At 46.7% G+C, this 72089-nt stretch overlaps 15 pseudogenes; 5 read left to right on the top strand and 10 right to left on the bottom strand.

Annotated features, from left to right (window-relative positions):
* Nucleotides 1-525: 525 nt before the first annotated feature.
* LOC143936920 (5S ribosomal RNA) lies at nt 526-644 on the bottom strand (annotated as a pseudogene).
* A 98-nt stretch (nt 645-742) lies between these two features.
* On the bottom strand, nt 743-862 carry LOC143936973 (5S ribosomal RNA; annotated as a pseudogene).
* A 95-nt stretch (nt 863-957) lies between these two features.
* On the bottom strand, nt 958-1076 carry LOC143936951 (5S ribosomal RNA; annotated as a pseudogene).
* An 11218-nt stretch (nt 1077-12294) lies between these two features.
* LOC143936875 (5S ribosomal RNA) lies at nt 12295-12413 on the top strand (annotated as a pseudogene).
* A 2998-nt stretch (nt 12414-15411) lies between these two features.
* Nucleotides 15412-15530, top strand: LOC143936758 (5S ribosomal RNA; annotated as a pseudogene).
* Nucleotides 15531-15631: 101 nt separating this feature from the next.
* Nucleotides 15632-15749, top strand: LOC143937664 (5S ribosomal RNA; annotated as a pseudogene).
* A 319-nt stretch (nt 15750-16068) lies between these two features.
* On the top strand, nt 16069-16187 carry LOC143936746 (5S ribosomal RNA; annotated as a pseudogene).
* Nucleotides 16188-16508: 321 nt separating this feature from the next.
* LOC143937377 (5S ribosomal RNA) lies at nt 16509-16627 on the top strand (annotated as a pseudogene).
* A 16263-nt stretch (nt 16628-32890) lies between these two features.
* On the bottom strand, nt 32891-33009 carry LOC143936718 (5S ribosomal RNA; annotated as a pseudogene).
* A 100-nt stretch (nt 33010-33109) lies between these two features.
* LOC143936365 (5S ribosomal RNA) lies at nt 33110-33228 on the bottom strand (annotated as a pseudogene).
* A 318-nt stretch (nt 33229-33546) lies between these two features.
* LOC143936466 (5S ribosomal RNA) lies at nt 33547-33665 on the bottom strand (annotated as a pseudogene).
* A 4477-nt stretch (nt 33666-38142) lies between these two features.
* On the bottom strand, nt 38143-38261 carry LOC143937327 (5S ribosomal RNA; annotated as a pseudogene).
* A 2756-nt stretch (nt 38262-41017) lies between these two features.
* On the bottom strand, nt 41018-41136 carry LOC143937272 (5S ribosomal RNA; annotated as a pseudogene).
* Nucleotides 41137-45911: 4775 nt separating this feature from the next.
* Nucleotides 45912-46030, bottom strand: LOC143937057 (5S ribosomal RNA; annotated as a pseudogene).
* Nucleotides 46031-66090: 20060 nt separating this feature from the next.
* On the bottom strand, nt 66091-66209 carry LOC143936434 (5S ribosomal RNA; annotated as a pseudogene).
* Between the last annotated feature and the right edge of the window lie 5880 nt (nt 66210-72089).

Raw genomic sequence — 72089 nt, forward strand, 5'->3', positions numbered from 1 at the left:
GACTTGATCCTCACATCACAAGGTAAACAAGAATTTTTTAAACAAACCTGAGACATCTGGAATACCTTTATATTCTCACTGGAAGGATGTCGCCTGCTATTGCCTTAGTGCTCTGAGCTTTCCTTGACTGGCCCTATGGACAGTGGCTGCCATCGTGTCTCGTCCCCTCTTCTCCTTTCCTGATCTTTCAACCCTTCTCTTTTCTGCCTTCCTCCCCTATCTCTCACCCCTTCCACCCCCTCTCTCTTTTGCAAAAAGTGGAAAATTGGGAATGACGGCCCCACACCCCCCTCAGGATGGATTATGCCGGAGGGACCTGGGGTTTGTGTGACCCTGGATCTTGGTACAGTACTTTATCCGTGCCTCGAATCATTGTGATTGATGGAAGGCAGACTCACAGTTGCGAATATACCTGTATCAAGTATTGTTCAGCTGCTTTTTGCTCTGTATTTCTCTGTTGCATTATGTACTCGGGGGACCGTCTTCCCCTATTTGGAGAAAAAATTATATTTGAAAAAAAAAAGAAGCCTACGACACCTGGTATTCCCAGGCGGTCTCCCATCCAGGCATTAACCAGGCCCGACCCTGCTTAGCCTCCAAGATCAGACGAGATGGAACAGATTCAGGGTGATGTGGCCGTAGCCAATATCTTCAGGCACTCTCAACTCTCTTGACAAACACCAAGATGGTCACCTTGGAAACAAGTGGAAAAAAATAGGTCAACGGCAACAACATAAAAAGAAGCCTACGGCATCTGGAAATCCCAGGCGGTCTCCCATCCAGGTACTAAACTGGTCCCAACCCCGCTTGGCCTCTGAGATCAGATGAGATTGGGCTCTTTCAGGGTGGTGTGGCCGTAGGAGATTTCTTCAGGCACTCTCAACCTTGACTAACGCCAAAATGGTCACCTTGGGAAACAAACAAAAAAATCAAGTCAACGCCAACAACATGAGAAGAAGTCTACAGCACCTAGTATTCCCAGGTGGTCTCCCATCCAGGTATTAACAAGGCCCGACACTGTTTAGTCTCTGAGATCAGACGAGATCTGGTGCTTTCAGGGTTATGTGGCCATAGGCGAGCTCTTCAGGCACTCTCAACCCTCTTGACAAACACCAAGATGGTCACCTTGGTAAACAAACAAAAAAAAAAAACAAGTCAACGCCAACAACATAAAAAGAAGCCTTCAGCACCTAGTATTCCCAGGTGGTCTCCAATCCAGGTACTAGCAAGGCCCGACCCTGTTTAGCCTCTGAGATCAGAGGAGATTGGGCGCTTTCAGGCTTATGTGCCCATAGGCAATCTCTTTGGGCACTCTCAACTAGTGATGGACGAACTTCCGACGGGACGTTTCGCGAACGCGAAATGCGAACGGACCCAAACGTTCGCGAAACCGACCGTTCGCCGCGGGCCCCATTGACTTCAATGGGAGGCGAACTTTGCAAACCTTCATGTCGAATTTGCGGCCACGTGGTAATTATTAGGGGGTAAAACGTAGTCCCACCATCTGGACAATGACATAATACATGTATGAGGTGAATTTGGGATCGATAACTACAAGCATTTTTATTTTATTTGGGAAATTGTTCTAACAATTCAGGACTATGGAGCTAATGAAGGCAATGGAGGAGAGGGAAGGTCAGGGACCAGGGTAGGCAAAGAAGAGGGTGCAGGAGATGATCACCAGCAGCGTGACATACCGGAATGACACATGCACCGTGATAGAGGCATCTGACAGCAGCACCGTAATACAGAGCACTGACAGCAGCACCGTGACATACAGCGCTGACAGCAGCACCGTGACATACAGCGCTGACAGCAGCACCGTGACATACAGCGCTGACAGCAGCACCGTGACATACAGCGCTGACAGCAGCACCGTGACATACAGCGCTGACAGCAGCACCGTGACATACAGCGCTGACAGCAGCACCGTGACATACAGCGCTGACAGCAGCACCGTGACATACAGCGCTGACAGCAGCACCGTAAGCAGCCCCAGGAGGAAGTCAGCACAGCACAGGGATGGTGTGATCCCCTCATAATAAGAACCCCCAGGAGGAAGTCAGCACAGCACAGGGATAGTGTGATCCCTTCATAATAAGAACCCCCAGGAGGAAGTCAGCACAGCACAGGGATATCATAAGCAGCCCCAGTAGAAATATGACACCGCTCAACCTCTTCAAAGAGGAGGGTAGGGGCATATAGTACGGTGTGCTTTTTTGGGTCAAGGAAGTGAGCCAAATGAATTAAGAAGGTCTGTGTGCTTGATTAAAAAAATAGTTTATAGACATATACATGGTCTACTGGTCACATGTGTTGAATTCCTCCGAGATCCATGCCTCATTCATTTTTAGAAATGTGAGGTAGTTAACACTGTGGTGAGCTAGGCGAGTACGCTTATCGGTCACAATCCCCCCTGCTGCGCTGAACGTCCTTTCGGACAGGACACTGGATGAGGGGCAAGCCAACAGTTCGATTGCAAATTGGGCAAGCTCTGGCCAGAGGTCAAGCCTGCCCACCCAGTAGTCTAGGGGTTCATCACTCCTCAGAGCGTCCACATCGGCCGTTAACCCAATGTAGTCGGACACCTGACGGTCTAGGCGTTCCCTGATGCTGGATCCGGATGACACCTGTCGATGGGTCGGCTGAAAGAATGACCTCATATCCGAAGTCACCAACACATCTTCAAACCGGCCTCTTCTTGCAGGCGCTGTTGGATTGGTACCCGCAAATCCTTCTCTGGGAGTGGGAATTGCTCCTCTGCCAGCGCACGCAAAAGCAGAATGCAGCATTTCTCGAAGCAAGGCCTGGAAGTGCTGCATTCTGACAGCCCTCTGCGACGGCGGTAACATTTCCGCCATTTTGTGTTTGTACCGGGGGTCTAAGTACGTTGCCACCCAGTACTGGTCCTTGACCCTCATGCTTTTTATACGGGGGTCCCTATTAAAACACTGGAGCATGAAGGCCCCCATTTGCACTAAAGTGGAAGCGGTGTGGTGGCCTGGCTCCTGCTCATCATCCAGGATAATGTCGTCCTCTTCATTCTCCTCTCCCCATCCTCGCACAACAGGGATCCCAGAAAGGTTTAAAGCATGCTCTTCTTGCTCCTGCTCATCCGCCCCGGCACCATCCTCCTCTGACTCCTCATCAGACTCCTGTTGTTGACTTGTCTCAGATAGAGTAGCCCCCCCTGGGAATTCATCCAGCATTGCGACTTCCTCATCTTCCCGCTCCTGCTCCTCCACAGCCTGATCAATGACACGACGCAATGCACGCTCCAGAAAGAAGGCATAAGGTACCATGTCACTGATGGCGCCATGGCTGCGACTGACCAGTTTGGTGATCTCCTCAAATGGCCGCAGAAGTCTGCATGTGTCGCGCATGAGCAGCCACTGGCGCGGTGAAAAAAAACCCAGCTCCCCAGAACCGTTTCTTTCGCAGAGTTCATACAGGTAGACGTTAACTGCACGTTTCTGCTGGAGCAGCCTATCAAGCATATAGAAGGTTGAGTTCCATCGCGTCGGGCAATCGCAAATAAGACGTCTGACCGGCAGATGGTGTCGCCGCTGAATGTCAGCAAGGCGAGCCATGGCCGTGTAAGATCTTCTGAAATGGGCCGAGATTTTCCTTGCCTGCCGCAAGATGTCCTGGACCCCAGGGTATTTGACAAGGAATCGCTGCACGACCAAGTTTAAGACGTGTGCCATGCACGGCACGTGCGTGATTTTGCCCTGTTTCAATGCGCTAAGCAGATTGGCACCGTTGTCACACACCACTTTACCAACTGTCAAATTGAGCGGTGTTAGCCACTCATCTGCCTGTGAACGCAAAGCTGAAAGGAGTGCCGGGCCAGTGTGGCTCTTTGCTTCCAGGCACAACAGACGCAGCACGGCATGGCAACGTCTCACCTGGCATGTGGAATAGGTTCTGGGGAGCTTGGGCGGTGCAGCGGAAGAGACGCTAGCAGCGGAAAAGGAGGAGGCAGCTGAGGAGGAGAGGGAGGAGGATGGAGTAGGAGGAGGAGAAGAAGAGTCAGGCCTGCATGCAATCCGTGGCGGTAAAACCAAATCTACACGGGTGCCACGGGTTACATGCTTGACGGCCGTCAGAAGGTTCACCCAGTGGGCAGTAAAACTGATATACCTTCCCTGCCCGTGTTTGCTAGACCACGTGTCTGTGGTCAGATGTATCTTGGCACCGACACTGTGTGCCAGAGATACATTCACTTGCCGCTGAACATGGCCATATAGCTCTGGGATGCCCTTCTCTGAGAAATACTTCCTTCCTGGGACCTTCCATTGTGGTGTTCCAATGGCCACAAATTTGCGAAAGGCCTCCGAGTCCACCAGTTTATATGGCAGTAGTTGGCGGGCTATGAGTTCTGACAAGCCAGCCGCCAACCGTTGGGCAAGAGGGTTATCCGGCGTCATCATTTTTTTACGCTCAAACATTAGGCCCACGGAAGCCTGCCTTTTTGCAGAAAAATGTGAGCTTGGCGTGATGGAAGGTGGAGTGGAGGACAATTGTGAGGAGAGAGGAGAAGGAGAAGTAGAAGACGAGGCTGGACGGTGAGAGCCTGCAGTGTGGCTTTGTGTGTTCCGTTGCTCCCACTGGGCTCGGTGATGGCTGCTCATGTGCCTTCTTAAGGCGGTCGTCCCTAGGTGAGTATTGGGCTTACCGCGACTAACGCGTTGACTGCAAAGATTGCAGATGGCAACGCTATTGTCAGCAGCGGACACGTTAAAAAAAGCCCACACTGCGGAGCCATGTGCCGGTGTCCTGGGAGCGCCAGATGTGACCGTACATGGTCGATGACTCGCTCCTGATACATTTGCAGTCTGCTTTGTCCCTGCTGTGCAATGTAAGTCATTGCTGCTTCTCCTCCCTATCTGCTGGTCCATATCTCCCTCTGAACTCCCCTCCTCTTCCTCTCTTGTGGGCACCCACGTGACATCACTAGACACGTCATCATCAACGTCACCTTCCCCACCGCTATAAGTAGAGATCTCGGAGTAGGCAGCAACACCGGGGACCAACCTCCTCCTTGGGCTGATCTGGGTACTGTCGTCAGACTGCTGAGTAGCGCTTGTTGCTACCTCCTCTTCCTGATCCAATACCAAGAGTGGCTGCGCATCAGAAATGTCCTCTTGATATGGATCGGAAAATAATTCCAGTGACTCAAGCGGAAGGTATGTGGTGGTGGTGGTGGTGGTCGTGTTGTTGGTGGTAGTGTCTTTGGGGGTGCACATAGCAGAGAGTGAAGAAGAGGGTGCAGATCGAGAGGATGAGGAGGGTGCAGAAGAGTAAGGCTGAGCGAGCCACTCAACCAAGTCTGGTGCATCCTTTAAAGTAATTGAACGCACCTTCTGCAACTTCCCACTTTGGCTCAAGCCTGTTGCTCCTGCCCTACCCCTACCACCCCTGCGGAAGGGCCTGCCTCTTCCTCTGCCTGTCATTTTTTAAATGACCCTGTGACAAAACTCTTAGTCCCTATACCGATGAAGGACTGCTGCAGTATAGGGCAGCAGTCAGCAGTGGTGCACGTCAACCCTATCTATTGTGGACCGATAGCGGTCCTTACAGAACAGCAGACTGTACCGCACTCAAGCCTATGTACCGTAGCACCCTATACCAAGTTACCAGTCCTTATAAGAACTTTTGTGGACCAAGCAGGTTGTGTATTAGTGTTTAGCAGACTGTACGTCAGTCCCTATACCGCTGAAGGACTGCTGCAGTATAGGGCAGCGGTCAGCAGTGGTGCACGTCAACCCTATCTATTGTGGACCGATAGCGGTCCTTACAGAACAGCAGACTGTACCGCACTCAAGCCTATGTACCGTAGCACCCTATACCAAGTTACCAGTCCTTATAAGAACTTTTGTGGAACAAGCAGGTTGTGTGTTAGTGATTAGCAGACTGTACGTCAGTCCCTATACCGCTGAAGGACTGCTGCAGTATAGGTGAGCGGTCAGCAGTGGTGCACGTCAACCCTATCTATTGTGGACCTATAGCGGTCCTTACAGAACAGCAGACTGTACCGCACTCAAGCCTATGTACCGTAGCACCCTATACCAAGTTACCAGTCCTTATAAGAACTTTTGTGGACCAAGCAGGTTGTGTATTAGTGTTTAGCAGACTGTACGTCAGTCCCTATACCGCTGAAGGACTGCTGCAGTATAGGGCAGCGGTCAGCAGTGGTGCACGTCAACCCTATCTATTGTGGACCTATAGCGGTCCTTACAGAACAGCAGACTGTACCGCACTCAAGCCTATGTACCGTAGCACCCTATACCAAGTTACCAGTCCTTATAAGAACTTTTGTGGACCAAGCAGGTTGTGTATTAGTGTTTAGCAGACTGTACGTCAGTCCCTATACCGCTGAAGGACTGCTGCAGTATAGGGCAGCGGTCAGCAGTGGTGCACGTCAACCCTATCTATTGTGGACCGATAGCGGTCCTTACAGAACAGCAGACTGTACCGCACTCAAGCCTATGTACCGTAGCACCCTATACCAAGTTACCAGTCCTTATAAGAACTTTTGTGGAACAAGCAGGTTGTGTGTTAGTGATTAGCAGACTGTACGTCAGTCCCTATACCGCTGAAGGACTGCTGCAGTATAGGTGAGCGGTCAGCAGTGGTGCACGTCAACCCTATCTATTGTGGACCTATAGCGGTCCTTACAGAACAGCAGACTGTACCGCACTCAAGCCTATGTACCGTAGCACCCTATACCAAGTTACCAGTCCTTATAAGAACTTTTGTGGACCAAGCAGGTTGTGTATTAGTGTTTAGCAGACTGTACGTCAGTCCCTATACCGCTGAAGGACTGCTGCAGTATAGGGCAGCGGTCAGCAGTGGTGCACGTCAACCCTATCTATTGTGGACCTATAGCGGTCCTTACAGAACAGCAGACTGTACCGCACTCAAGCCTATGTACCGTAGCACCCTATACCAAGTTACCAGTCCTTATAAGAACTTTTGTGGACCAAGCAGGTTGTGTATTAGTGTTTAGCAGACTGTACGTCAGTCCCTATACCGCTGAAGGACTGCTGCAGTATAGGGCAGCGGTCAGCAGTGGTGCACGTCAACCCTATCTATTGTGGACCGATAGCGGTCCTTACAGAACAGCAGACTGTACCGCACTCAAGCCTATGTACCGTAGCACCCTATACCAAGTTACCAGTCCTTATAAGAACTTTTGTGGACCAAGCAGGTTGTGTATTAGTGTTTAGCAGACTGTACGTCAGTCCCTATACCGCTGAAGGACTGCTGCAGTATAGGGCAGCGGTCAGCAGTGGTGCACGTCAACCCTATCTATTGTGGACCGATAGCGGTCCTTACAGAACAGCAGACTGTACCGCACTCAAGCCTATGTACCGTAGCACCCTATACCAAGTTACCAGTCCTTATAAGAACTTTTGTGGAACAAGCAGGTTGTGTGTTAGTGATTAGCAGACTGTACGTCAGTCCCTATACCGCTGAAGGACTGCTGCAGTATAGGGCAGCGGTCAGCAGTGGTGCACGTCAACCCTATCTATTGTGGACCGATAGCGGTCCTTACAGAACAGCAGACTGTACCGCACTCAAGCCTATGTACCGTAGCACCCTATACCAAGTTACCAGTCCTTATAAGAACTTTTGTGGAACAAGTGAGTTGTGAATGTTTAGCAGACTGCAGCAGAAGGGCAGCAGTCAAGTATAATATCCTTTCTATATTTGGAAGAAAGAATATTATACATGTACAAGCCTATTACTGTACCACTGATACCAGTCCTGAAAAGAACCTTTGTGGAACTAATAATAACAGCAAGTCTTTAAAATTACCCTCACTGCCTGACAACACTGCTTCCTTCCTGTCCCTATACAAATTGGCAAAAAAAGAGAACGATTAGTGGTTACTGGAACAGCTCTTTTGTGGACCTTGATAGTAACAGCTAATGATGATGATGATGATGATGATGATGAAAGACTAATCTGGCTGTCCCTGTAGCATACACCGTCCTTTCCCTTTCTCTAAACTAACAAAAGACACTCAGGCTGCTGCAAGAATCAGCAGCACAGCAAACCTATCAACACCTAACACCTATACCAGTCCTGAAAAGAACTTTTGTGTACCAAATAGCTAGTGGTTTATCTCTCCCTACTCCACACAGGAACCTGTCCCTATCGTAACAGAAGAAAGAATGTAAAATGGCCACCGGATCGGGTGTATTTATAGGTTAGGGGGAATGTCCAAGTGTCCATGTGCTGTCATGTCTCAATTGGCTGTCCTGTATCACATGATAAACGTGTCACCAAAGGTTAAAGTTCTTGTATACATTAAACACGTAAGTCCGCCGCGGCGAACGACGGAAAAAGGCGTTCGAACGTGCGGACCGCGAATGTCGGAAATTCGCCGCGAAACGACCGCCGGGCGAAACGTTCGTCCATCACTAGTGAGATGGACACGAAATGTCAATCCCCATTGTAAACGCGGCTACATACAGCAAAGTGTGAGCTAAGCAGCTAAAGGGTATTTAAGAGTAAATTGACGTAGCTTGAAAATTCCAACGTGTAAATCGTTCCATTAATTTTGTTACTCACGAAGACGGCTTACACTGACTGTTTTCCGTTTCCACTGTTTATCGGCATAATGTATCAGTAACCATGAACATTAATAGTGATAGACAGCTTACATTAAGATATATGCATGATGTGAATGTAAAATAGTTGCATTATGTGTTATTAATGTAATCAAACTGTATTGCTATGCTTTGCTACTGCAACCACTTCTCAATCAAGTCCCACTGCTTTTCTCACATTTTGCTGCTGTTAAAAAATGTGTTGCAAGTGTTATCTGTTACAAATGGTTATCAGTGTGACAGTTAATGTGGAGAAGAAGTAATACACAAAATAGAGTCAGAAAGAGAATCCTATTGCATAGAGGTAGCGAGAGATGATTGCATTACTCTTAATGTGCAGTGTGTAAAAGGTTTTAAAAAATGGTTTTGTGTGACTTTTCCTTTAACGTAAAATTAGCTGTAGACATTATTCATTATTCAGTATTCTGTAAGTTATTATTACAATGATTTAGAGATTGTAATCTCTATAAAATAATAATAATAAGTATAGCCAAACAAATTAGGAAAATATTGAGGCAGTATATATAGGTCTAGATAAAGTGAATACACAAAAGGGATCAAGAGATAGTTGCAAAGTAATATCCTCATTAAGGCAGAATGTCGGAATAGCAATGAGATTCGATGGTTGCAACATAAAACGAAATATAAGCACAGTACATTAATTTTCTGAAGCATATGGCAGAAAGACGGCTTACACTGCTTTTCTCACATTTTGCTGCGGTAAAAAGAAATGTTTTGTCACTGTGTTTTAACTGTGACAGTTAAGGTGGAGAAAAAGAAGTAATACAGAAAATAGAGTCAAACAGTGGAAACATTTATTTGTCATGACAGCTGATACTGGTTGAGCAATAAAACTGTTTTATTAAGATGTAAGACTAGTTTTATTCTCTACATATAGGCTTTTTAGAGAGCTGTATAATATAGGCGACCAATGGGACATTTAAATGGCTTAATGTTGTAGGGAGGAAGTATCGCTGTTCAAAGGTAAGAGATTGAAAGCTTAGCTTGAAAATGGCCGAGAAATAGTTGCGTTAGTCTAAATTTAAAGGAAATGCCGGTACCAATGAGAAAGCTTATATTAGACTAGTTGATCTTTGCATTACACAATCCTATTATTTTAATTATTATTATTATTATTATTAATAAGATCAAAGTGCAGAGAGATACTCAGTTAATGTCAGAGATACTCGGTTAATGTCAGAAAAGCAATAACACTGTTTACATCGTTAGCGAGCGATAGTTACATTACTCTTAGTATGTGCAGCATGTCTGGTAGAAAATGGATGGTTTTGTGAACATTTTGCATTACCGTACAATTAGCGGTAGAACTCATCGAAGTGAATAGATGTAAGCGGATTTTGAGATAGTACTCTCTATTTCTAATAAGAAATAAAGAAAAATAAGTCAGGATGGTGTGTCAGGGCTGTCACATACTCAATGTGACAGTTGATGTGGAGAATTACAAATATGCAAAATAGAGCAAAAGAGTACATGGTTTATTTTGATGTATGTAGTTTTATTGCATGGTTGATGTGGATGATTAAAATCGTGTAGTGATCTATATTTAGCATAAGAATGAAAAGGCATAACATGGCAATGAGACAAACTCCATTAGAGATGTGAGCTAGATGAAATGATGAAATGTCTCTGTATAGCCCAAATTGTCTTGTGTTATCACTTAGCCTACCCTCTAAATTCACTAGCCTCTCTATATACACCAGCACTAGCCGGTCTTCTGCATACAATAGCCTGTCTTCGATATACACTAGCCTATGTTCTGAATACAGTAGCCCGTCTTCTGTCTTCTGTATGCCCTAGCCTTCTGTATACATTAGTCTCTCTGTATAAACTAGCATCTCTGTATACCCCAAACTGTCTTCTGTAAAAACTTGTCTCTCTTTATAGCCTGTCTAGCCTTTCTTCTGTACACACTAGCTTCTCTGTATACACTAACCAGGCTTCTATATACAATAGCTTCACTCTATGCACTAGCCTCTCTGTATAATCTAGCCTCTCTATATACCCTAGATAGTGTTCTGCATACACTAGTCTCTCCGTAGAAGCCAGCCTTTATTCTGTATTCACTAGCCTTTCTTCTGTATGCTGTAGGCTTCTATATATACTAGCTTCTCTGTACACCCCTGCATCTCTGTAATACACTAAACCCTCTGTATACCACAGCCTGTCTTCTGTATACACTAGACTGTAAAAACTAGCTAGAATACACCAGCCTGTCTTCTGTACCCACTAGACTCTCTGTATACACTACCCAGTCTTCTGTATACACTGTCAGCTTGGATGTATACCCAAGCCTGTCTTCTGTATACACTAGTCTCTCTATATGCACTGTCCTATCTGTATACACTCGACTCTCTCTATACACTAACCTCTCTATATACACTAACATCTTTGTATATACTAGCTTCTCTTTAAACTAGCCTCTCTGTGTACCCCAGCCTCATTGTTTACTCTAGCATCTCTGTATACTCAAGCCTATCTGCATACACGAGTCTGTATTCTGTATTCACTAGCCTTTCTTCTGTCTTCTATATATACTAGCTTCTCTGTACACCCTTGCATCTCTGTAAACACTGTCTGAACTAGCCAGTATTATGTATACACTCACCGACTGTATACACTAGACTCTCTGAATACACTAAACACTCTGTATACCACAGCCTGTCTTCTGTATACACTAGACTGTAAAAACTAGCTAGAATACACCAGCCTGTCTTCTTTACCCACTAGACTCTCTGTATGCACTACCCAGTCTTCTGTATACACTGTCAGCTTTGATGTATACCCAAGCCTGTCTTCTGTATACACTAGTTTCTCTATATGCACTGTCCTTTCTGTATACTCTCGACCCTCTCTATACATTAACCTCTCTATATACACTAACATCTTTGTATATACTAGCCTCTCTTTAAATTAGCCTCTCTGTGTACCCCAGCCTCACTGTTTACTCTAGCATCTCTGTATACTCAAGCCTATCTACATACATGAGTCTGTATTCTGTATTCACTAGCCTTTCTTCTGTATGCTGTAGTCTTCTATATATACCAGCTTCTCTGTACACCCTAGCACTGTAACAGTGCTAGGTTCCTGTATTACAGAAACAGAACATCAGCAATAAGGTGTATACTGTGCAGGAGGCACACAACACCCACTCTAACTTCTGCACTGCAGATGCATGTATTGCAGAAATTGAACACCAGTAATAAAGGGTAGCTTCAGGTGTGTACTGTGCAGGAGGCACATAACACCCACTGTAACAGTGCTAGGTTCCCAAGCAGTAAAGACACTGTCCCTGCCTATCGTCCTCTTTCCCTGACCACCGCAACACACTATACAAGGCCGCCGCGCTGGCGGCCTTATATAGTGTGGGGTGTGTTCTAAACCCCCTGAGCTATAATTGGCCACAGGAATCCTGCCTGTGGTGAATTGTGGCTCTCCTCACAGAGGATGTTACATCTGTTCTTATTATATAGAACCTATTATGCTCCCGGGAAGTAGCCAGATGGCAGTTCTGAGATGCCTATTTCAGGCAAGGAAACTGATTGCCCAACCCTGCTTAGCCTCCAATGTTGGCAATGACTTGTTTTTTTTCTCTTGTTTCCCAAGATGACCATGTTGGCATTTGTCAAGATGGTTGAGAGTGCCCGAAGAGATCGCCTATGGCCCCATCGCCTTGAAAGTGCCTGATCTTGTCTGATCTCGGAGGCTAAGCATTGTCGGGCCTGATTAGTAACTGGATGGGAGACCAACTGGGAATACCAGGTGCCATAGGATTCTTTTCATGTTGTTGGCGTTGACATGTTTTTTTTTTCCGCTTGTTTCCCAAGGTGATCATCTTGGCATTTGTCAAGAGGGCTGAGAGAGCCCAAAGAAATCTCCTAGGGCCACATCCCCCTGAAAGCGCCCGATCTCATCTGATCTCAGAGGCTAAGCAGGGTCCGGCCTGGATAGTACCTAATTAAAGGTGCCATAGGAATCTTTTTATATTGTTGGCTTTGACCTGTTTTTCTTTTGCTTGTTTCCCAAGGTGACCATTTTAGCATCAGTCAAGAGTTTTGAGTATGTCCCAAAGCGTTCGCCTGAGGTCACATCACCCGGAAAGGGCCCGATCTCAGAGGCTAAGCAGGGTCTGGGTCAGATGGGAGACCGCCAGGGTCTATGTTGTTGGCGTTGACCTGTTTTTTTTCACTTGTTTCCCAAGATAACCATCTTGGTATTTGTCAAGAGGGTTGAGAGTGTCTAAATAGAACACCTATGGCCACATCACCCTGAAAGCGCACAAGAGGGTTGAGAGTGCACAAAGAAATTTCCTACGGGCACAACACCCTGAAAGCGCCCAATCTCGTTTGGTCTCAGAGGCTAAGCAGGGTTGGGCCTGGTTTGTACCTGGATGGGAGACCGCCTGGGTTTTCCAGAGCCGGTCATGTCCAGAACCCTGGGGTTCTTCTGGGTCCCGAAGGCTAGTAAGGAGACAAGGCATAGTCAAAAGGGAGGACGGGGGAAGAAGAGAGTGCAAAGATGGAGAGAGAGGAGGTGGGGGGATGGCGGCGGGGAAAAAAAGAAAAATAAAGACAAAAAGGGAGGGGGGGAATGCCACCCAGGGCAGACATGGCCTACGTAGGTAAACGTTAGATGTTCAGTTGTTTTCTGGGACAGAGGCACTGCTCACCTCCCGAATGTAGTCTCGAGTACCAGTAAAATACTTCCAGGACCTCCATGTAACACTAAATGCCTCTTCAGTGTTGTGAAGGGTGGCGGTCAATTCTTCCATCCGGAGAATATGATTGACTTTGGAATACCAAAGCACCTTGGATGGGGGCTGAGGCTGCCTCCACAGTGCGGGAATGCAGGCCCAGGCGGCATTCAGGAGTTGCATCGTGAGGGTTTTTTTGTATTTTCGAACAGGCTGTTGGGTCAAGTGTAGAAGGCATGCTGCTGGGAACCCAAAAGTTCCTCAAGGCCGAGCATGCCCAGAAAAGGTGTCCCATGGTCCCCGTATCAGAATTTCACCTCCAACAAACATCCAGGATCGATCTATCCATTTTATTCAGAAGGTATGGGACTCTATACCAGCGTGAGACTATCTTGTATCCTGATTCTTGATATTGGTTTGCGATGGAAGCTTTATGTACTAAGGTCAGGATCTTCCCTATCTGTTGTGGGGTAAATGTGATGCCTAAGTCCCTCTCCCATTTGTGGATAAATGGTGGGGGTCGACTCCTCCTCCTGACTACTCAATAGGTTGTACAGGAGGGAGAGGGTGTGTCGCACAGGTTCCCTTTTGTGACAGATGGATTCATAGGGCATCAGGTCTCTAGGAGTGTAGGGGGCCCTTTGTATGGCCAGAAGAAAGTGACGAAGTTGATAAGCACTAAACAAGTCAAGCAGAGGGTCACAAAGCTCGGCAACAGTTTGCATGGTCGGGAGCCCTCCCGAGGGCCACACCTCTCCCAGACGCTGTTTCCCACCACTGTCAACTGTCGCAGTTTCTTGTTGGTAAATCCCGGTGGAAAGTCTGGATTACCTATAACCGGAGTCATTGGTGATGGCAGGGGAGCAATGTGTGTGCAGCGGAACAACCTCCGCACAACAGCCAACGTAGCTCCCACTACGGGGTGACTTCTGAGGTCTTTTGGTAGGGAGGACAGGAGCCACGGGGAGGTCAATAGGGGAATGGATCCATCCTCAATCTCCATCTCCACCCATTGCTTGTGTGGGCCATTGCAATGCCAATCAACGACTCTCGCTAGCAGAGTCACTCTGTAGTATTGTCTGAGATCTGGGAGACCCAGACCCCCCCCTTGTCCTTTGGTCTGGCAAGCAATTGCAAATGGGCTCTGGGCGGTTTGCGCACCCAAATAAAGTCCCAGAGCAGCACCTGCAGTTGTCTGAAAAAAATTGGGGGTAACCGGATCGGTAATGTCTGGAACATGTATAAGATCAGCGGGAGGGCCGTCATATTGAATGCATTACAGCGCCCGAACCAGGTCAGTGTTAAAGCATGCCAGTTTCCCAAATCAGATTTCAGTCTATCCAGGAGAGGGACAAAATTAAGCGGGTACAATTGCGCTAAATCCGCTGCGATGTCAACACCCAGGTAACGTATAGATTTTTCAGCCCAGTAGAATGGAAAAGCGGAGCGGAGCCTCTTGGCCTCACCATCCGGGACCGATATATTCAATACAGCCGACTTGGCGCAATTGATTTCATAGTTTGATAGGCTGCCGTGTCACTGTAGAGACGCAAGTATATTGGGAAGCAAAATGTGTGGATTGGAGACGGAAAAAATTAGATCGTCAGCGTACGCCGCAATTTTGTGGTATGCCGAGGGTTTGGATATGCCAGTAATATTTGGGTCATTCCGAACGTGACACAAAAGTGGTTCCAGTGTCAGAATAAAAATTAAGGGAGACAGAGGGCACCCCTGCCTCGTCCCATTAGTGATGGGGAAAGAGTCCGAGCACCACTCGTTCACCCGTACCGCTGCCGACGGCATGGAGTAAAGCGACATTACCCAGCTCATCATGTTGAGGCCAAGACCTATATGTTCCAGGGTGGCCTGCATAAAGTGCCAGGCCACCCTGTCAAAGGCCTTCTCCGCGTCCATTGACAACATAAGCAAGGGCCTTCCCTGTACATGCGCCGCATGGATTAAATTGAGGACTCGGGCCGTATTGTCTCTAGCTTCCGACTTATTTTTATTTTTTTTGCTTGTTTCCCAAGGTGACCATCTTGGCATTTGTCAAGAGGGTTGAAAGTGCCTGAAGAGATTGCCTACGGGCACATCACCCTGAAAGCACCCGATCTCGTTTGATGTTGGAGGCTAAGAAGAGTCGGGCCTTGTTAGTACCTGGATGGGAGACCGCCTGGGAATACCAGGTGTCGTAGACTTCTTTTTATGTTGTTGGCGTTGACCTGTTTTTTTTTTCGCTTGTTTCCCAAAGTGACCATCTTGGTGTTTGTCAAGAGGGTTGAGAGTGCCTGAAGAGATTGCCTATGGCCACATCACTCTGAAAGCACCCAATCTCGTCTGATCTTGGAGGCTAAGAAGAGTCGGCCTGGTTAGTACCTGGATGGGAGACCACCTGGGAATACCAGTTATTGTAGGCTTCTTTTTATGTTGTTGGCGTTGATTCCTTTTCTTTTTTTTCGCTTGTTTCCCAAGGTGACCATCTTGGAATTTGTCAAGAGGGTTGAGAGTGCCCAAACAGATCGCTTACAGCAGCATCACCCTGAAAGAGCCCTATCTCTTCTCTTCTCTGAGGCTAAGAAGGATTGGGCCTAGTTAGTACCTGGATGGGAGATGGCGTTGGAATACCAGGTGCCGTATTCTTTTTATGTTGTTGACATTGACTTGTTTTTTTTCGCTTGTATCTCAAGGTAACTATCTTGGCATTTGTCAAGAGGGTTGAGAATGCCCAAAGAGATTGCCTATGGGCACATAACCCTGAAAGCTTCCGATCTCCTCTGATCTCAGAAGCTAAACAGGGTTGGGCCTTGCTAGTACCTGGATTGGAGACCACCTGGGAATACTAGGTGCTGTAGGCTTCCTTTTATGTTGTTGGCCTTGACCTGGTTTTTTTTTTCACTTGTCTCCCAAGGTGACCATCTTGGCGTTTGTCAAGAGGGTTGAAAGTGCCTGAAGAGATTGCCTACGGGCACATCACCCTGAAAGCACCCGATCTCGTTTGATGTTGGAGGCTAAGAAGAGTCTGGCCTTGTTAGTACCTGGATGAGAGACCGCCTGGGAATACCAGGTGTCGTAGACTTCTTTTTATGTTGTTGGCGTTGACCTGTTTTTTTTTCGCTTGTTTCCCAAAGTGACCATCTTGGTGTTTGTCAAGAGGGTTGAAAGTGCCTGAAGAGATTGCCTATGGCCACATCACTCTGAAAGCACCCAATCTCGTCTGATCTTGGAGGCTAAGAAGAATCGGGCCTGGTTAGTACCTGGATGGGAGACCACCTGGGAATACCAGTTATTGTAGGCTTCTTTTTATGTTGTTGGCGTTGATTCGTTTTTTTTTTTTTGCTTGTTTCCCAAGGGGACCATTTTGGCATTTGTCAAGAGGGTTGAGAGTGCCCAAAGAGATCGCTTACAGCAGCATCACCCTGAAAGAGCCCTATCTCTTCTCTTCTCTGAGGCTAAGAAGGGTTGGGCCTAGTTAGTACCTGGATGGGAGATGGCGTTGGAATACCAGGTGCCGTATTCTTCTTTTTATGTTATTGACATTGACCTGTTTTTTTTCGCTTGTATCTCAAGGTGACTATCTTGGCATTTGTCAAGAGGGTTGAGAATGCCCAAAGAGATTGCCTATGGGCACATAACCCTGAAAGCGCCCGATCTCCTGTGATCTCAGAAGATAAACAGGGTTGGGCCTTGCTAGTACCTGGATTGGAGAAAGGCGATCCGTAGCAGGCGTCATGACGTAGGACGCAGAGGCTGAGGGAGGGATTAGTGTGAAGCCGGCCGGAGCGGGAAGACGGTGCGCTCCACGTAACTTAGCCGGAGAGTGAGAGGCTCCGGCGTTATGCTGCGGCTCTTCTGCCCGTCACCGCTCCGGAACCCGCCCGCCTGCCAGTTAGCGCACGGGAAATAAATACAACGGCGGGACCGCTGTCTGCCTCCTCCCCCCCGCTCCCCCTCCTCCCCCCCCTCCGGTCGGATCTCCTTAGCGTCCATCGCTGCACAGAGTCCCAGCCATAGCCTAAACTCCTGCAAGCGAGTGAGAAGGGATGAGGACACACACAGGAAGAAAGAACCAGGACCAGAACCAGGAAGAGCAACGCTGAGCAGATAAGAAACTGGGCTTTCTGTAGTATTGCCATTCTATCTTGCTGTCTAACTTGGGCCAGGTTGTGTTGTATTGGGTCATGCTGGGCTATGTGGTGCTACTAGTTCTCTTACTGGGCGCTTTTAATGCATTAAGTATATACATACAAACTGCACCTTAGAGGCCGTCTTCCCCTTTTTTTTCTTGGTCATTTTAGGTCTGGAAATGTGTACTGAATTTATATGCAAAGGTTCAAATGTAGAGAAGAAGGTCTAATTTTGGTTGAAGGATCGTATTGTTCAGGCAAACTAAATAGGAGGTAAAGCGATATACACTAAAGGCTGTTAAATACTCCAGAAGTTCCTGAAAAGGGGTATACTTGTAATTGGATTCACAGTGGCAAATAAAGGGGTTGAAAAAGGGAAAACAGGAGGGCAAAGGGGAAAGTGGGGTATTTTTTTTTTTTTTATTATTATTTTTTTTTTTTTTATTGTCCTCCTTATCTCCCATATTCTCCCTATACCCCCACCAATGGCGCAGTACACCCTGGGGCCTACTAACTGGCGAGACAAACCCAAATTTATTCTACTGCTTCGATAACATACCAGATGACATAGGAGCCAATTGGTAATACAGCCTACCTCAAACCTAAAGATTAACATATTAAATAGATTATAATTATATCGGCCTGTGATTAATATCACAAAACTCAGTGCATCATAAGTCCCAGTGTGAACGGCCCACCCTCCCTAAACGCCCCTAAGGGAGTTATACAGGCCCAACAAATAAGAGGAGGAGCGGTCTGTACAGAATCAATAAGTGGACTGGGTGAAAAGTAAAGTCATAACCCCCAACTGTTCATAGAAAAGACAATAAGGGGAACCCTAAAAGGACCCAGTATACTACGCTCCTCCGTGTCAGGGGAAGACGCTAAGATAACACACGAGCGAATCAATCTAGCGTGGTGAAGGAAGATAAAATTAGTAAATCCTCTAAACAAAACGCTCGGGGGGGGGGCCTAAAACCCCAAAAAATACAGCAGCAGACTGTACAATTAAACAATATATGACCCAAGGGGGCAGCCCAAGAGGAGAGGGGTCGGAAAGGTTACCTCCGAAACCTGAGAAGAAGAAGGGACTAGATAAAAAACCCGAAAAAAACAGGGACCATTCCCGCGACGATTTTACAACTGAAAGTGAAATGGAATTAAGTAAAAACGAAGAGCATCAGGGGGAGGATCAATCCATAACACAGCGAATACTGAGAGAAATGCTCTCAAAACTCGAAGTCGCTATAAAATCGGAGATTGGTATGTTGAGATCGGACTTGGGACATTTATTAAATAGAGTGGAAGAAGTAGAGGCAAGTATGGAAAGGCAGGCCCAGGAACTAGGTATTGTAAAGAACCAAATTAAAATAGCATACCAAAATCAGAGGAAAATTTTATATCAACTTGAAGATCAAGAAAACAGGAATCACAGACAAAATCTGAGAATACGCTCGGTACCTGAAAATAAACAAGAAGACCTAAAGGAAATTATCAAAAATATATTTAACCCACTCTTGGACAGAGGAGAGGACGGATTCCCAAAGATTGAACGGGTTCACCGTATTGGCAAAATAAGGAGTGAGGGAATCATTAAGCCACGTGATATTATTGTCAGATTCAGATTTTGTGAAGACAAAGAAGAGATATGGTCAAAATTAAGGGGGAGAGTAGTACTGAAATATGCAGGGGCAGATCTACAAGTCTTTCCAGACCTTGCCTCAGAAACACTGACCAGAAAGCGGCTCCTAAAACCTCTGTTAGACCAGATGAGAACACAGAACATAAGATACAGCTGGGGGTTCCCGGCATGTCTTGTAGGATCTAAAGATGGCAGATCAGCCAGGCTGCGATTCCCAGAAGAGCTGGCTGGATTCTGTGAGAGACTGGGGATCCAGGTTCCAGCCCTACCAGGCTGGACAGACGAGGGTTGGGGGGTGTGGTGGGGGGAGGGGGGATCCCGGGGGGGGGAGTTACGTGATGTGGTAAGGTGGTCTTGGCATAGGCACGGAGGGTTTACCCCCCCTACCCTCCTCTCCCTTTTATAATCTTGAGGAGGGAGGGGGGGGAGGCAAAACACTGTACCCCACCTCGGATCTAATAAGACTTAGAGATGGTCAGGATTACCGGGCCAATCAATAAGTCTAAGGCCGGATGTAGGTCAGGGGTAATGTCAGTAAAGAACCCTCCTAGGAGAGGTAAGGAAAACATGGCTAATGTAGTTGGGCCTAGTGCTGTTCAAAAAACAGGGAAAAAAAAAAAAAGAAGCTTGTCCTGATCTATTTTATCAATGGCGCTTAATTTTTTAACATATAACGTGAAAGGGTTAAACACACCCAACAAGCGGTTAAAAATTTTGAAAGAATTAAAGCATTATGAGGCGGAGGTGGTCGCCCTACAGGAAACACACATATCCCATGTCTCAAAGATTAGGCTTTACTCTAAAGATTATCCGTGTTGGTATTATGGTGACACAATAACAAATAGAGGGAGAGGGGTAGCAATTGGATTTGCAAGGAATATATTCGTTTTACCCTAGAGGCCAGAGAGACGGATCCAGAGGGAAGGTATCTCTTCTTAAAGGGAATGCTGGGTAACAAGAGATGCACATTAGTCAATATATATTCACCAAATAAAAACCCAATAAAATACCTAAGGGGCATCTTAGTTAAATTACAGAAGTTCCAAGAAGGCTATGTAGTTTTGATGGGAGATTTTAATTTCTGCCTGGAATCTAGAATTGATAGTACGTCGGGTGCACCGGGGACAAGTAACGTACAACTAAAAAAGTTAAAACATAGTCTGAACACTCTCCAGTTAGTAGATGCTTGGAGGGCCCAGCATGTGGGGATATTGGACTATACATTTTACTCCCCCGTGCACGGGACGTACTCTAGAATTGACTACATATTTGTGGAACATAGACTACTCGAAAATGTAATAGAAACTAATATTGAAATAACCTCATTATCAGACCACGCCCCCGTAAAGTTGAGAATGTCGTTCCCTGGCGTACATAGACAAATGTTCTCGTGGCAATTAAATGAAGAATTAATACAGGACAAAGAGGGGTACGAAGTAGTGCGTAAAGAATTAGAACAAGAGGTGCGCATGCGCGCGGCGCCGCGATCGGACATGCTCTGATCTGGCTCCGCATTCCTCCGGCTATTTTCAGCTATCACTAGCGAGGGGGAACGACCGGAACGCCGCCGGATCTGCAGACAGACTCCCGCGAGCGGAGGATGCAGCGGAGAGCGACGGGGAACAGATCACAGAAGCGCAAACATCCCCAGGAGCCTTGTAAGTCCCGCACCTCACAGGCCTCACAGCAGGCCAAAATGGCGCCCGGGAGGAGAGCCACTCAGAGAGGCAGCCCACAACCCCCTCGGCAGCGTCTGACACAGACTGAGTGGCAGCGAGGAGAAGAGATCACAGACAGCAGCAGGCCTAACATCCAGCGACCCCAGGTAGCACTGGACCCCACAGAAGCAGACTGTGATCCGGCCTATGCCTATTCCCCTCAAGTCATGCAGGAGGGGGAGAGGGGGGGCGCAGCGCGAGGAGGTGGACAAGCCCTGCTGACAACACTGCCCCGCTCTAGCCTTATCACCCAGGCTGAAGTCCACAGGGATCCCTTCTCATCCCAGTCCCAGGAAGAGCTTTTTTCCTCACAGAGGGGACACCCTCAATCGTCTCCCCTGTCAGACTCCCCTGAACGAGCTCTACGGTTCACAGATTCCCCAGCCTCTTCTACAGACAGGCAGATGGCCGAAATGGCTGAGGCTGTGTTGAGTCAAAATGGAGACGGGCCTGCCCAGCACCCCACCCCTACAGTTGCATACTCGGGGGACACTGTAATGTTGGCCAGATTTTCTGCCCTGGTGCAACAAGAACTGTCCAAGGCATGTGATATAATTACAACAGGCATAAAAGACGACTTTCAAAACATTGGAGAAAGGCTAGACACCATTGAGTCTAAAATGGATGGTACGGTGAAGCGTGTGAACCAGAACTCTAGAATGATTACATCTCTCCAAGACCAACTTGACCAAGCGAACGCAAAGATTGAAGATCTGGAGAACAGATCTCGGAGATACAACTTTCGAGTACGAGGCCTCCCAGAGACGGAGACGAACTTAGAAGAATCGATCCACGCCCTGATGACGGAATTGATACCAGATATCTCCCCCCATCAGCTAGAGCTGGACAGGGTTCACAGGGCCCTGACTGCCCCAAGAGCGGATGGACTACCGCGAGATGTGATAGTCAAACCTCACTTTTACCGGATTAAAGAAAGATTAATGTTGGAAGCAAGACAGAGGGGAGACATTTCTATGGCGGGACACTCGATCCAGATTTTCGCGGACCTAGCTCCATCGACGATCCAAAAGAGGAGAACACTAAAACCGCTTCTGACTCAACTTATCGATCACCGCATCAAGTATCAATGGTCTTTTCCTTTCAGATTGACATTCGCCTACAAGGGTAAAACCCACTACTTCACTGATTTCCAGTCTGGTGAGGAATTGCTCCAGAATCTGGGTTTGCTTCCTAAGGAACCTCATGCCCCCAACACCCCTATGGACGAGAGTCGACCGGTGTCCCCCTTGTGGTCACGGCAAGGCAGGTCCAGGGCCAAGAAGTCTCAGTCGGTCACCTGACTTGTCATGGGACCTCCATACCCCAAATCGGCCCTGATGGGCCTCTTCCAAAATTGTACTTGATATGTCTCAGGGACTCGGACGCTGTCCTGTGACTCTTCAGGGTTTTTCTTGTTTTGTTTTACTATTTTTCCTTTTCTTTTTTTGGGTGTTCCCCCCCCCCTAGACGGAGCGAAGTTATGGTTCCTCTATGTGGTGATGATGGCTTTTTCTACTCCCTTTTTATATTATCCCTTCTTTTTTTTTTTTCTGGGGGGGGGGGGGGGATGCTGTTTCACGGTTGCCTGGGGAGCTACTTTACTCCAGTTTATTCGTTTCCTTTTCCAAATAGTTTGAGGATGACGAAACCTTATGTTATGCTCCCTAATTTTACCTTGCTTTTGTTTTTTTTAGCATGCTTTGATTCCGGTGGCGGCCTGGCCTGACCCCTTCAACGGCCGTGTTTTCAGAGCCGGAGGAGGGCGCACGCCACTCGTGGTGGACTTGTTACTACACTATTAGTGGGGACAACTCCACGACAAACAAAGGGGACTTGGTGCCCCAATAGGTGCACTGTCAGACAGTGCACGGGTTACTTTTAGCTGTAACTTTAGTTACCTTTGCCATCCTTGCGGTGGCAATGAATGCGCAGTTCTACTGTTATTGTTATACTTCTAACCTTATGTCTTTCCTCTTTTCTTTACTTTCTCCAACCTCTTATTCTACGGATGTGCTCTGGTTCCGGGACTGGATCCGGCCGAGAAATCCTGACGGCCTCGGCGGGGTCCGCCTCCAGCGGCAACACAGTGAGTACAACCTGCTAAACCATCATGGCCAATAATCCACAACTGACTTATTCCATAGTGACACATAATGTACAAGGCCTTAATTCTCCGACCAAGAGAGCAAAGGCTTTTCACCAATACCATAAAATGGGGGTGGACGTTTTACTATTACAAGAGACACACTTCTCACGGAACTCAGCCCCCAAATATCTGAATGCCAGATACCCCACAGCTTACCTGTCTAGTGGACCCGATAAGAAAAGGGGGGTGGCCATATGCTTTGCGAAACGCGTCCCTTTCACTCCAACAAATGTTATAAAAGATAGGGAAGGTCGATATATTCTGGTGGTCGGGAAGATAGATGACAGCGTTGTCACCTTTCTCTCCTACTATGCCCCTAATACGGGTCAATTATCTTTCTTTCGGGCAATGTTACAGGTGGTAATGCCCCATGTAGCCGGTCATGTAGTGTTCGGGGGCGACAGCAATGCTTCCCTGGATCGGACCTTGGATAGGTCTAACCTGGGGAAGCCTATTCTGAAACACGCCCCAAAACACAGCTGCGAAATAGCTCGTTTATTGCACAGTTATGACCTCATTGACCTCTGGCGCAATGCACACCCCTCTGTTAGAGATTATACGTTTTATTCTCCAGTGCACAAAACATACTCCCGTATAGATCATTTGTTTACTCTGTCCCCTTTGTTCCCATATGTCTTGGAGTCAAAAATTATCCCTGTGGCATGGTCTGACCACTCTCTGGTCCAGGTGGTCCTAACGGGCTTATGGGCCAGACCGTGCTCGACCGCGTGGAGATTGAACGAATCCTTATTGAATGACCCATTCGTTGCTGATGAGATAGAAAAAACTTTACGTCACTATTTCCATGACAACCCCTCTGAGGATACCTCTCCCTCCATAGTGTGGGCGGCCCATAAGGCCACTGTTCGGGGCAAACTAATACAACTATCTGCCAGAATCAAACGGGAAAGGGACCGGATGATTCAGCAGCTAGAGAAGGAGCTGTTAGACATAACTCAGGCACAAAAATCCAACCCGCAAACAGATCTTAGGAGCCAGATTGACGCAGCGCGTTTGGCTCTAAATCTGAGCCTCAGAACAAGAGCGGACAAATACGTCAGATGGAATAGGCACCGGTACTATTCTCTCGGCGACAAGCCTAACACCCTACTGGCGAGGAAACTCAATCCAAGACCTTTTAATCCAGCACCCCCCAAATTGAGATTACAAAATGGCCACGCCTCCCAAAATCCTCAGCTCATCATGAAGGAATTCCACGCATTCTACTCTAAGTTGTACGATTCTCCCAATGATCTTAATGTACAGGAGGCGGAAGCATTCTTGCAGGATCTACCGCTCCCCACATTATCCAGAGATCATGTGGAGATAATGGAGTCAGAGTTTACGGAGAGGGAAATAGCGGCGGCCATTAAATCCCTGCACCCGTCAAAATCGCCGGGCCCGGATGGTCTCTCGGGCCACTATTACCGCAAATATAGCGAGATTCTGACTCCTCATATCTGCTCTTTCTACAATGAGTTACGTAGGGGCTGCCCTTTGCCTCCACACGAGAATAGGGCTTACATACATGTAATTCCCAAGCCAAACAAGGACCACGGTGATTGCACAAATTACCGGCCCATTTCTCTAATCAACGTGGACCTTAAATTAATCACCAAGATAATGGCTACACGTTTGAATGGGTTCCTAGCACACTATATTCACCCGGACCAGTCTGGGTTTGTCCCTACTAGACAAGCCCCAGATCAGACCAGACGTGTCATTGATCTTATCTCAGCATTGAATTCAGGTTGGGATGGAGGGGGACAGAGAGGAGCACTACTGGTCTCTCTCGACCTGCATAAAGCATTTGATTCTTTGTCCTGGAATTATTTATTCTTTATTTTGGGTAAATATGGATTCGGACCGAGTTTCTTGGCCACGCTTAAAATGATTTATGACACCCCCACGGCGAATCTAATGATCAAAAGTTACCAGTCACCGAACATCTACATACGCAGGGGGACCCGCCAAGGGTGCCCCCTGTCCCCCCTATTGTTTATTTTAGCTTTGGAGCCATTGGCAATTAAAATCCGGGAACATCCAGACATACTGGGTATTAAAAGCGGCGGACGGGAACATAAATGCGCTTTGTTCGCAGACGATATCTTACTGCTCCTCTCCTCCCCAGTCACCTCCTTACCTACTTTGCACGGGGTATTGCAACATTTTGCAACATTCTCAGGGTTAAAGGTAAACCACTCCAAATCTCAGGCACTTAACGTATCCCTACAACCACACATAGTCCGAGCATTACAGAGCTCTTTTCCTTTCCAATGGCAAGACAAGGCCTTACCATACTTAGGTATCACACTGACCCCTACTCTTACATCATTGTATAAACATAATTTCCCCCCACTATTTAAAAAAATCTCTGCAGATCTCAAACGATGGTCGAATAACCCTCCGTCATGGTTTGGCAGGTTGTGTTCAATCAAGATGACAGTTTTACCTAAAGTACTCTACCTATTCAGGTCTCTACCGATCTCTATTGATAGGCGAGAACTCCAGAGGTTCCAGAGTAAGCTGCTGGACTATATATGGGAGCACAGAAGGCCCAGGGTGAATAGACAGACGATGTATACACCGAAGGCGAAGGGTGGCCTGGGCATGCCGGATTTGCTTAAATACCACCAGGCGGCACTAATTTCACAATTAATTTGGTTCCATACCTATCGAGACAGACCGCTCTGGATGCTGTTGGAATCCTCTTAATTTCCAGGAAAAGAAATTAGCCACTTAATGTGGTTGAGGGCAAAAGACAGGCCTAAGGTGATGTGCCCGACTTTGTCCCTCTCTCTAAATTTGTGGGATAGGCTAGCTACTACCCACAACTTCAGATCCGGACATGTCCCACTAGCCCCTTTGCTTAATAATCCCATGTTCGCCCCGGGTCTCCGCCCCCAAGATTTTTCATGGTGGACCAACAAAGGTTTACTACGTATAGCAGACTTATGTGACCATAGGGGGGCTCTGTCGCGAACATCCCTACATGAAAGGTATCAGCTCCCGAGGTCGGAATTCTACCGCTATACTCAAATAGCGCACTTTTTGGCGACATTAAGTCGCATCTCTGCACTCACTGCATACACCCCGATGGAGACTATTTGTAGGACACACGACAACCTCACGGGCCACATATCTCTGCTATACAATATTTTATTCCCCCCTTCTAAGAAATTGCCTTATATGGAGAAATGGGAAGGGGATATGCATACCACCTTGAAGATGGAAGAGTGGAACAAAATAATACAAGGTGCATCTAAATCTTTTATTAACACTTCCTTGATTGAAGCAAACTATAAGGTGCTGATGAGGTGGTATATGGTCCCAGCTCGACTGGCCACCTTCGCCCCTGGGGTGTCCCCGAGGTGCTTTAGGGGCTGTAATGCGGATGGTACCATGTATCATATATGGTGGTCGTGCCCGAAGGTGCGGCGGTTTTGGATCCGCACGTACAATTTTATATATTCTTTGAGCCGTGTGAACCTCCGCAAATCGCCCCTGCATGCGCTGCTGGGACGCCCCGTAGAAGGGGCTTCAAAGCCAATGAGCAAGCTTATAGCTTTTATCTTTGTGGCAGCGAGGATCTCCATAGCCAAATCGTGGAGATCACCAATTGTCCTGTTTTACCTACTTAAAACAAAATTGTCCTGGATAATGGTGAATGAACGTTTATCGGCAATACTTGCTGATAGAATGGCTTGGTTTAACAGAGTGTGGGAACCTTGGATTAGAGATCTCGTAACTGGGTAAAGGGGTTTTTCTGGTGTGTGGCTGGGGGGCGGTCCCCGGGAACTGGAGTGCATCCCCCTTCTTCTTCTTTTTCCTCTTCTTCTTCCTCTTTCTCTCTTTCTTTGCTTCTTATTCCTTATTTCTTTACCCTATCTTACTATAGTTACTTTTCTTCTTTTCCTTCTTTATTTGAGTACACCTGAAAACACATGTGCCAGTACCTTTTCTATTATCATTTCTTTAGGATTTATTATAGCACTGAAGTCAAAAGGGAGGGTTGGATAATAAGGGCTCAGATGTTTGCCTCTTGACCCCTAAATGAAGCAAGATCTAGGACGACTACCTGGAGGGGGTGGGCCAGTAACTATTTGAAGTACCCTCGCAATTCCACACATGTATTGCCAGTTTTTCCTCCTTCTTCTCTCTACTTGAATTGTTTCGTATTGTTTTCTTGTGCTTTTATGTATCTACATTGTCAGATACTGAAATTGTAACTCTTCTTGTTGAAAATTTGAATAAAAATATTGGAAAATAAAGAATTAGAACAATACTTTATAATAAATGCTACAGAGGAGACCTCGGGTCAAGCCTTGTGGGATATACAAGGCATATATCCGAGGGATCTTGATAGCGTTGGGGACCAGAAAAAAAAAAGAACGGAATAACGAGAAACATAAATTAAGAGATGAAATTCTTGTAATGGAGCAACAGCATAAAACGGGAGCCTTCGATAAAAAATTCCTACAAAAATTAGTGAATAAAAGAGAGGACTTACGCGAGCTTATGGATCGGAAATCAAAAATAATTTATGGTCAACTGGCTAAAGAAAGTTATCAGGAAGGCAATAAATCCACTAAACATCTAGCAAAAATGCTGCAAAAGAAAAAAGCTATAAACTACATAGAGCGAATTCAAACAGAACAGGGTGTTATGGCATATACTACGAAGGAAATAGCAGAAACATTTAGAACTTATTATAAATGCCTATACGCAGTTAATAAAAATAAAAAGGATATAGGGGGAGGAAAAATAAATAAAAATAGGAGGATTGAGGAATATTTAAATAACGCTGGCTTGCCTAAGATCTCTGAAAATGAAAAGGAAATACTAGAAAGCCCCATTACAGAGGAAGAAATAAATAAAGCACTAAAAGATTCGGCCCCTGGGAAAAGCCCGGGACCCGATGGATTAACAACATATTATTATACAAAGTAAAAAGATATCTTGACCCCGAGACTTTGCAACTATATGAATGGCCTAGGGTTAAATTACGAAATGAGCAAAGACAGGCTCAATAATAGTAAAGCCGCGTACACACGTGGCGGACTGTCTGGCCAACTTAGTCCGTCAGACAATCCGACGGACAGTCTGTCATACTTTCGAATGAACGGACTTGCCCACACACGGCACTTTTTGAGCGGACTAATACGGCGGACTAAGTCCGCCATACTATCCGCCCTACTTTTGAAATGAACGGACTCGCCCACACACGCGGAGGAAAGTCCGCTCATTTCGAGCGCGTCTCCAGGTAGGCGGGGCCCGCGACTGAGACGTCGCTGGCCCCGCCGCCTGGTATGGACTTAAAGGGGAACCCCAACGCCGAAAAAAAACGGCGTGGGGGTCCCCCCCAAGTCCACAACAGACCCTTGTCCGAGCACGCTACCCGGCCGGCCAGGAAAGGGGGGCGAGCGAGCGCCCCCCCCCCTCCTGAGCCGTACCAGGCCGCGTGCCCTCAACATGGGGGGGTGCCTTGGGGAAGGGGGGGCCGCGCGGCCCCCCCACCCCAAAGCACCTTGTCCCCATGTTGATGAGGACAAGGGCCTCTTCCCGACAACCCTGGCCGTTGGTTGTCGGGGTCTGCGGGCGGGGGGCTTATCGGAATCCGGGAGCCCCCTTTAATAAGGGGGCCCCCAGATACCGGCCCCCCACCCTATGTGAATGAGTATGGGGTACAATGTACCCCTACCCATTCACCTGTGAAAAAAAGTACAAAAAAAACACAACACAGGGTTAAAATATTTTATTGCACAGCTCCGGGGGTCTTCTCGCCGGACTCCTCCGCTATCTTCTTGTAGCTCTTTTGCTAGCGGAGGAGTCCGACTTTCTTCCTCGCCGCCGGCCTCTTCTCCCGACTTCGGGGGTCTTGTCCCCCTCTTCGGTTCTTCTGCCAGGCCACCGCGCCTTCTTATAGCTCTTTTACAGGCGGTGGCCCGGTCTTCTGTCGCCGCCGTCGCCGCCTTCCGTTCTTCTTCTTCTTCTTCTTCTTCTCCAGGAGATGTTGCCTCGACGATCTCTCCGGCCGGAATGCCAGAGCCGCGCTGCGCGGCCACTTATATAGTGACAATGGGGCGGTGTCACATGGCTTTATGTCACATGGGTTGGTGTCACATGGTGACCCCGCCCCCTTACCATGTCATAGTCCCCATGTGACATCAACCCATGTGACCAACCTATGTGACATAAAGCCATGTGACACCGCCCCATTGTCACTATATAAGTGGCCGCACAGCGCGGCTCTGGCATTCCGGCTGTTTATTTTTCAAAGCTAAAAGCATTGCTGCTTAAATTTATATGGAGCAATAGAAAACCTAGGATCTCTTTTTTAGTGTTAAAACAGGAGAAAAGTCGAGGTGGTTTGGCCGTTCTGGATTTATTGAGCTATTATAAGGCAATCGTGCTGTCCAGAATTGTTGACTGGGTAGGTGAGAAAGGAAAAGAGAAATGGTGGGTTAATTTAGAATATAAATATAGTGGGACACACTTAGGTAAAATACAATGGAATCCTCCAAAATATAGGGCTTTAGGTGGGAGCACAAATGTGTTGACACAAATAGTATTTAAGTTTTGGGATGAGGTATATAAAAAATTAAATGGACACTACAATTCACCGTTGATTGCACCAAAGGAGAACGATTTATTTCTACCGGGGAAAACGGAAATAGGTGGTAATTGGATAAAAAATGAAAAAACACAAATTAAAGATATCACAAAAGAAGGAAAACTTATAACACAAAGTGAATTGGAGCACAAGGATTTAATGGTAGTGGATGGGTGGCGGTACCTCCAGCTGGCCCACTTTATCGGCAGCTTACCACAACCAATAAGATCGGAAAAGGAGCTGACTCAGTTGGAGCGACTCTGTACAACTAACAACCAGAAAGGAATTGTATCTAGGATGTACGGGTTGCTGATGACGGTGGGAGAGCTGGGGGCCGCGCCATACATCAGAAAATGGGAAATAGAATTAGGAGCACAATGCGAGCAGGACACAATAAGTAAAATAATGAGACTAACACATAGTTCGGCAATAGACAGCAAAACAGCGGAGATGAACTATAAATGCCTTACCAGATGGTATAATACACCAGAAAAGTTGGCGAAATACCAGCCGGGAAGATCAGCGGAATGCTGGCGAGGGTTTCATGCTACTAAGAGTAATATAAATAAATACCAAGAAACAATAATTGCTCACCTCCTTAACGCAGCGAAAAAATTAATTCCCAAAAACTGGCAGGAAACGGAAATTCCACCAATATGGGAGTGGGTAGATACGGTTGAAGCAATATATAAGATGGAAAAACTAAGCGGAGGAGAGGATCAGGAAAGAGAAGCGGTCGAAAAAAAATGGAAATGCTGGAAAGATTTTAAGATAGACAGGAGTTATGCAGAGCACTTAAGACCATAAACATTACCCATAAGGAAATGAGGAATAAGAGGCAGGAGGGAAAAACACTGACATATAAGGAGGGGATAGGGAGGGTGTGGGAGTAGGGGCAGAATAATAAAGTGTTATGAGAAATAAATGTATTGTATTTTATGACAAAAATGTATATCTATCGAAGATAGTGAAAAAAAAAAAAGGGAATATATAAATTATGCCACAATGATGTGAATTATATAAAGAGACAATATTGAACGGAAAGTTGATTTATGTCTCATAGAGACCTGACGCCCTATGAATCCATCTGTCACAAAAAGGAACCTGTGCGACACACCCTCTCCCTCCTGTACAACCTATTAAGTAGTCAGGAGGAGGAGTCGACCCCACCATTTATCCACAAATGGGAGAGGGACTTTGGCATCACATTTACCCCACAACAGATAGGGAAGATCCTGACATTAGGACATAAAGCTTCCATCGCAAACCAATATCAAGAATCAGGATACAAGGTAGTCTCACGCTGGTATAGAGTCCCATACCTTCTGAATAAAATGAATAGATCGATTCCGGATGTTTGTTGGAGGTGCAATTCAGATACGGGGACCATGGGACACATTTTCTGGGCATGCCCGGCCTTGAGGAACTTTTGGGTGGAGGTGACCGGGACGATAAAAACTCTCAGAAATGTAGATATCGCAGACAACCCAGCAGCGTGCCTTCTACACTTGACCAAACAGCCTGTTCGAAAATACAAAAAAACCCTCACGATGCAACTCCTGAACGCCGCCCGGGCCTGCATTCCCACACTGTGGAGGAAGCCTCAGCCCCCATCCAAGGTGCTGTGGTATTCCAAAGTCAATCATATTCTCCGGATGGAAGAATTGACCGCCACCCTTCACAACACTGAAGAGGCATTTAGTGTTACATGGAGGCCCTGGAGGTATTTTACTGGTACTTGAGACTACATTCGGGAGGTGAGCAGCGCCCCTGTCCCAGAAAACGACTGAACATCTAACGTTTACCTACGTAGACCAAGTCTGCCCTGGGTGGCATTCCCCCCCCTCCCTTTTTGTCTTTATTTTTCTTTTTTTCCCCGCCGCCATCCCCCCCCCTCTCTCTCCGGCTTCTGAGAGCAGCCCTATTTCTTGGACCCACGGGCTTGATTCCCATGGGGACCATACTGCTAGAGCAAGTACCTGTTGCATTGGATAGCTGGAGAGCTAGACAGCTAATCCATTTCCTCGGATCACTACCTAACCATTCGTTCTTCTCTAGACAATTCCACCCCTTCGAGGAACTTTGCCTGGATGATGGCCCAATTCGTGGTTCCCTCTCTAGGTCCTACCAAATCCTGACAGACGCACAATCCTCCACGGATCCACCCTTCCTAGCTAAATGGAAAAGGGACTTACAAACTACATTCTCCAAACCACAGAAGGACAGAATACTCTTTTTCGCCCATAAGTCGTCACTCTGCAGTAAATATCAGGAGATCTCATATAAGCTGATCACACGCTGGTATCGTACACCGGTGGTGTTGGCCAAAACATTCCCCGGTCAATCTGACCGCTGCTGTCGCTGTGGGCAACAGGCTGGCACCATTCTCCACATTTTCTGGGAATGCCCTAAATTACAAACATTCTGGCAGCCTGTCCTGAGACTCATCCACAAGTTCACAGACATTTCCTTAGCCAATGATCCCGCAGCAGTTCTTCTCAATCTAACTCCTATGTCGAGAAAGCGTTATCATAAGTCCTTACTTAAACATCTCCTCAATGCAGCTAGGGCCTGCATCCCAAGTCAGTGGAAAGAGCAATCTGCTCCAATGGTGACCCAGTGGTTCGCAAGGGTAAATGATATTGAACGAATGGAAGACCCGACTGCCACAATGAGGGATAAAACGGAGGAGCATGGGAACAGATGGTTCTACTGGACCCAGTTTCGTTTTTCGGAAGAATACCTCCGCGAGACATAGTAAGCTCATGGTGATCGTTGGAGATCGCTGTTCCAAACGTTGGACAGCTGATGAGCTGGTGAGCCGAGGGCGTCTCTTGCTCCCTGGTAGGGGACCCCACCCTATCCACTCTACCCACGACACCCCCTTACCCCTTCTTTTCCTTTTCTGCCATTTCCTTCCCCAATCTTCTCTTTCCCCTTCTCCCTCCTTTCAGTTCTACTATTTCCCTTCTTAACTCAAAAAAGGGAAAAGAAAATGGTATGTTCCGACCCCATTTGACCACTACACAATACTCTTCCCCTATCTATGGATATGTAAACTCTTCGAGGGTAGCAGGGCTAGTATCAATAATATTTTAAGTGGTAGAGGATCCCAACGAGATGGAGCTTTAATCTCATCTTGATATGACCGCAAAGCTGTACACGTGCTATTCTCCTCTGACTTCTTACCATTGGCTCTGATATCCATGCAATATGATCGTTTGTTTGTAACTATTTGTATAACACATTCTGTGAAGTTGCCTTTGCATTGTATGTCGCATACTACTAAATAAAAAAAAAAAAAAAAAAAAAAGAAGCCTATGGCACCTGGTATTCCCAGGCGGTCTCCCATCCTGGTACTTACAAGGCCCGACTCTTCTTAGCCTCCAACATCAAACGAGATCGGGTGCTTTCAGGGTGATGTGCCCGTAGGCAATCTCTTCAGGCACTTTCAACCCTCTTGACAAACGCCAAGATGGTCACCTTGGGAAACAAGTGAAAAAAAAACGGGTCAAGGCCAACAACATAAAAAGAAGCCTACAGCACCTAGTATTCCCAGGTGGTCTCCAATCCAGGTACTAGCAAGGCCCAACCCTGTTTAGCTTCTGAGATCAGAGGAGATCGGGCGCTTTCAGGGTTATGTGCCCATAGGCAATCTCTTTGGGCATTCTCAACCCTCTTGACAAATGCCAAGATAGTTACCTTGAGATACAAGCGAAAAAAAACAGGTCAATGTCAACAACATAAAAAGAAGAATACGGCACCTGGTATTCCAACGCCATCTCCCATCCAGGTACCCACTAGGCCCAACCCTTCTTAGCCTCAGAGAAGAGAAGAGATAGGGCTCTTTCAGGGTGATGCTGCTGTAAGCGATCTCTTTGGGCACTCTCAACCCTCTTGACAAATGCCAAGATGGTCACCTTGGGAAACAAGCAAAAAAAAAACGAATCAACGCCAACAACATAAAAAGAAGCCTACAATAACTGGTATTCCCATGTGGTCTCCCATCCAGGTACTAACCAGGCCCGACTCTTCTTAGCCTCCAAGATCAGACGAGATTGGGTGCTTTCAGAGTGATGTGGCCATAGGCAATCTCTTCAGGCACTCTCAACCCTCTTGACAAACACCAAGATGGTCACTTTAGGAAACAAGCGAAAAAAAAACAGGTCAACGCCAACAACATAAAAAGAAGTCTATGACACCTGGTATTCCCAAACAGTCTCCCATCCAGGTACTAACAAGGCCCGACTCTTCTTAGCCTCCAACATCAAACGAGATCGGGTGCATTCAGGGTGATGTGCCCGCAGGCAATCTCTTCAGGCACTTTCAACCCTCTTAACAAACGCCAAGATGGTCACCTTGGGGAACAAGCAAAAAAAATTAAAATAAGTCGGAAGCTAGAGACAATACGGCCCGAGTCCTCAATTTAATCCATGCGGCGCATGTACAGGGAAGGCCCTTGCTTATGTTGTCAATGGACGCGGAAAAGGCCTTTGACAGGGTGGCCTGGCACTTTATGCAGGCCACCCTGGAACATATAGGTCTTGGCCCCAACATGATGAGCTGGGTAATGTCGCTTTACTCCACGCCGTCGGCAGCGGTACGGGTGAACGAGTGGTGCTCGGACTCTTTCCCTATCACTAATGGGACGAGGCAGGGGTGCCCTCTGTCTCCCCTAATTTTTATTCTGACACTGGAACCACTTATGTGTCACGTTCGGAATGACCCGATTATTACTGGCATATCCAAACCCTCGGCACACCACAAAATTGCGGCGTACGCTGACAATCAAATTTTTTTCATCTCCAATCCACACATTTCGCTTCCCAATATACTCGCGGCTCTCCGGCGATACGGCAGCCTATCAAACTATAAAATCAATTGCACCGTCGGCTGTATTGAATATATCGGTCCCGGATGGTGAGGCCAAGAGGCTACGCTCCACTTTTCCATTCTACTGAGCTGAAAAATCTATACGTTACCTGGGCGCTGACATCGCAGCGGATTTGGCGCAATTGTACCCGCTTAATTTTGTCCCTCTCCTGAATAGACTGAAATTTGATTTGGGAAACTGGCATGCTTTAACACTGACCTGGTTCGGGCGCTGTAATGCATTCAAAATGACGGCCCTCCCGCGGATCTTATACTTGTTCCAGACATTACCGATCCGGTTACCCCCAATTATTTTCAGACAACTGCAGGTGCTGCTCCGGGACTTTATTTGGGCGCGCAAACCGCCCAGAGCCCATTTGCAATTGCTTGCCAGACCAAAGGACAAGGGGGGTCTGGGTCTCCCAGATCTGAGACAATACTACAGAGCGACTCTGCTAGCGTGAGTCGTTGATTGGCATTGTAATGGCCCACACAAGCAGTGGGTGGAGATGGAGATTGAGGATGGATCCATTCCCCTATTGACCTCCCCGTGGCTCCTGTCCTCCCTACCAAAAGACCTCAGAGATCACCCCGTAGTGGGAGCTACGTTGGCTGTTGTGCGGAGGTTGTTCCGCTGCACACACATTGCTCCCCTGCCGTCACCAATGACTCCGGTTATAGGTAATCCAGACTTCCCACCGGGATTTACCAACAAGAAACTGCGACAGTTGACAGTGGTGGGGAAACAGCGTCTGGGAGAGGTGTGGCCCTCGGGAGGGCTCCCGACCACGCAAACTGTCGCCGAGCTTTCTGACCCTCCGCTTGACTTGTTTAGTGCTTATCAACTTCATCACTTTCTTCTGGCCATACAAAGGGCCCCCTACACTCCTAGAGACCTGACGCCCTATGAATCCATCTGTCACAAAAAGGAACCTGTGCGACACACCCTCTGCCTCCTGTACAACCTATTAAGTAGTCAGGAGGAGGAGTCGACCCCACCATTTATCCACAAATGGGAGAGGGACTTTGGCATCACATTTACCACACAACAGATAGGGAAGATCCTGACATTAGTACATAAAGCTTCCATCGCAAACCAATATCAAGAATCAGGATACAAGATAGTCTCACGCTGGTATAGAGTCCCATACCTTCTGAAAAAAATGAAAAGATCGATCCCGGATGTTTGTTGGAGGTGCAATTCAGATACGGGGACCATGGGACACATTTTCTGGGCATGCCCAGCCTTGAGGAACTTTTGGGTGGAGGTGACCGGGACGATAAAAACTCTCAGAAATGTAGATATCACAGACAACCCAGCAGCGTGCCTTCTACACTTGACCAAACAGCCTGTTCGAAAATACAAAAAAACCCTCACGATGCAACTCCTGAACGCCGCCCGGGCCTGCATTCCCACACTGTGGAGGAAGCCTCAGCCCCCATCCAAGGTGCTGTGGTATTCCAAAGTCAATCATATTCTCCGGATGGAAGAATTGACCGCCACCCTTCACAACACTGAAGAGGCATTTAGTGTTACATGGAGGCCCTGGAGGTATTTTACTGGTACTTGAGACTACATTCGGGAGGTGAGCAGCGCCCCTGTCCCAGAAAACCACTGAACATCTAACGTTTACCTACGTAGGCCATTTCTGCCCTGGGTGGCATTCCCCCCCCCCCCTTTTTGTCTTTATTTTTCTTTTTTTCCCCGCCGCCATCCCCCCCCCCTTCTCTCTCTCCGTCTTTGCACTCTCTTCTTCCCCCGTCCTCCCTTTTGACTAATGCCTTGTCTCCTTACTAGCCTTTGGGACCCAGAAGAACCCCAGGGTTCTGGACAGGACCGGCTCATTTTTTACTCTGGTTCACATAGGTCATGATAAGCTGGCTCGCTGTGGTCCCTGTTGTTCTCCATGATTACATTTGTCCGAATGGAGCTGCATTAGTTATACTGTACTACATGTCGGAGGTGGGGTTTCTCTCTTTTCTGCATGAAACTCTAGGACTCCCCTCTGAGAACCCAGAGTTATTTGGCTGCCTATTTTTTGTTACCATGTAATTGTGACCCTGGGTCATGCTGTATGGTTGACTGTTATATTTATGTTGTTCTACTTATACTTAATAAAAGAATAAAACAAAAAAAAAAAAAATAAGTCAATGCCAACAACTTAAAAAAAAAGCCTATGGCATCGAGAAATCCCAGGCAGTCTCCCATCCAGGTACTAACCAGGTCCCAACCCTGCTTAGGCTCTGAGATCAAATGAGATTTGGCTCTTTCAGGGTGATGCAGCCATAGTAGATTTTTTCAGGCATGCTCAACCCTCTTGACAAACGCCAAGATAGTCACCTTGGGAAACAAACAAAAAAAACAAGTCAACGCCAACAACATAAAAAGAAGCCTACCGCACCTAGTATTTCCAGGCGGTCTCCCATCCAGGTATTAACAAGGCGCGACTCTTTCTAGCCTCTGAGATCAGCGGAGATTGGGCGCTTTCAGGGTGATTCGGCTGTAAGCGATTTCTTTAGGCACTCTCAACCCTCTTGAGAAATGCCAAGATAGTCACCCTGGGAAACAAGCGAAAAAAAACAGGTCAACGCCAACAATATAAAAAGAAGAATACGGCACCTGGTATTCCAAGGCCGTCTCCCATTCAAGTACTAACTAGGCCCAATCCTTCTTAGCCTCTGAGATCAGAAGAGATAGGGTGCTTTCAGGGTGATTCGGCTGTAAGCGATTTCTTTAGGCACTCTCAACCCTCTTGACAAATGCCAAGATGATCACTTTGGGAAACAAGCGAAAAAAACAGGTCAACACCAACAACATAAAAATAAGCCTGCGGCATCTGGAAAACCCAGGCGGTTTCCCATCCAGGTACAAACCAGGCCCAACCCTGCTTAGCCTCTGAGACCAAACGAGATTGGGCGCTTTCAGGGTGTTGTGCTCGTAGGCAATTTCTTTGTGCACTCTCAACCCTCTTGACAAACGCCAAGATGGTCACCATGGGAAACAAACAAAAAAAACAAGTCAACGCCAACAACATAAAAAGAAGCCTACCGCACCTAGTATTTCCAGGCGGTCTCCCATCCAGGTATTAATAAGGCGTGACTCTTTTTAGCCTCTGAGATCAGCGGAGATTGGGCGCTTTCAGGGTGATGTGCCCGTAGGCAATCTCTTTGGGCACTCTCATCCCTCTTGAGAAATGCCAAGATAGTCACCCTGGGAAACAAGCGAAAAAAAACAGGTCAACGCCAACAATATAAAAAGAAGAATACGGCACCTGGTATTCCAAGGCCGTCTCCCATTCAAGTACTAACTAGGCCCAACCCTTCTTAGCCTCTGAGATCAGAAGAGATAGGGTGCTTTCAGGGTGATTCGGCTGTAAGCGATTTCTTTAGGCACTCTCAACCCTCTTGACAAATGCCAAGATGATCACTTTGGGAAACAAGCGAAAAAAACAGGTCAACACCAACAACATAAAAATAAGCCTGCGGCATCTGGAAAACCCAGGCGGTCTCCCATCCAGGTACAAACCAGGCCCAACCCTGCTTAGCCTGTGAGACCAAACGAGATTTGGCGCTTTCAGGGTGTTGTGCTCGTAGGCAATTTCTTTGTGCACTCTCAACCCTCTTGACACATGCCAAGATGGTCACCTTGGGAAAAAAGGGAAAAAAAACAGGTCAACGCCGACAACATAATGAGAAGCCTACGGCACCTGGTATTCCCAAGCTGTCTCCCATCCAGGTACTAACCAGGCCCATCGCTGCTTAGCCTCCGAGATCAGATGAGATTGGGCTCTTTCAGGGTGATTTGGCCGTAGGCACTCTCTTTGGGCACTCTGAAGCCTCTTGACAAAGGCCAAGATGGTCACCTTGGGAAACAAGCTAAAAAAAACAGGTCAAAGCCAACAACATAAAAAGAAGCCTACGGCATCCAGTATTCCCAGGCGATCTCCCAATCAAGACACTAACCAGACCAGATCCTTCTATGGCACCTGGTCTTCCCAGGCAGTCTCCCATCCAGGTACTAACCAGGCCTGACGCTGCTTAGCCTCTGAAATCAGACGAGATCGGGTGCTTTCAGGTTGATGTGGCCGTAAGTGTTCTCTTCAAGACACGCCCAACCCTCTTGACAAACGCCAAGATGGTCGCCTTGAGAAACAAGCAAAAAAAACAGGTCAAAGCCAACAACATAAAAAGAAGCCTTTGGGCTTACAGCGGACCTTAAAAGATGGGACCCACTAGCTCTGTCATGGTTCGGACGCTGTAATGTGTTGAAGATGAACGCGATGCCTCGACTTCTGTATCTACTACAAGCCTTACCTATCAAAATACCCCAGACTTTCTTTCATGCGGTTCGCTCAATCTTTATCAAGTTCCTCTGGCGCGGAAAACATATGCGTATTGGTAGGGCAATGCTATTGCGACCAAAATTGTGGGGAGGTATTGGCTTCCCGGACCCTGCTCTATATTACACAGCGACGCACATGACACCGGTGGTTGACTGGTGCCGGTGTTCTGCCATATACTGTCCGGCCATGATATAGTGTCCGCGCCGTCCTGCGCATGTGCAGTACGGAGCAGACGAAGCTTCGGAAAATCTCCGAAGCTGAACGGCGCCTGCGCGGTGAGTGGAGGTGGTAGCCCCACCATCCAAGCGGACATAGGGTTGTGAATATTAGAGGGCCCCTCGCAGGCGAGCTTCGCTCGCCCCGCTTCGGGCTCGGCCTCGCTGCGCTCGGCTCTTTTATATTCTTACTCTATGTCCACTTGGATAGTGGGGATAGAACCTGGATTCAGTGCGCAGGCGCCGTTCATGCTCGGCAATTTTCGGAATCTGTGTTGCTGTGTACTGCGCATGAGCAGTACACAGCGGACACTATCCGATGGGGGACCATATGTGATAAGACACCGGCATGGGGAACTGAAGCTATGGGTCAAGCTAGAGCAGGAGATGGCGCGGGTTCCACTGGCTGGTCTGCCTTGGCCGGGGAGGCCATTGGAGCCCTGTGTGACTACTCACCCGTTAATTGGCCCCTCGCTCGCCGAGATGGATAGTTTTTTTCACCTTTCCCACCTGACTAACTTCCCTTCTCCTCGGACCCCAATTATTGGACATCCTAGATTCCCTCCGGGCCTGTCTGACCAGGCCTTTACCAGGCAAGCCCCGAAAGGGCTTCTGAGAGCAGCCCTATTTCTTGGACCCACGGGCTTGATTCCCATGGGGACCATACTGCTAGAGCAAGTACCTATTGCATTGGATAGCTGGAGAGCTAGACAGCTAATCCATTTCCTCGGATCACTACCTAACCATTCGTTCTTCTCTAGACAATTCCACCCCTTCGAGGAACTTTGCCTGGATGATGGCCCAATTTGTGGTTCCCTCTCTAGGTCCTACCAAATCCTGACAGACGCACAATCCTCCACGGATCCACCCTTCCTAGCTAAATGGAAAAGGGACTTACAAACTACATTCTCCAAACCACAGAAGGACAGAATACTCTTTTTCGCCCATAAGTCGTCACTCTGCAGTAAATATCAGGAGATCTCATATAAGCTGATCACACGCTGGTATCGTACACCGGTGGTGATGGCCAAAATATTCCCCGGTCAATCTGACCGCTGCTGTCGCTGTGGGCAACAGGCTGGCACCATTCTCCACATTTTCTGGGAATGCCCTAAATTACAAACATTCTGGCAGCCTGTCCTGAGACTCATCCACAAGTTCACAGACATTTCCTTAGCCAATGATCCCGCAGCAGTTCTTCTCAATCTAACTCCTATGTCGAGAAAGCGTTATCATAAGTCCTTACTTAAACATCTCCTCAATGCAGCTAGGGCCTGCATCCCAAGTCAGTGGAAACAGAAATCTGCTCCAATGGTGACCCAGTGGTTCGCAAGGGTAAATGATATTGAACAAGTGGAAGACCTGACTGCCACAATGAGGGATAAAATGGAGGAGCATGGGAACAGATGGTTCTACTGGACCCAGTTTCGCTTTTCGGAAGAATACCTCGGCGAGACATAGTAAGCTCATGGTGATCATTGGAGATCGCTGTTCCAAACATTGGACAGCTGATGAGCTGGTGAGCCGAGGGCGTCTCTTGCTCCCTGGGAGGGGACCCCACCCTATCCACTCTACCCATGACACCCCCTTACCCCTTCTTTTCCTTTTCTGCCATTTCCTTCCCCAATCTTCTCTTTCCCCTTCTCCCTCCTTTCAGTTCTACTATTTCCCTTCTTAACTCAAAAAAGGGAAAAGAAAATGGTATTTTCCGACCCCATTTGACTACTACACAATACTCTTCCCCTATCTATGGATATCTAAACTCTTCGAGGGTAGCAGGGCTAGTATCAATAATATTTTAAGTGGTAGAGGATCCCAACGAGATGGAGCTTTAATCTCATCTTGATATGACCGCAAAGCTGTACACGTGCTATTCTCCTCAGACTTCTTACCATTGGCTCTGATATCCATGCAATATGATCGTTTGTTTGTAACAATTTGTATCACACATTTTGTGAAGTTGCCTTTGCATTGTATGTCGCATACTACTAAATAAAAAAAATAAAAAAAGAAGCCTATGGCACCTGGTATTCCCAGGTGGTCTCCCATCCAGGTACTAACCAGGCCCGACACTGTTTAGCATCCGAGATCAGACGAGATTGGGCGCTTTCAGGGTGATGGGGCCGTAGGTGATCTCTTCGGGCACTCTCAACCCTCTTGACAAACGCCAAGATGGTAACCTTGGGAAACAAGTGAAAAAAAAAACAGGTCAAGGCCAACAACATAAAAAGAAGCCTACAGCACCTAGTATTCCCAGGTGGTCTAGCAAGTCTGCATACTCCTGCCTCTCTGTGTAACCCAGCCTCTCTCTCTGTATACCCTAGCCTCCATCTCTGCATACCCAGGACGTACTTCTGTATAATCTAGCCTATCTGTATACACTAGTGTATACAGACAGACTAGTGTATACAGAGGACCGACTAATGTGTACAAAAGACAGGCTAATGTATACAGATAGGCTAGATTATACAGAAGAACGTCCTGGGTATGCAGAGCGCTCAGCTTCAAGGTATGGCCAACGTGAGTAATATGAGGGACACTCCTCACCCCCGCCCCCACCTACCAGATCTGACTTTCATCCCCTTGCCCTCTCTGCCCCGGTCATCTGGTGGCAGTTTTATGCACTCCCTGGCCCCCACCCATTCATAATCCTTACCGACCTTTCCTTCCGCTGCTCACAGGAACACACTGGATGACTTGTCTAATTAACCAACTTGTACAAGACACCGCTATCCTCCTGTCTGACACCGGTCCCCCTTGGAGGCTTTACCCCTCACTGTTTGGGTGGTCCCTGCCTCTCCCTGGATGCTCCACATATACCACAACGACATTGTCAGAGGGGCACCACTTGACAGGACACGGGGCTGTCATGCCGGGGGCATCTCCCATTGGAGGAAGGGATGATGGCCCCAACCCCTTGGCAGCAGGTTCTTTCATGTACAGACCAGGGCGGCTCATCTTCTCTTCTGGAGTCTTGACCTTAGATGGGGGAGTTGCACTTTGGGGGGTCTGAGTGATACCTAGTGCGCTGTACTGGAAGGGCTTGACAATCCTGCATATGTGTCCCCTCCCCCTGGTTGCGCCCCTCGTCCCCCCCTCTGGCTCCCACCTACTCTTTGCCGACATTGCCTTCTGCAGCTTTCGGGGACCCTGGATGACTTATTTATTGAGCCTATTGGTACGAGACACTGCTTCCCTCCAGGGTGACTCTGGACCCCCCTGGAGGATTTACCCCTTACTGGATGCTCTACACAGCCCCCGATGGCGATGCAGGAGAGACACTAATTGGCGGGCCCCAGGACTGCTGCTCGGGTGAAGTCTCCCATTGGATGGAGGGATGGTGGCCCCAGGCCCTTGCCTGCCGGATTTTCCATGCACCGACCAGGGCTGCTCCTCTTTCATCTTGATGTGGTGACCATGGAGGGGAGGAGTTGAAATTTATGGGGTCCGCGTGTTTGCTGGTGGGAGTGCGCTAAAGGACTTGACATTTCCGCATGTTTGTCCCCTCTCCCCTGTTTCCCCCCTCCCTTCCCCCCCTTCCCACCCTTCCCTCCTTTCCCTCCCCCTTTCCCCCCTTCCACTCCCCCTTTCCCCCCTTCCACTCCTCCTTCCCCCCTTCCCTGCCCCTTTTCCCCCCGGGGCGTGGGCGGGGGAGAGGGGGTAAGGAGAGGACAATCTGCCAAAGGGAGAAATGCATTTGTTCGGGGACTGCATGTACTTTAGGGGTATGGGACGGGGGGTGGTGGATCCCATTCTGTGATGCCTTTTCTGTTGTGACGGGCTCCCTCGTGCATGCCTATGTTTAGGGCGAGCCGAGGAGACCCCTCAGTGCTGACAGTTATATGCTCAACCTTTGTTTTGGTTATACTATTGTTTTTTGGTTCTATGATGTTACTGATTGTCTTTTATTTGCATACTGGTATCAGACGTGACATTTACCACTGCCGGGACTGGGGGGACAAGGATTCGGGGGCTCCCTCTCCGACCTGTCTACCCACCAACCCAAGTAGGACAGCGCTTTAAACCCAGTGTACATCTGGTAAGCGCTATAGCATAATTGTGCTGTTTTAGTATACCCTTCCTGTACTGTTGAGTGCGGACAACCCTTAATTTCCCTCTCCCCCTGGGGTTGAGGTGCCCGGCCTCTTTTTCCCTTTACCTTTCCTTCCATTTGCCCTTCCTTTCTCCCCCTTAGTTCCCGCCATGCATTACCTACCAAAAACCTACCTTGGTTCAACTTTCTTTGCTTTTCTCTGACGTTCCCCTCCCCCTCCCCGAGGAGCGATGGCAGACTCAGTCAAGGTCACCTCTCTAAACGTTAAGGGACTGAACTCCCCTGAAAAACGGTGGATCCTCCTGTGAGAACTGAAGACTTCCTGTACTGATGTGGCCTTTATACAAGAAACACATTTTAAAAATACTAGCCTCCCCTTTCTATGGTCGAGATCCTTCCCTAAGGTCTACCACTCTACTAACCCCTCCTCTAAGACCAAGGGAGTCTCCATTCTGATCTCTAGCAGGCTCCCCTGGGTTCTCCAGGATTCTCTGGTGGACCCTGGGGGCCGATATCTTTTTCTTAGGGGCCACATTGAGGAGCGCCTTTTTACATTTGCCACTGTGTACGCTCCCAATGATCACCAAGACACGTTCCTCAGAACTACCCTGCACAGGTTATGTGACTTTCGGGAGGGCCAGTTGATATTAGGTGGGGACTTTAATGTCCCCTTTCGCCATCAGTTGACACTTCTGCCTCTTGCTCCTCACTCCTCATTTCCTCTAGAAAGCGGATTACTAAGTGTTTACTGAATGACCAATTTGTTGATGTCTGGCGTCTGCAACACTCTGGGGAAAGGGACTACTCTTTTTGCTCTTCCCCTCACAAATCATACTTGAGGATAGACTTCTTCTTGATTCCACATGACCAACTGCACTTGGTGAGCTCTTCCTCCATCGGCCATATTACTTGGTCCGACCACGCTCCTGGGGCGCGTATTGGACTGGAATCGAAACAAACTTTCTAAGCTCACTCCCGAATTCCGCTAAGAAGCGCCATGTGGTGCTATAAGTATTTACCCACAGAATTTATGTCACATCCCACTATAGGGGCTTAGTTGAAAGTCAGTCACCTGATCGCTACCCAAAACACACTCACGTCTTTGACTTCCCCCCTATTCCCTATACATGGCCATCCAACCTTTGAACTTAGGACCCACTTAGAAATTCCAACCTAGACAATGCATCTATATTCGTCATTGATGGAAAATGGCCTTCTTTCTCAACCCTAAACGATCCGACAGGGCTTTTCCAACGGCCTTTTTGGAGAGCGGCGCAACGACATCATTTTCTCCATTCCATCCCCAATCCTCAAACGTTCGCCCGCCCTCAGACGGAGTTTGAGACTCTATGCAGGAGCAAAGGCCCTTTGGCCCACATTCTCTCTCAAACAGATTACCCACACTTAACCTGTCTGTCCAACTGGGAAAAGGACCTTAATTGCTCATTTTCCCCAGCACAGAGACAACGCATTATCACTTTGGCTCTCAAAATGTCGCTGTGCACGAAGATACAGGAGACGAATTTTAAACTTCTCACCAGGTGGTATTTGACACCATCAAAGCTGCAGAAATGTTTCCCCTCTTCCTCGAACATATGCTGGAGGTGTGGAGAAGAAGAGGGCACATTGCTGCACATTTTTTGGTCCTGCCCCAGCTTGGTGGACTTCTGGACAGAGATCCGATGCATAACACAAAAATTCACAGACTTCTCCATCCAGGAAGAGGCTGCATTCTTTCTCTTGCACCATTCACAGATTCCCATTAAGAAGTACAAAAAAATCAATTTTACGGCATGTGATAAATGCGGCGAAATCCTGCATCCCTCTCTATTGGAAAAAAATGTTCCCCCCCTTTCATTACTCACTGACTTAGGAAAATAGAGGACATTAAAAAAAATGGAGGACTTGATCCTCACATCACAAGGTAAACAACAATTTTTTAAACAAACCTGAGACATCTGGAATACCTTTATATTCTCGCTGGAAGGATGTCGCCTGCTATCGCCTTAGTGCTCTGAGCTTTCCTTGACTGGCCCCTTGGACAGTGGCTGCCATCGTGTCTCGTCCCCTCTTCTCCTTTCCTGATATTTCAATCCTTCTCTTTTCTGCCTTCCTCCCCTATCTCTCACCCCCTCCACCCCCTCTCTCTTTTGGAAAAAGTGGAAAATTGGGAATTACGGCCCCACACCACCCTCTGGATGGATTATGCTGGAGGGACCTGGGGTTTGTGTGACCCTGGATCTTGGTACAGTACTTTATCCATGCCTCGAATCATTGTGATTGATGGAAGGCAGACTCACAGTTGCGAATATACCTGTATCAAGTATTGTTCAGCTGCTTTTTGCTCTGTATTACTCTGTTGCATTATGTACTCGGGGGACCGTCTTCCCCTATTTGGAGAAAAAATTATATTTGAAAAAAAAAAGAAGCCTACGACACCTGGTATTTCCAGGCGGTCTCCCATCCAGGCATTAACCAGGCCCGACCCTGCTTAGCCTCCAAGATCAGACGAGATGGAACAGATTCAGGGTGATGTGGCCGTAGCCGATATCTTCAGGCACTCTCAACTCTCTTGACAAACACCAAGATGGTCACCTTGGAAACAAGCGGAAAAAAATAGGTCAACGGCAACAACATAAAAAGAAGCATCTGGAAATCCCAGGCGGTCTCCCATCCAGGTACTAAACTGGTCCCAACCCTGCTTAGCCTCTGAGATCAGATGAGATTGGGCTCTTTCAGGGTGGTGTGGCCGTAGGAGATTTCTTCAGGCACTCTCAACCTTGACGAACGCCAATATGGTCACCTTGGGAAACAAACAAAAAAATCAAGTCAACGCCAACAACATGAGAAGAAATCTACAGCACCTAGTATTCCCAGGTGGTCTCCCATCCAGGTATTAACAAGGCCCGACCCTGTTTAGTCCCTGAGATCAGACGAGATCTGGTGCTTTCAGGGTTATGTGGCCATAGGCGAGCTCTTCAGGCACTCTCAACCCTCTTGACAAACACCAAGATGGTCACCTTGGTAAACAAACAAAAATAAAAAACAAGTCAACGCCAACAACATAAAAAGAAGCCTTCAGCACCTAGTATTCCCAGGTGGTCTCCCATTCCAGGTACTAGCAAGGCCCGAATATGTTTAGCCTCTGAGATCAGAGGAGATTGGGCGCTTTCAGGCTTATGTGCCCATAGGCAATCTCTTTGGGCACTCTCAACCCTCTTGACAAATGCCAAGATGGTCACCTTGGGAAACAAGCGAAAAACAACAGGTCAATGTCAACAACATAAAGAGAAGACTACGGCACCTGGTATTCCAAAGCCATCTCCCATCCAGGGACTAACTAGGCCCAACCCTTCTTAGCCTCAGAGATGAGAAGAGATAGGGCTCTTTCAGGGTGATGCTGCTGTAAGCGAACTCTTTGGGCACTCTCAACCCTCTTGACAAATGCCAAGATGGTCACCTTGGGAAACAAGCGAAAAAAAAAAAAAACGAATCAACGCCAACAACATAAAAAGAAGCCTACAATAACTGGTATTTCCAGGTGGTCTCCCATCCAGGTACTAACCAGGCCTGACTCTTCTTAGCCTCCAAGATCAGACGAGATTGGGTGCTTTCAGAGTGCTTGGACTCTTTCCCCATCACTAATGGGACAAGGCAGGAGTGCCCTCTGTCTCCCCTAATTTTTATTCTGACACTGGAACCACTTATGTGTCACGTTCGGAATGACCCGAATATTACTGGCATATCCAAACCCTCAGCACACCACAAAATTGCGGCGTACGCTGACAATCGAATTTTTTTCGTCTCCAATCCACACATTTCGCTTCCCAATATACTCGCGGCTCTCCGGCGATACGGCAGCCTATCAAACTATAAAATCAATTGCACCGTCGGCTGTATTGAATATATCGGTCCCGGATGGTGAGGCCAAGAGGCTACGCTCCGCTTTTCCATTCTACTGAGCTAAAAAATCTATACGTTACCTGGGCGTTGACATCGCAGCGGATTTGGCGCAATTGTACCCGCTTAATTTTGTCCCTCTCCTGAATAGACTGAAATCTGATTTGGGAAACTGGCATGCTTTAACACTGACCTGGTTCGGGCGCTGTAATGCATTCAAAATGACGGCCCTCCCGCGGATCTTATACTTGTTCCAGACATTACCGATCCGGTTACCCCCAATTTTTTTCAGACAACTGCAGGTGCTGCTCCGGGACTTTATTTGGGCGCGCAAACCGCCCAGAGAACATTTGCAATTGCTTGCCAGACTAAAGGACAAGGGGGGTCTGGGTCTCCCAGATCTCAGACAATACTACAGAGCGACTCTGCTAGCTAGAGTCATTGATTGGCATTGTAATGGCCCACACAAGCAGTGGGTGGAGATGGAGATTGAGGATGGATCCATTCCCCTTTTGACCTCCCCGTGGCTCCTGTCCTCCCTACCAAAAGACCTCAGAGATCACCCCGTAGTGGGAGCTACGTTGGCTGTTGTGCGGAGGTTGTTCAGCTGCACACACATTGCTCCCCTGCTGTCACCAATGACTCCGGTTATAGGTAATCCAGACTTCCCACCGGGATTTACCAACAAGAAACTGCGACAGTTGACAGTGGTGGGGAAACAGCGTCTGGGAGAGGTGTGGCCCTCGGGAGGGCTCCCGACCACGCAAACTGTCGCCGAGCTTTCTGACCTTCCGCTTGACTTGTTTAGTGCTTATCAACTTCGTCACTTTCTTCTGGCCATACAAAGGGCCCCCTACACTCCTAGAGACCTGACGCCTGATGTAGATATCGCAGACAACCCAGCAGCGTGCCTTCTACACTTGACCGAATAGGACTCCCCTCTGAGAACCCAGAGTTATTTGGCTGCCTATATTTTGTTACCATGTAATTGTGACCCTGGGTCATGCTGTATGGTTGACTGTTATATTTATGTTGTTCTACTTATACTTAATAAAAGAATAAAACAAAAAAAAAAAAATAAGTCAATGCCAACAACTTAAAAAAGAAGCCTAAGGGATCGAGAAATCCCAGGCAGTCTCCCATCCAGGTACTAACCAGGTCCCAACCCTGCTTAGCCTCTGAGATCAAATGAGATTTGGCTCTTTCAGGGTGATGCAGCCATAGTAGATTTTTTCAGGCATGCTCAACCCTCTTGACAAACGTCAAGATAGTCACCTTGGGAAACAAACAAAAAAAACAAGTCAACACCAACAACATAAAAAGAAGCCTACCGCACCTAGTATTTCCAGGCGTTCTCCCATCCAGGTTTTAACAAGGCGCGACCCTTTCTAGCCTCTGAGATCAGCGGAGATTGGGCGCTTTCAGGGTGATGTGCCCATAGGCAATCTCTTTGGGCACTCTCATCCCCTTTGGGCACTCTCATCCCTCTTGAAAAATGCCAAGATAGTCACCCTGGGAAACAAGCGAAAAAAAACAGGTCAACGCCAACAACATAAAAAGAAGAATACGGCACCTGGAATTCCAAGGCCGTCTCCCATTCAAGTACTAACTAGGCCCAACCCTTCTTAGCCTCTGAGATCAGAAGAGATAGGGTGCTTTCAGGGTGATGCGGCTGTAAGCGATTTCTTTAGGCACTCTCAACCCTGGTTTGGTTCTTGTTTGCTTTTCACGTTGCTTGTCTCCTACATTGTCCTAATTCAGGGATATGCAATTGGCCAACCTCCGGCTGGTGCAAAACTACAAGTCAATCATGCCTCTGGGTCTCATGCTTGTGGCTGTCAGTCTTGCTATGCTTCATGAGACTTGTAGTTCTGCAACAGCTGGATTTCCACTAATTGCATATTCCTGTCCTAGTGCATTTGTATAGCAAAGTGGTTTTTGACAATAGGAAATAAGGCCCTTTGTGACAGAAAACACAAAATGACTTCCCAAACTGGTATTGAGTATTGAAAGAAGTAGACACACACACACACACACACACACACACATCTTTTTTTTTATTTTTTAATAGGGCACATTCCAAATAGTGCCTCTTTTTTAGATCTTTTTTTGTTTTTTGTGTGTTTTTATTTTTTTTGGGGGGAAATTCTTTTTTTAAATTGTTTTTTTTTTTTTTTATAAATTCTTTTTTTTTTATTGTTTTTATTTTATTTTTTTATAAATTCTTTTTTTTTTTTTTTTTTTTTTGGTAAACATAGAAATATATAGATATATCTAAAATACAATTATCACAAAAATAAAAAAATAAAATCAGATTTTTAACTATTTACATAAAACAAGGGGTAAAGCCAAATTTTGAAGATGCACAACAAAAATTGGTAATGTCAACATGTGCTATGTACCATCATGAGTGATCAATGGACGTGTTTGGTGTGTGCAATCCCTTCCTCTCACATACTAGAATGAGGAAGGGTTTGCAAACACCAAATGCGTCCATTGCGATCCTCTGATGGCACATAGCACATGTTGACACACCGTGTGCATCTTCAAAATTTGGCCTCTAAAAACAATCTTGTAAAAACATTAAAAACTTTTTGGCAAGGAAATGAAGAACATGATCGATTGTGTTTTAGGGAAAAGGGGCTTAGATTCTCCCTAAAACATCGATCATGTTCTTCATTTCCTGCCTCATAGGGACCAGCTGCTGTTGTATGGCATGTATTTGGTGTTGCATGGCCTGGATGTTGCTCTCCATTAAATCCATCCTGGCATTCCAGGCCATGGTCTGCCCTATCAGCCTCTGGGCACTGTCGCTTGAAAACGGCTCTGCAGCTTGTTGTCCTTCCACAACAAGATCCTCACCTAAAAACATGTGTAGATAAAAAATTGGTTAACATATACAGCCATTAATTGTTTACCTTAAGCTGGATTGTCAGACACTCACTTTGTGGGGTGCGTATCTCCACCACCTCTTCCTCCTCCACATCTAGCCCTGGGCTTGGCTGCTCCAGCTGGGACACGGGGCTGGATGGCTCCATCACCGACACGGGGCTGGATGGCTCCATCACTGACACGGGGCTGGATGGCTCCATCACCGACACGGGGCTGGATGGCTCCATCACCGACACGGGGCTGGGGCTAATTGCCCAATCAGGCTGGCGAGGTCGGGGGGTCCTGGGCTGCTCCGCCTCTTGTCTGAGTCGTTGTTCTCCTATGAGAATGAAAAAAAAAAAAAAAAAAATACTTTTAAGCATAGTGATATTTGAGTTCAGAAATTTGAATATGAAACATTGGTTTGAAGTGGTGTACAATTATTAGCTGGTTATTACAAGATCCTAGTTTAATACATCCTTAAAATGACTTTTTTTTAGTTAGGCTGTGTTCAGACTGCTGCGATGTGCAAACGCTGCAAATCTACTGTGGTTTCACGCATCGCATGCGCAGTTCGCACTGCCCTATGTGACCTGCTGGGAGTATCAGTGTAAAGTTTTATTGACACCTCCAAATTAGTTCTCATTTCACAGTGCAATCTTTAAACTCAGACAGGAATCGGAACACATGGTGTGAACACCCATGTGATCCGATTCGGCTGTGGACTAAAAAAAGGGCCATGTACAAGTTTGGGCCGGATGCGATGCGAATTCAGCCATACTATATGTATGGCTGAAATCGCATCACACAGAGATCACATGTGATTTGCACTGCAGTGCAAATCACATTTGATCTCGTACATTGCAGCAATGTGAACCTAGCCTTTAACCAAACTGTGATACTTTATATCTTTTGTCCAAGTTTCACAGACGGACACACTCGAATCATCCCCTGGAGTACCTGTGTGTGATTATGTCAAAAAATGTTCTATGATGTCCCAAACTACACTTAAATGTTTCCCAGTCCAGATGTTGAACCAGCATTTTATCTATCTCATTTTTTGAATTGAGTCTACATTGCACTGAATAAATTTATGAAACTTTAGTAAAAATTTATATCCTATAAACTGAGCGTGACAATTCAGTTTATCATGAACAATACAAAAAAATTAATAACTAATTAAAATCTAATCCAACACCAGATAAATTTACACCATACACAAATTCATGCTATTTACGCCCACATATATACGAACAACCATATGCGCTCATTACATGAACTATCAACTACACGAACGATCAAATCCGCCAGATTTACATACACTACCTACACGAACGATTACGATCAAATCCGCCAGATTTACATACACTACCTACACGAACGATTACGAATAAATCCGCCAGATTTACATACACTACCTACACGAACGATTACGATCAAATACGCCAGATTTACATACACTACCTACACGAACGATTACGAACAAATCCGCCAGATTTTCCCAATGCCTACACGAACGATTATGTCCGACAGTCACGAGAAACGCGGAGTTTACTCACTTTTTTTCAGGGCCTTTTTGATGCGGTAATATTGGTCCGGCTCCCTGGACTTGATGTCGGACCATCGTTTCCGGAGCTGGTCCTTGCCTCTTCGTACCCCAAATTTGTTCTCCAACGATGTCACAACCTCATCCAAGATGGCGCTTTTCCGGACATTAGGTTTGGGGTACGGGCCATGTTCCCCATCATAATCCTCCCTTTTTAATATAGCCACCATCTCCACCATCTCTTCAAAGGCCATATTGGTGGCCTTATATCTCCTCCTTGCTCCGGAAGCATGGGGTCCATGGCTTTCCTCCGCGCTGCTCACGCTGCTCATAGAATTTGCGTCCGCCATTTTCTCCTATCATTCACCCACAGCGGAACGAGGGTAAAAGGGGCGGGGAAACACGGTCACAAGGAACGTCAGGGGCGGGCGACGCAGGCGGAGCCTGAGCGCATGCGCTGTATATAAAGCATTACCGCAAGGCCGTACGCTTGTCCGAACGGAAGCAGCGAGTGCTACACGCGACGGTAAGATAGTTATCGGTTTATTTTCGTTTAATTTAAAGCCTGCGTTAGGGATGTGCATATTGAATTTTATTCTTATTGATGTTTACTTGATTTTTATGTGGGTTGGTGGTTGAGTGGGGTTGGTGTTTTGTGTGGTAGTGTGGGGGTGGAGGTGGGTGTATAGGGGGGGTGGGGGTAGTGTGTGTGTGTGTGTGTGTGTGTGTGTGTATGTGTATGGGCCAGTAGTGTGTGTGTGTGTGTGTGTGTGGGGGGGGGGTAGTGTTTGTGTGTGTGGGAGGGGTAGTGTGTGTGTGTGTGTATGTGTATGGGGCAGTAGTGTGTGTAGTGTGTGTGTGTGTGTGGGGGGGGGGGGTAGTGTTTGTGTGTGTGTATGTGTATGGGGCAGTAGTGTGTGTTGTGTGTATGGGGCAGTAGTGTGTGTGTGTGTGTGTGTATGTGTATGGGGCAGTAGTGTGTGTGTGTGTGTGTGTGTGTGGGGGGGGGGGGGAGAGGGGTAGTGTTTGTGTGTGTGGGAGGGGTAGTGTGTGTGTGTGTGTATGTGTATGGGGCAGTAGTGTGTGTAGTGTGTGTGTGTGGGGGGGGGTAGTGTTTGTGTGTGTGGGAGGGGTAGTGTGTGTGTGGGAGGGGTAGTGTGTGTGTGGGGGGTAGTGTGTGTGTGGGGGGTAGCGTGTGTGGTAGTGTGTGTGTCGCCTACATTGTCACAATATAGTGTGCATTTGGTCTGACTTTTTTTTTTTTTGTTTTTTTGTTTTTTTGTTTTTTTGTTTTTCAGAAAATGCAAAGGTATACTCCAGACCCCTTTAAGGAGGAGGCCTTCCTCTCAACATTTCTTGATTTAGTTGAGTCGCACAGCAATCTTTGGGATTCAAAACACCCCCAATATTCAAGCCGTGCTGCCCGGAAGAAGACACTGGAGACAGTTTTGGCGTTTGTGAAAACCCGACTCCCCCAGGCAGACACTGACTTTGTGAACGCCAAAATTAAGAACCTGCGTAGCGGGTATAGGCGGGAGCAAAGAAAGATCCTAGAGTCCCAAACATCAGGAGCAGCAGCAGATCAGATACAGTGGTGTGAAAAAGTGTTTGCCCCCTTCCTCATTTCCTGTTCCTTTGCATGTTTGTCACACTTAAGTGTTTCGGAACATCAAACCAATTTAAACAATAGTCAAGGACAACACAAGTAAACACAAAATGCAATTTGTAAATGAAGGTGTTTATTATTAAAGGTGAAAAAAAATCCAAACCATCATGGCCCTGTGTGAAAAAGTGATTGCCCCCTAAACCTAATAACTGGTTGGGCCATCCTTAGCAGCAACAACTGCAACCAAGCGTTTGCGATAACGTGCAATGAGGCTTTTACAGCATCCTGGAGGAATTTTGGCCCACTCATCTTTGCAGAATTGTCCTAATTCAGTTACATTAGAGGGTTTTCGAGCATGAACGGCCTTTTTAAGGTCATACCACAACATCTCAATAGGATTCAGGTCAGGACTTTGGCTAGGCCACTCCAAAGTCTTCATTTTGTTTTTCTTCAGCCATTCGGTGGTGGACTTGCTGGTGTGTTTAGGATCATTGTCCTGCTGCAGAACCCAAGTTCGTTTCAGCTTGAGTACACGAACAGATGGTCGGACATTCTCCTTCAGGATCTCTTGGTAGACAGCAGAATTCATAGTTCCTTTTATCACGGCAAGTCTTCCAGGTCCTGAAGCAGCAAAACAGCCCCAGACCATCACACTACCACCACCATATTTTACTGTTGGTATAATGTTCTTTTTTTTTTTTAAATCAAATAAGTTTTTATTGTAAAGCACTTATGGTACAAACCAAACATAGGAGTAAAGTACAGTCTTACAGTAGCATTGGTTTTTACATCCAAAAGTATACAGAGAATATAGAGATACAAATAGGTTCGGTTTGAAAACTGTTGAGACATGGAAAATATCAATAAAACCAAAAAATTAAAGAAGAAAGGAGATAAGGAAAAAGAAAAAAGGAACCAAAAGTAATAACAAAAGTATCGTTCTCTCATAGACCACTCCGCATCAAGAAACAGCCGCATAGGTACCTTACATATATACTACGGCCCACAGCCCAGCACATAGTCCCATTGGTGTCTCCCTACACCCCGTACAATTACCGGATAAGGGAGAGACATAAAATTAGACCCATCCTGGAAACATGACCCTTTATGTACCTCCACATACCGGTCCTAGGACCTTCAGTTAACCCTGTAAAAGTCTGTCCTGTATAAGTTGGTGGGGAGCTAGTCCCGGGACCTCAAGCCACCCCCCCCACATGGCATTAAATTTGTGCGGTGCGTTTCTGTGTTGGTATGTTATCTTTTCTCTGATCAGCATCTGGTTCACCTGTTCTATCCATTGCCGCCCGGTGGGAACCCTGTGGGTCATCCATAGTCTCGCTATCAATTTTCTAGCTACATATAGTAACCTGATAATGGCTGTATGGGCCGAGGGTGTCAATGATTCCTCATCCAGGGCCCCCAGCAGGCAGACCACCGGGCACCGCGGGATACCAACAGAGAACACTGAGGATATCGTGTCAAAAATTCCCGCCCAATATCGTTTTAGTTTCGGGCACCTCCAGAACATGTGCATAAGATCCCCATGGTCCCGCATACATTTAGGGCAAAGGGGAGACCCTCTAACACCCCAACTGTGCAGTTTAACTGGGGTTCTATAGGTCCTATGTAGTAAATATAGGTGGGAGAGCCTATGGGAGGCCGATACCGACACCAACGGAGCGGAGGACAAGCAGAGGTTCCAGGTCTCCGCGTCCATGGGCCCCAGGTCCGCCTCCCACCTCTGCCGACATGGAAGACGTGCCGGGTCCTGCACCGCGTCAAGAAGCATAGCATACCCCCTAGAGATCATGCCTTTACGGTCAATCTGCATAAATATCTCCTTCACCACAGGATGGTCTGTTAGGGAGAGCTGCATACTCCGTGCCTGTGTCTGCAACGCATGACGTAACTGTAAATATTTAAAGAAATCCCTACGAGGGATGTCAAACTCCGCTTGTATTTCCATAAAGGACTTCAGTACCCGTCCACTATACAGTTGCGAGAGATACTGAAGACCACTCCCACTCCAGTTACCAAATCCCTTGAGCTTAAAAAGTTCACCATAGTTTGCGTTCCGCCAAATAGGGGTGAGGGCAAGGAAGCCCCGTATTCGTAGCAGTTTTTTAACATAAGACCACAGTGTATTCAGCAGTATAACAGTCGGGGAACCCCTGTCCATATGAGGGAAGCCTGCCTCCAATCTAGACAATGCTGTGTCCGAGGCGACCGTGTCAGCCAGTATCCTTCGGATCGGGTCCAATGGGTCATCCAACCCCCACCCACCCATGTGCTGGAGCTGCGAAGCAAAAAAATACATCCTAGCGTGTGGAAGTGCCAACCCCCCTTCGTCCTTATTATATTGCAAGGTAAGTAAACTAAGTCTGGCCGTCTTTCTACACCATATTAATTCCCTAAACTGAGAGTCAATTTTATCGAACCAACGTTTCGGGATCCAAGTCGGGGAGTTATGACAAATATAGAGCAGCTGCGGGGCCCACACCATTTTAATGAGGTTTACCCTGCCCACCACCGATAACGGTAGTTTACACCAGATCTTACATTTATCTCTGAACTTAAGTAACAATGGCATAAGATTCAGTTTGGCATATTCCGTCACCTCGGGGGATATCTGCACCCCCAGATACTTAAAGGATGTAACCGTCTGGATCATGTTTGCACAAGGGGGTAAGGGAGCCGTTAGAGGGGACAAGGGCATCAATACAGATTTGTCCCAGTTAATCTTAAAACCTGACAATGTACCAAATAGGGTAATCAGGTTCATGGTGGCCGTAAGGGAGCCCTGGGTGTCCCCCAGGTATATAAGCGTGTCATCAGCGTAGAGCGATACCACATCCATTCCAGTGGGCCTGCAGAAACCCACAATATCCTGAGCCGATCTCATTCCGGCTGCAAGTGGTTCAAGCGCCATGGCAAAGAGCAGGGGCGACAGAGGGCACCCCTGTCTCGTGCCTCTGTGCAGCACGAATGGGTCGGAGAGCTCCGCATTAGCTCTGATTCTAGCCGTAGGCTTGGCATATAACAGTCGGACCCAACTAATAAATGTGCTGCCCAGCCCCATCCGCTCCATCACTTTCCACAGATAAGGCCACTCAACGCTATCAAAGGCCTTAGCCGCGTCCAACGAGAGGATGGCCTGATTACCGGGGTTATCCACAGGAACCTGTAGGTTCAAGAATAAACGGCGAATATTTAGGGCAGTGGAACGTGATGGAATGAATCCTGATTGATCCCTATGGATCAGTTTGTGTATTACCAGAGATAATCTCGTTGCCAAGACCCGAGCTAAAAGTTTAACGTCTGTCGTGAGCAAGGAGATTGGCCTATATGCGTCCGGTGATGTTGCTACCTTACCCGGTTTCAGAAGTACAATTATGATTGCTTCATTCATAGAGGCAGGTAGGACCCCCGTCTCTAAGGCGTTGTTAAACACTTTTAAAAGGGTTGGCAAAAGAACCCCAGCATAACGCTTGTATACCTCGGATGGGAGACCATCCGCCCCCGGAGCTTTGTTATTATGAGAGTGTTCCAGTGCAGAAGCCAATTCCTCCTCCGTTAAAGGGGCGTTCAACAGCTCTCCGTCCGACGCAGACAGGCATGGAATATCACACCCATTTAAAAAGTCCCCAATCTCCCCATCACCGGGCTGCACCTTAGAGGAGTACAGGTCTGCATAGAAGGATCGAAATACCCGCAAGATCCCAGAGGTGTCCGAATGGGTCACTCCCTGCGAATCGCACAGTGAGTGAGTCATAGGCGTGGAACCCTGGGTCCTCGCCAGCAGAGCCAGCATATGGCCCGTCGATTCCCCCTCCTCAAAGTGTGTTTGTTGGAGGAAAAACCTTTTATTTTCTGCCAGTTGTAGAGTTACTTGTCTAGACATAGATTGCGCTCCCAACCAAGCCCTCTTAGTGTCCTCCGAGGGGTTGTCAACATAGGCCTGCTCCGACTCTCTAAGTGCTCTACTGACCTCCATTTCCCAAGCTTTAGTGTTCCGTTTTATATCAGTTATAGTAGTGATAAATTGTCCCCTAAGGAAGGCCTTAGTTGCATCCCAGACTACATCTATAGCTGCCGAGCCTAAATTGTCCTGCAGGAAATGTTTAAGAGCACTTGTAATGGGGTCAGGCTGCGGGAATAATGCAAGCCAAAAGGGGTTAAGCTTCCAACTCCTAGGTGCGTGGTCAGTAGATAGGGACATCTCAATCCACAAAGAAGAGTGGTCGGATATATGTCTAACCCCATAACCAGAATCTCTAATTAGGGGGAGGAGGGCGGAGTTTCCCAGTCCCAGGTCTATTCTGGACAAGCTCCCAAACGCTGGGGAGCAACAGGAATATAAACGGGAGTGGGGGTGGGCTTTCCGCCAGACATCCACCAGCCCGAGTTCAGCTAACAGAGCTGCAAAAGGAGTATCGCCATTAGGGCGTGAGGGGACTACCGGAGGAGTTGGAATCTTATCCCACAGACCGTTGACATAGTTGTTAAAATCACCCATCGCCAACAGGGGTATGCCAGGGAACTGTGCCATAAACCCAGCTAGGCGCTTAAGAATCTCTGCCGAATACGGCGGCGGGATATAAACATTGGCAATAATGCATTGTATAGTAGCAAGCTTACACAGCAAAAAAATGTACCTCCCCCCCGGATCAATAACCTGTTGGGAGCAGGAGAAACGTGCATGCTGTTTAATTAGAATACTCACTCCTCTTGCATAGGCAGAGTATGTGGAATGGTATTGGTGGATATACTGTCTAGAACCCAGGCTAGGAGTACCAGCAGGAGCAAAATGTGTCTCCTGCAGACACACAATGTCAGCCTTCATATCTTTAAGGTGCCTAAGCACCGCCAGCCTCTTCACCGGTCTGCCCAGTCCCCTAACATTCCAAGAGAGAAATCTAATCTTAGCCATCAGAAATACAAAACATAAGTGCAAGTAGGAGTAACCATAATAACAGTCGTAAACCACCAGGGAGGAAAAAGGCAATTAACACACATTTATCAGCGACTAGCGACTGGGAAGTCGCATCACCTGAGATGTCCCAAGACTGGAGAGAAAAAAGTCCGACAGGAGCTGTCGCAGCTAGGAAGAGGCGCCCAGATGGGTGCAGACAGGTCGGAAAATAGTCCTTGTCCGTTGCGATCCTGAGAGAGAAAAAATGAATCAAAAAGAAAAAGAAAAGAAAAACAGTTAAACAGCAAAAAACCGTAGCATCTTCTGTATTAAAGCCCACGGGGCTCACACACGGGGAAGATAGCAGAATAATAGGCCCCATCCGAAACTTGGGGGCTGGGGGAAGGCCATGGAAACACCCAGAGAGGACTCTCCCAGATGACAAGCGGGGTTTCACATATGCAGACATGTTGTAGTTCTAGTAGGGTTACAGTGGAACCACAAACCTCAGCCTTCTGCCGGTCTTGTAAAAGTGGAAGTCCAGTCAGCCTGTTGAAATGTGCCGTTAGCGTGGAGGAGATCTTTGAAGTTTGGCGGCTTTGAGTGCGTTGTACTCCTGGTCAAGCCACTGTGCTGCCGCCGCGGGGCTATCAAAAAAGTGCGTTGAACCCAGTGCCGTAACTCTGAGTCTGGCTGGATATAGCATTCCATATTGAACGTTAAGGTCCCGAAGGCGTCTCTTAACTTCAAGAAATGTTGCACGCTTTTTCTGGAGTTCTGCTGAAAAATCCGGAAATAGTGAAATCCTGGAATTTTCAATCTCCATCTTGTCCGACAACCCCCGCGCTTTAGAAAGAATGGTGTCTCTGTCTTTATAGTTGAGGAGTTTAAACAAGAAGGGCCTGGGACGATTGCCCGGAGGTAGGGGGCGAGACGGCACCCGGTGGGCACGTTCCACTGCAAAAAGCGGTGACAAGGCTTCTTTACCAAAGGTGGCAAGCAACCAATTTTCAATAAAGTCTACCGGGTTTTTACCCTCAACACGTTCCGGAATCCCCACAGCGCGAATATTATTGCGTCTCATGCGATTTTCCATCTCATCAAGTCGCATAGCGTGCTGTTCAGTAAGATGGCAATTATATTTTAGATCCCTTTGCATGGGGGCCAGGTCATCCTCTACTGTGCTCAGTCTGCCTTCTAATGCAGCTGTTCTCTCCCTGAGCTTTTGCATGTCATGGCGGACAAACGTTATTTCAGCTTTAACCCCTTTAATGTCCTCAGAGAGGGCTGCAATAGAGTGATTACAGGAGGTGACAGCAGTGAATATGTCCCTTAGTGTAGGCTCATTTTCCAGCGCTGGGGAGGGGATGGTCTGTGTTTCAGGCCTAGCACTGTCCCTGGGTGTACTCACTGTTTGCCATGCTGCAGACAATCCATCCTCATCCTCCAAGGGAACTGTGTCATCCGCCTCAGGAGAGCCTCCAGGGGTAGCTTGAGGAGAGGGCTGGCCCGCCAGGGCATCCTTGTATGATTTACCGCCGTAGAGGAGCTTCTGTGCTGCTTCCTTGTATTGGTCTTTGGCTGCGCGCCGCGCACCGGCGCCATCTTGGCCTGGGGGGTCCGTCATCCCCTTCCCTCCGGTATGGCGTCTGGGCATCACAGGGAGGGTCCCGGGATGTACCGCGGTGGTCCGGGATGCTTCACCTAGCGTGGCAGGAGGTAGGGGCCCCGAAAACGGCGTTTCAGGGCAGACTGGAAGGATGGAATCACGGATGGCCGGCGGAGCTCAAGGTAAGCACGTCTTCCTACATTCGCCGCTAAGCCACGCCCCTGGTATAATGTTCTTTTTATGAAATGCAGTGTTCCTTCTACGCCAGATATACTTGGACACACACCTTCCAAAGAGTTCCACTTTTGTCTCATCGGTCCACAGAATGTTGTCCCAAAAGTCTTGGGGATCATCAAGATGTGTTGTGGAGAAATTGAGACGAGCTTTGATGTTCTTTTTGCTCAGCAGTGGTTTTCTCCTTGGAACTCTGCCATGCCGGCCATTTTTGCCCAGTCTTTTCCTGATGGTGGAGGCATGAACGCTGACCTTAACTGAGGCAAGTGAGGCCTGCAGTTCCTTGGATGTTGTTGTGGGGTCTTTTGTGACCTCTTGGATGAGTCGTCGCTGCGCTCTTGGGGTAATTTTGGGCGGCCGGCCACTCCTGGGAAGGTTCACCACTGTTCCATGTCTTCGCCATTTGTGGATAATGGCTCTCACTGTGGTTCGCTGGATTCCCAAAGCTTTGGAAATGGCTGTATAACCCTTTCCAGACTGATAGATCTCAATTACTTTCTTTCTCAATTGTTCCTGAATTTCTTTGGGTCTCGGCATGATGTGTAGCTTTTAAGGATCTTCTGGTGGACCTTACTGTGTCAAGCAGCTCCTATTTAAGTGATGCCTTGATTGTGAACAGGTGTGGCAATAATCAGGCCTGGGTGTGGCTAGAGAAATTGAACTCAGGTGTGGACAACCACAGTTATAGTATGTTTTAACAAGGGGGGCAATCACTTTTTCACACAGGGCCATGATGGTTTGGATTTTTTTTCACCTTTAATAATAAACACCTTCATTTACAAATTGCATTTTGTGTTTACTTGTGTTGTCCTTGACTATTGTTTAAATTGGTTTGATGTTCCGAAACACTTAAGTGTGACAAACATGCAAAGGAACAGGAAATGAGGAAGGGGGCAAACACTTTTTGCACACCACTGTATATGTACCTAAGCTGTGGTATTATGACATGCTGCGTTTTCTGGATGACACGTCAGAAGCCAGGCAGTCACTTTCGACTCTTCCGTCTACCCGTCCCTCCACCCTTCCCTCCGCCTCAGGTGAGCCATCCCTGGAAGATCCAGACCCTTCCTTGCTGGACGAAGTTGATGCGCCCAGCTGGAGCCAGGTATATTTTATTTTCTAAAGTTTGGATTGCTCAAATATTAATGATGTCAAGTTCAATGTTTGAATTGCTTCCAAATCTAGGATTTCATCACAAATTAAATTAGATAGAAGGATACAGTAGTTTCCACAAATGTGGCTCAAATCTTGGTGAACTGATGGAAAAATGATGGTGTCAAAATGATAGCCTTTTGTATTTCAAGACAAATGTATTTGCAAGTGAGAACTGTAAAATTGTTAGTGATTGATGATTTCAAAATATAGACATATTTTATTTATTGATTTCTTTGTTTTTTTACACAGGATGAGCTCACCCAGGAGGAGGCTGGGACCAGTGGTATGGAGGAGGAGGCCGGGACCAGCCACACACAAGAGCTAGCTGGGCCCAGCAGGAGTCGGGCTGAAAGCCAGGTCCCTCCCCTCCACCTAGCCAGCAAAAGGCCCAGGAGGATGAGCCGTACAGAGGAGGAGTCCTTGGTGCTTATACGCCAAGCCACACAAGTTTTGTCAAAACCCCCCAATCCGGAGGAGGCCTATGCCACTTATCTGGCTAGTAAGCTACAAGAAATGGACAAACCACAGCGAAACTTGTGTGAAGCAATCTTTTTTGATGCCATCCAACGGGGTCTGAAGGGTGAGCTCACACCCACCACTAAGCTTTACAACGCAGACCCTACTGCTCCTCCTCCTCCTCCTCCTACCACAACTCCACCACCAGAGGCACAGCCTCCAGCGACGCGTGGAGGGAAGGCTAGACGGAAGAGTCGCAAGTGACTGCCTGGCTTCAGTCTGCTCTGAAAGAAGACGCAGGCTGTTGTAGTACCACAGTCTGGGGACATAGATCTCATCTGCTGCTGTTCCTGGTCTTTGGGATTCTAGGACCTGGTTGTGCTCCCTATTTACATGCTACGCAGGTTCGGAATTTTGGTGGCCACTCACTTGATGTGTGCCTGGGGGACAAAAGGCTTCACAAACGTCAAAATTGTCTCCAGTGTTGCCTCCCTCTTGATTTATTTTTGTTCTGAGGAAAAATAAAAAATTATTATTTCAACAAAATCTTGTATGTTTTTTTTTTTTTTTTTTTATATATTTTTTTTTAATTTTGGCTTAAAAAACAAAGTTTATTTGTGAGTAGGCAGATACATGTCAAAAGACTCTGGGGGTTATTTACAAAACACACGTTCATGTAAATATGCTAACTTCAAGTGCAATTTTTAAAGCACTGCAAGTGCACTTGGAAGTGCAGTCGCTGTAAATTTGAGGCTTAACATTTGAAATGAGGGGAAGCTCTGCTGATTTTGAACATGCAATCATGTGTAAGCTAAAATGCTGGTTTGGGTATCTATCTATCTATCTATCTATCTATCTATCTATCTATCTATCTATCTATCTATCTATCTATCTATCTCTACTTGCATAGTCCTGCTTTCAACCCCCCCCCCCCCCCCCCCCCCCACACACACACAAAAAAAAACAATAAAAAATATGACAATAGTAGTTCCAAAAATATATAGTAATAGATAAATTCTATTTTATTTTTTATTTTATTTTTAAGAAATAAATATATATATATATATATATATATATATATATATATATATATATATATATAATTTTTTTTTTTTTTTTTTAATAGGGGTTTTTTTTGTTTTTTTAAAAATTTTGAATATATTTTTTCTATAATTGGAAGATTAATCATAGGATGAGGATGAATAAAAACATGTGGTATAACTCTGTGTGAATATAAGCAGCAAAGCTACTTCACTTTTCTTGCATTACGAAGAAGAAAAGAACGGGCTATATTAAAAAAACACAAAATTAGCAGCATGACGAATATGCTAGCTTCGATACGAACACTAGTTTTACAAGACCGAGCGGTTCCGCCCTGTCCGCCCTGTAAATTCTTTCTGAGCATGCGCGAGACTTAGTTTGACGAACAAGCCTACACACGAGTGGACTGTCCGCTCAAACCAAGTTTCAGCGGACAGTTTTACAGAAATTCCGAAAAACTTTGTTCGTCAGACAGTCCGCTGAAACTGTCCGCTGAAGCCCACACACGAGCGGACTGTCCGCTGAAACACTGTTGGGCGAACAGTCCGCCCGTGTGTACGCGGCCTCAGAGCCCACATCTCGTTGATACCTAAGGAGGGCAAAGACCCGGGCCTATGTGGGAGCTACAGACCCATTTCCCTCCTAAATTCGGTCCTTAAACTATTCTCTAAAATCCTCGCAAAGTGATTGGCACATCACTTGCAGGCCCTTATACATATTGACCAGTTAGGTTTTATTCCTACCAGGGAAGATAGGGACAACACCATTAAGGTGCTTACCCTGATCCATAAAGCAAAGTCATCTGGGACCCCTTGTCTTTTCATGAGTACTGATGCCGAGAAGGCTTTTGATCGGGTCAAATGGACATTGATGTTCTCGGTCCTTCGCCATATAGGTCTGAGTGAACGGATGCTGGCATGGATAAGTAAGATATACTCACGCCCTTCAGCTCAAGTCAAAGCGAATGGGGTTCTCTCATCTCCCCTTGACATCGGGAATGGGACCAGACAAGGTTGCCCCCTGTCGCCCCTATTATTCGCACTGGAAACCTTTCTCTCCACAATTCGACAAAACTCAGACATAACGGGACTCCAAATGGGTACTATTGAGTGCAAGATATCTGCCTACGCGGATGACATGCTGTTCTCGCTGACGAATCCCAGAGTTTCCTTGCCAAATCTCCTTCGGGAATTCCAGATATACGGGATACTTCTTGAAATCAAAGGCCATGGATATTGAATATATCGGTCCCGGATGGTGAGGCCAAGAGGCTACGCTCCGCTTTTCCATTCTACTGAGCTGAAAAATCTATACGTTACCTGGGCGTTGACATCGCAGCGGATTTGGCGCAATTGTACCCGCTTAATTTTGTCCCTCTCCTGAATAGACTGAAATCTGATTTGGGAAACTGGCATGCTTTAACACTGACCTGGTTCGGGCGCTGTAATGCATTCAAAACGACGGCCCTCCCGCGGATCTTATACTTGTTCCAGACATTACCGATCCGGTTACCCCCAATTTTTTTCAGACAACTGCAGGTGCTGCTCCGGGACTTTGTTTGGGCGCGCAAACCGCCCAGAGCCCGTTTGCAATTGCTTGCCAGACCAAAGGACAAGGGGGGTCTGGGTCTCCCAGATCTCAGACAATACTACAGAGTGACTCTGCTAGCGAGAGTCGTTGATTGGCATTGTAACGGGCCACACAAGCAGTGGGTGGAGATGGAGATTGAGGATGGATCCATTCCCCTATTGACCTCCCCGTGGCTCCTGTCCTCCCTACCAAAAGACCTCAGAGGTCACCCCGTAGTGGGAGCTACGTTGGCTGTTGTGCGGAGGTTGTTCCGCTGCACACACATTGCTCCCCTGCCATCACCAATGACTCCGGTTATAGGTAATCCAGACTTCCCACCAGGATTTACCAACAAGAAACTGCAACAGTTGACAGTGGTGGGGAAACAGCGTCTGGGAGAGGTGTGGCCCTCGGGAGGGCTCCCGACCACGCAAACTGTCGCCGAGCTTTCTGACCCTCCGCTTGACTTGTTTAGTGCTTATCAACTTCGTCACTTTCTTCTGGCCATACAAAGGGCCCCCTACACTCCTAGAGACCTGACACCCTATAAATCCATCTGTCACAAAAGGGAACCTGTGCGACACACCCTCTCCCTCCTGTACAACCTATTGAGTAGTCAGGAGGAGGAGTCGACCCCACCATTTATCCACAAATGGGAGAGGGACTTAGGCATCACATTTACCCCACAACAGATAGGGAAGATCCTGACCTTAGTACATAAAGCTTCCATCGCAAACCAATATCAAGATACAAGATAGTCTCACGCTGGTATAGAGTCCCATACCTTCTGAATAAAATGGATAGATCGATCCCGGATGTTTGTTGGAGGTGAAATTCAGATATGGGGACCATGGGACACCTTTTCTGGGCATGCCCGACCTTGAGGAACTTTTGGGTTCCCAGTAGCGTGCCTTCTACACTTGACCGAACAGCCTGTTCGAAAAAACAAAACAACCCTCACGATGCAACTCCTGAATGCCGCCCGGGCCTGCATTCCCGCACTGTGGAGGCAGCCTCAGCCCCCATCCAAGGTGCTGTGGTATTCCAAAGTCAATCATATTCTCCGGATGGAAGAATTGACCGCCACCCTTCACAACACTGAAGAGGCATTTAGTGTTACATTGAGGCCCTGGAGGTATTTTACTGGTACTTGAGACTACATTCGGGAGGTGAGCAGTGCCCCCGTCCCAGAAAACGACTGAACATCTAACGTTTACCTACGTAGGCCATGTCTGCCCTGGGTGGCATCCCCCCCTCCCTTTTTGTCTTTATTTTTCTTTTTTTCCCCGCTGCCATCCCCCCACCTCCTCTCTCTCCGTCTTTGCACTCTCTTCTTCCCCCGTCCTCCCTTTTGACTATGCCTTGTCTCCTTACTAGCCTTCAGGACCCAGAAGAACCCCAGGGTTCTGGACATGACCGGCTCATATTTTACTCTGGTTCACGTAGGTCATGATAAGCTGGCTCGCTGTGGTCCCAGTTGTTCTCCATGATTACATTTGTCCGAACGGAGCTGCACTAGTTATACTGTACTACATGTCGGAGGTGGGGTTTCTCTATTTTCTGCATGAAACTGTAGGAATCCCCTCTGAGAACCCAGAGTTATTTGGCTGCCTATTTTTTGTTAGCATGTAATTGTGACCCTGGGTCATGCTGTATGGTTGACTGTTATATTTATGTTGTTCTACTTAATAAAAGAATAATAAAAATAAAAAAAATAAGTCAATGCCAACAGCTTAAAACTAAAGCCTATGGCATTGAGAAATCCCAGGCGGTCTCCCATACAGGTACTAACCATGTCCCAACCCTGCTTAGCCTCTGAGATCAAATGCACGCTCAACCCTCTTGACAAACGCCAAGATGGTCACCTTGGGAAACAAACAAAAAAAACAAGTCAACGCCAACAACATAAAAAGAAGCCTGCGGCATCTGGAAAACCCAGGCGGTCTCCCATCCAGGTACAAACCAGGCCCAACCCTGCTTAGCCTCTGAGACCAAACGAGATTGGGCGCTTTCAAGGTGTTGTGCCCGTAGGCAATTTCTTTGTGCACTCTCAACCCTCTTGACAAATGCCAAGATGGTCACCTTGGGAAACAAGGGAAAAAAAACAGGTCAAAGCCAACAACAAAAAAAGAAGCCTATGGCACCTGGTATTTCCAGGCGGTCTCCCATCCAGGTACTAACCAGGCCCGACACTGTTTAGCCTCTGAGATCAGATGAGATTGGGCGCTTTCAGGGTGATGGGGCCGTAGGTGATCTCTTTGGGCACTCTCAACCCTCTTGTTAAGCGCCAAGATGGTCACCTTGGGAAACAAGCGAAAATAAACAGGTAAACGCCAACAACATAAAAAGAAGCCTACGGCACCTGGTATTCACAGATGGTCTCCCATACAGGTATTAACCAGGCCGTACACTGCTAGGCCTCCGAGATCAATGAGATTGTGTGCTTTCAGGGTGATGTGGCCATATGTGTTCTATTTAGACACTCTCAACCCTCTTGACAAATACCAAGATGGTTATCTTGGGAAACAAGTGAAAAAAAAAAGGTCAACGCCAACAACATAGACCCTGCCGGTCTCCCATCTGACCCAGACCCTGCTTAGCCTCTGAGATTGGGCGCTTTCAGGGTGATGTGACCTCAGGCGAACGCTTTGGGACATACTCAAAACTCTTGACTGATGCTAAAATGGTCACCTTGGGAAACAAGCGAAAGAAAAACAGGTCAAAGCCATTAATATAAAAAGATTCCTACGGCACCTTTAATTAGGTACTATCCAGGCCGGACCCTGCTTAGCCTCTGAGATCAGATGAGATCGGGCGCTTTCAGGGGGATCTGGCCGTAGGAGATTTCTTTGGGCTCTCTCAGCCCTCTTGACAAATGCCAAGATGATCACCTTGGGAAACAAGCGGAAAAAATAAACCATGTCAACGCCAACAACATAAAAAGAATCCTACGGCACCCGGCACCTGGTATTCCCAGTTGGTCTCCCATCCAGTTACTAATCAGGCCCGACAATGCTTAGCCTCCGAGATCAGACAAGATCAGGCACTTTCAACGTGATGGGGCCATAGGCGATCTCTTCGGGCACTCTCAACCATCTTGACAAACGCCAACATGGTCATCTTGGGAAACAAGCGAAAAAAACCAAGTCATTGCCAACATTGGAGGCTAAGCAGGGTTGAGCAATCAGTTTCCTTGCCTGAAATAGGCATCTCAGAACTGCCATCTGGCTACTTCCCGGGTTTCCAACTCCTTCAACTAATCCCAGGAGACAATACTTCGCCTCCATCCTGGTGGAGGTTCCAACCACCCGATCAATGGTTCCTGTCACCTCTGTCCAGTAGCGGATCAACTTCGGGCATCTCCAAAACATGTGCATCATGTCTCCCCCCATGTTCCCGCACCGGGGGCAACTTGCGTCCGGCCGTTCGGCCAAACTGAAAAAGTTTACGAGGAGCATAATAGGTTCTATATAATAAGAACAGATGTGACATCCTCTGTGAAGAGAGCCACAATTCACCACAGGCAGGATTCCTGTGGCCAATTATAGCTCAGGGGGGTTTAGTACACACCCCACACTATATAAGGCCGCCAGCGCGGCGGCTTTGTATAGTGTGTTGCGGTGGTCAGGGAAAGAGGACTATAGGCAGGGACAGTGCCTTTACTGCTTGGGAACCTAGCACTGTTACAGTGGGTGTTATGTGCCTCCTGCACAGTACACATATTATTACTGGTGTTCAATTTCTGCAATACATGCATCTGCAGTGCAGAAGTTAGAGTCGGTGTTGTGTGCCTCCTGCACAGTATACACCTTATTGCTGGTGTTCTGTTTCTGTAATACAGGAACCTAGTACTGTTACAGTGCTAGGGTGTACAGAGAAGCTGGTATATATAGAAGACTACAGCATACAGAAGAAAGGCTAGTGAATACAGAATACAGGTTTCGTGTATGTAGATAGGCTTGAGTATACAGAGATGCTAGAGTAAACAGTGAGGCTGGGGTACACAGAGAGGCTAGTTTAAAGACAAATACAAAGATGTTAGTGTATATAGAGAGGTTAGTGTATAGAGAGAGTCGAGTGTATACAGAAAGGACAGTGCATATAGAGAAGCTAGTGTATACATGAAAGCTGACATTCTATACAGAAGACTGGGTAGTGTATACAGAGAGTCTAGTGGGTACAGAAGACAGGCTGGTGTATTCTAGCTAGTTTTTACAGTCTAGTGTATACAGAAGACAGGCTGTGGTATACAGAGAGTTTAGTGTATTCAGAGAGTCTAGTGTATACAGTCGGCGAGTGTCTACATAAGACTGGCTAGTTTACACAGTGTTTACAGAGATGCAAGAGTGTACAGAGAAGCTGGTATATATAGAAGACTACAGCATACAGAAGAAAGGCTAGTTAATACACAATACAGAAGACTCGTGTATGTAGATAGGCTTGAGTATACAGAGATGCTAGAGTAAACAGTGAGGCTGGGGTACACAGAGAGGCTAATTTAAAGAGAGGCTAGTATATACAAAGATGTTAGTGTATATAGAGAGGTTAATGTATAGAGAGGGTCGAGAGTATACAGAAAGGACAGTGCATATAGAGAAACTAGTGTATACAGAAGACAGGCTTGGGTATACATCAAAGCTGACAGTGTATACAGAAGACTGAGTAGTGCATACAGAGAGTCTATTGGGTAAAGAAGACAGGCTGGTGTATTCTAGCTAGTTTTTACAGTCTAATGTATACAGAAGACAGGCTGTGGTATACTGAGGGTTTAGTGTATTCAGAGAGTCTAGTGTACAGAGATGCAAGGGTGTACAGAGAAGCGAGAAGCTAGTATATATAAGGCTAGTGAATACAGGCTAGTGAATACAGAATACAGACTCGTGTAAGCAGATAGGCTTGAGTATACAGAGATGCTAGAGTAAACAATGAGGCTGGGGTACACAGAGAGGCTAATTTAAAGAGAGGCTAGTATATACAAAGATGTTAGTGTATATAGAGAGGTTAGTGTATAGAGAGAGTCGAGTGTATACAGATAGGACCGTGCATCTAGAGAGACTAGTGTATACAGAAGACAGGCTTGGGTATACATCCAAGCTGACAGTGTATACAGAAGACTGGGTAGTGTATACAGAGATTCTAGTGGGTACAGAAGACAGGCTGGTGTATTCTAGCTAGTGTTTACAGTCTAGTGTATACAGAAGACAGGCTGTGGTATACAGAGGGTTTAGTGTATTACAGAGATGCAAGGGTGTACAGAGAAGCTAGTATATATAGAAGACTACAGCATACAGAAGAAAGGCTAGTGAATACAGAATAAAGGCTGGCTTCTACGGAGAGGCTACCACTACGGAGATGCAGAACACTATCTAGGGTATATAGAGAGGCTAGATTATACAGAGAGGCTAGTGCATAGAGTGAAGCTATTGTATATAGAAGCCTGGTTAGTGTATACAGAGAAGCTAGTGTGTACAGAAGAAAGGCTAGACAGGCTATAAAGAGAGACACGTTTTTACAGAAGACAGTTTGAGGTATACAGAGATGCTAGTTTATACAGAGAGACTAATGTATACAGAAGACAGGCTAGGGCATACAGAAGACAGAAGACGGGCTAGTGTATTCAGAACATAGGCTAGTGTATATCGAAGACAGGCTATTGTATGCAGAAGACCGGCTAGTGTAAACATACTGGTGTATATAGAGAGGCTAGTGAATTTAGAGGGTAGGCTAAGTGATAACAGAAGACAATCTGGGCTATACAGAGACATCTCATTATTTCATCTAGCTCACATCTCTAATGGAGTTTGTCTCATTGCCAGGTTATGCCTTTTCATTCTTATGCTAAATATAGATCACTACACGATTTTAATCATCCACATCAAGCATGCAATAAAACTATCATACATCAAAATAAACCATGTACTCTTTTGCTCTATTTTGCATATTTGTACCGGAACTGTGAGTATGTGACAGTCCTGACACACCATCCTGACTTATTTTTCTTTATTTCTTATTAGAAATGGAGAGTACTATCTCAAAATCCGCTTAAATCTATTCACTTCCATGAGTTCTACCGCTAATTGCACCTTAATGCAAAATGTTCACAAAACCATCCATTTGCTACCAGACATGCTGCACATACTAAGAGTAATGTAACTATCGCTCTCTAACGATGTAAACAGTTTTATTGCTTTTCTGACATTGACCGAGTATCTCTGACATTAACTGAGTATCTCTCTGCACTATGATCTTAATAATAATAATAATAATAGGATTGTGTAATGCAAAGATCAACTAGTCTAATATAAGCTTTCTCATTGGTACCGGCATATCCTTTAAATTTAGACTAACGCAACTATTTCTCGGCCATTTTCAAGCTAAGCTTTCAATCTCTTACCTTTGAACTGCGATACTTCCTCCCTACAATATTAAGCCATTTAAATGTCCTATTGGTCGCCTATATTATACAACTCTCTGAAAAGCCTATATGTAGAGAATAAAACTAGTCTTACATCTTAATAAAACAGTTTTATTACTCAACCAGTATCAGCTGTCATGTACTGTATTACTTCTTTTTACCGCAGCAATATGTGAGAAAAGCAGTGTAAGCCATCTTTCTGCCATATGCAACCATCTCTCGCTACCTCTATGCAATAGGATTCTCTTTCCAGTGGAAACGGAAAACAGTCAGTGTAAGCCGTCTTCGTGCGTAACAAAATTAATGGAACGATTTACACGTTAGAATTTGCAAGCTACGTCAATTTACTATTAAATAGAGTACCTTTGCATTTATCCCTTGACTTTGCAACTATCCCTTGATCCCTTTTGTGTATTCACTTTATCTCGACCTATATATGCTGCCTCAATATTTTCCTAATTTGTTTTGCTATACTTATTATTATTATATTATAGAGATTACTAATTCTAAATCTTTGTAAACCTAACCATAAGTTATAATGTCTACAGCTAATTTTACGTTAAAGCAAAATTCACACAAAACCATCTTTTTAAAACCTTTTACACACTGCACATTAAGATTAATGCAACCATCTCTCGCTACCTCTATGCAATAGGATTCTCTTTCCAGTGGAAACGGAAAACAGTCAGTGTAAGCCGTCTTCGTGCGCAGCAAAATTAATGGAACGATTTACACGTTGAAATTTGCAAGCTACGTCAATTTACTGTTAAATAGAGTACCTTTGCATTTATCCATTGACTTTGCTACTATCCCTTGATCCCTTTTGTGTATTCACTATATCTCGACCTATACATACTGCCTCAGAATTTTCCTAATTTGTTTTGCTATACTTATTATTATTATTTTATAGAGATTACTATCTCTAAATCATTGTAACAAGTTATAATGTCTACAGCTAATTTTACGTTAAAGCAAAAGTCACACAAAACCATCTTTTTAAAACCTTTTACACACTGCACATTAAGATTAATGCAACCATCTCTCGCTACCTCTATGCAATAGGATTCTCTTTCTGACTCTATTTTGTGTATTACTTCTTCTCCACATTAACTGTCACACTGATAACCATTTGTAACACATAACACTTGCAACACATTTTTTAACAGCGGCAAGAAGTGGTTGCAGTAGCAAAGCAAAGCAATACAGTTTGATTACATTAATAACACATAATGCAACTATTTTACATTCATTTTACATTCACATCATGCATACATCCTAATGTAAGCTGTCTATCACTTTTAATGTTCATGGTTACTGATACATTATGCCGATGACCAGTGGAAACGGAAAACAGTCAGTGTAAGCCGTCTTCGTGCGTAGCATAATTAATGGAACGATTTACACGTTGGAATTTTCAAGCTACGTCAATTTACTATTAAATACCATTTAGCTGCTTAGCTCACACTTTGCTGTATGTAGCCGCGTTTACATGTAAGTAACCAATGGGGATTGACATTTCATGTCCATCTCACATCTCTAATGCAATTTGTCTCTTTGCCATGTCATACTTTGCCAGTTATTATACTTTCTCATCCGATAGAAACCTAGTCGTTGCTGATATTTCATGATTACAGCAATCATCTCATCTAATTGCTATTCCGACATTTTGCCTTGGTATTACTTTGCAACGCTCTATTGAACAATGTGAAGGTAAGC

Source organism: Lithobates pipiens, unplaced genomic scaffold (assembly GCF_037356315.1).
Source record: "Lithobates pipiens isolate NorthernLeopardFrog02 unplaced genomic scaffold, aLitPip1_a1.2 Scaffold_28, whole genome shotgun sequence".
Taxonomy (NCBI): Eukaryota; Metazoa; Chordata; class Amphibia; order Anura; family Ranidae; genus Lithobates; species Lithobates pipiens.